Source organism: Elephas maximus, chromosome 12 (genome assembly GCF_024166365.1).
Source record: "Elephas maximus indicus isolate mEleMax1 chromosome 12, mEleMax1 primary haplotype, whole genome shotgun sequence".
In the NCBI taxonomy this organism is placed as follows: domain Eukaryota; kingdom Metazoa; phylum Chordata; class Mammalia; order Proboscidea; family Elephantidae; genus Elephas; species Elephas maximus.
This window is the reverse complement of record NC_064830.1, coordinates 90,816,491-90,885,266: the sequence shown is the minus strand read 5'-3', so window position 1 is coordinate 90,885,266 and position 68,776 is coordinate 90,816,491. Positions and strand designations below refer to the sequence as shown.

General features: G+C 47.8%; 4 protein-coding genes across 9 annotated transcripts; 1 reads left to right on the top strand and 3 right to left on the bottom strand.

Annotated features, from left to right (window-relative positions):
• Positions 1-19,218: 19,218 nt before the first annotated feature.
• Positions 19,219-20,126, bottom strand: AHSP (alpha hemoglobin stabilizing protein). The gene is made up of 3 exons (XM_049904543.1): positions 20,049-20,126; positions 19,801-19,879; positions 19,219-19,587 (listed from the first exon to the last, which is right to left on the bottom strand). The coding sequence occupies exons 2-3, from the start codon at positions 19,873-19,875 to the stop codon at positions 19,384-19,386; spliced, it is 279 nt and encodes a 92-aa protein (XP_049760500.1). The 5' UTR covers positions 19,876-19,879; positions 20,049-20,126; the 3' UTR covers positions 19,219-19,383.
• A 14,761-nt stretch (positions 20,127-34,887) lies between these two features.
• Positions 34,888-50,568, top strand: RUSF1 (RUS family member 1). Of its 3 annotated transcripts, XM_049904479.1 has the most exons (13): positions 34,889-35,679; positions 35,898-36,012; positions 39,959-40,004; positions 41,280-41,312; positions 41,402-41,507; positions 43,757-43,858; positions 46,190-46,260; positions 46,340-46,524; positions 46,605-46,662; positions 47,074-47,144; positions 48,245-48,388; positions 48,498-48,575; positions 49,065-50,568. In XM_049904479.1, the coding sequence occupies exons 1-13, from the start codon at positions 35,380-35,382 to the stop codon at positions 49,160-49,162; spliced, it is 1,407 nt and encodes a 468-aa protein (XP_049760436.1). In that variant the 5' UTR covers positions 34,889-35,379; the 3' UTR covers positions 49,163-50,568. The 3 variants fall into 3 exon arrangements, with proteins under 3 accessions (XP_049760437.1, XP_049760436.1, XP_049760438.1); XM_049904480.1 differs by lacking the exon at positions 41,280-41,312 and having other exon boundaries at positions 34,888-35,679; XM_049904481.1 differs by lacking the exons at positions 46,605-46,662; positions 47,074-47,144.
• SLC5A2 (solute carrier family 5 member 2) lies at positions 49,455-56,213 on the bottom strand. The gene is made up of 14 exons (XM_049904459.1): positions 55,985-56,213; positions 55,420-55,491; positions 55,236-55,340; positions 54,142-54,306; positions 53,545-53,650; positions 52,731-52,811; positions 52,344-52,573; positions 51,931-52,066; positions 51,574-51,681; positions 51,316-51,466; positions 51,041-51,209; positions 50,749-50,964; positions 49,758-49,890; positions 49,455-49,681 (listed from the first exon to the last, which is right to left on the bottom strand). The coding sequence occupies exons 1-14, from the start codon at positions 56,108-56,110 to the stop codon at positions 49,455-49,457; spliced, it is 2,025 nt and encodes a 674-aa protein (XP_049760416.1). The 5' UTR covers positions 56,111-56,213.
• A 363-nt stretch (positions 56,214-56,576) lies between these two features.
• TGFB1I1 (transforming growth factor beta 1 induced transcript 1) lies at positions 56,577-66,837 on the bottom strand. Of its 4 annotated transcripts, none has more exons than XM_049904486.1 (11): positions 66,769-66,837; positions 65,287-65,402; positions 65,119-65,171; positions 64,874-64,950; positions 64,626-64,713; positions 64,407-64,512; positions 64,092-64,286; positions 61,681-61,854; positions 61,269-61,350; positions 60,784-60,932; positions 56,577-60,538 (listed from the first exon to the last, which is right to left on the bottom strand). In XM_049904486.1, exons 1-11 carry the CDS (start codon positions 66,779-66,781, stop codon positions 60,272-60,274), a joined length of 1,320 nt encoding a protein of 439 aa, XP_049760443.1. In that variant the 5' UTR covers positions 66,782-66,837; the 3' UTR covers positions 56,577-60,271. The 4 variants fall into 4 exon arrangements, with proteins under 4 accessions (XP_049760443.1, XP_049760442.1, XP_049760441.1 ...); XM_049904485.1 differs by lacking the exon at positions 66,769-66,837 and adding an exon at positions 66,471-66,707 and having other exon boundaries at positions 56,578-60,538; positions 64,874-65,016; XM_049904484.1 differs by lacking the exon at positions 66,769-66,837 and adding an exon at positions 65,665-66,434 and having other exon boundaries at positions 56,578-60,538; positions 64,874-65,016.
• Positions 66,838-68,776: the final 1,939 nt, after the last annotated feature.

Genomic DNA, 68,776 nt, shown 5'->3' with positions numbered 1-68,776 from the left:
GATCCAGCATCTCTTCTTGTCTGATCTGACCTTTGATTCTTGGGACTTGAGCTAGCAGCTTACCTGTCCCTCTTGGGATTTGCTGATCTTCACGGCCTGCAAGCAAGAGTCCTGCTCCCCAACCTGCCTATCTTGGGTTTGCCAGCCCCTGCAGCTAAGTGGCTCAGGAGAAACCTTATGGTCTCCCCTGCCCTCCTCCACTGTCACAACCTGTAAGTGGGATCCGTGCTCTCCAACCTGCTCATCTTAGGTTCACTAGCTTCTGTGGTTCCATGAATTGAGAAAGGACTCTATCCTGATCCAAGGACTTGGGACGTTCCAACCCCTACAATTGCATAAGCTGTTTCCTTAATATAAATCTCTCTCTATATATTTATACACATTACTGGTTTTGCTTCTCTAGAGAACCCAGCCTAAGACACCATTTTTTTTTTCTTTCAAGTTATTGTTTATATCCTTCTACGGTGTATAATTTGAAATGAGTTTCTTGTAAGCAAAATATAACTGGGTCATGCCAAGCCCTGTCTTTTGATTGGTGTATTTAGACCATTTACATTTAAAGTAATTATATTAATACTTAAATGTATCCTTTTATTACTTGTTTTCCATTCATTCCTTCTGGTTGTCTTTCCTTTGTTTCCTTTTTCTTGTCTTCCTGCTGATTATTTGACATTTTTATGAGTCCATCTTGATTTATAAGTATAGTTTTTAAATCTATCTCTTTGTATACTTTTTGTAGTGGAACACACTAGTCTTTAAGGGTAGACCTGATAGTCACAAATTCTTTTTGTTTTCTTTCATACGAGGATTTTTAATTTTCCCTTTATTTCCAAAGGATATTTTCATCAGATGTAGAATTTGTGGTTGACAGTCTTTTCTTTCTGCATTTGAAAAATATTTTGCCACTTCCTCCTGACCTCCATGGTTTCAGATGAGAAATTCACTGCATTTGAATTGGCGTTCCCCTCTAGGTTGCTTCTCTCTGGCTGCTTTCAAAATTTACTTTAGTTTTTACAAGCTTAATTATAATACATCTTGGCAGAGATTTCTTTGGGTGTATCCTATTTGGGATTTTTCTTGTTTGATCAACTTCTTGGATTTGTAGGGGTGTGTCTCTCTCCTTATTTAGTTAATTTTCAGCCATTATTTCTTCAAATACTCTTTCAGCCCCGCTCTCTTTCTCCTCTCCTTCTGGGATATGATACAAGTGTTGAATCTTTTGTTAATGTCCCACAGGTCCCTGAGGCTCTGTTCATTGTTTTTAGTCTATTTTCTCTCTATTGTTCAAAGTTGGTCAACTCTGTTGGTCTATCATCAAGGTCACTGATTCTATTCTCTGTTATCTCTGTGGAGTATATCCAACAAAGTTTTACTTCTGTTATAGTATTTTTCAGTTCTACAATTTTCATTTGATTCTTTTTATAATTTCTATTTCTTTGTGGAAATTTTCTATCTTTTCCCTTTGTTTGAAGAACATTTGTAATTGATTTTTAAGGCAGTTTTATGATGGCTGTTTTAAAATCCTTGTCACATAAGTCCAACATTTGATTCATTTGGGTCTTAGCACCAGTTGCTTGTCTTTTCTCGTTAAAGTTATGATTTTCTTTTTTTGGCTTTAACAAAGAGGAATTTATTTTCTCACAGTCTAGTAGGTTACAAGTCCAAATTGCAGGGCATCAGCTCCAGGGGAAGGTTTTCTCTCTCTGTCGGCTCTGGAAGAAGGTCCTTATCCTCAATCTTCCTCTGGTCGAGGAGCTTCTCAGGCACAGGGACCCTGGGTCCAAAGGACATGCACTGCTCCTGGTGCTGCTTTCTTGGTGGTATGAGGTCCCCAACTCTCTGCTTGCTTTCCTTTCCTTTTATCTCTTGGGAGATAAAAGGTGTGAAGGCCACACTCCAGGGAAAATCCCTTTACATTGGATCAGGGATGTGGCCTGAACAAGGGTGTTACATCCCACCCTAATCCTCTTTAACCACAGGCAGAGATTATGATTTATAATACATAGGAAAATCACAAAATGGAGGACAACCACACATGGCCTAACCAAGTAGACACAAATTTTGGGAGGACACAATTCAATCCATTACACTCCACCCTTTGGCCCCCCAAAATTCACATCCTTGCAACATGCAAAACATATCCACCCCATCATGTCATAGCAAAAGTCTTAACTCCAAGTCCAAAATCCAAAAATTCCTCTTCATCTGTGAAATCCAGAATACGAGTTATCTGCTTCCAAAATACAATGGCGGAACAGGCACAAGCTAGACATTTTCATTATGAATAGGAGAAACTGGAGGGAAAGAAGACATAACAGGCACCAAGCAAGTCAGCAGAACACATTACATTAGCCCTCAAGGCTTTGAAAGTAATCCTCTATTCTCTGAGACCATTTACACAATGGCTCTGCCCTCCAGCCTCTAGGTATTGGCCACACTTTCTGGATTCTGAGCGGAGGTTCCTTGGCCCTGGGCTTCAGCTGTGCCTTCCAGGCCCACTGGGACAGCAACTCTGCTCCTTCAGCTTTAGGCGCACAATTCCGCTAGTCCATCTGAGTGACAACTCCACCTTTAGAAACACCAGAGGACGTGGCTCCACCCTTTGAAACCCCAGAGATCGTAGCCGTACCTTTTGAGACTGAGGCAGCGCAGCTTCTTGTATTCCTTGTCTCTTCACCTTCTGCTTCCGGGTCTCTTGGCTTCTCGGTTCCTCGGGCTTCACACCCGCATCTGCCCTGCTGGGGCAAGTGTTCTGCAGCTCTGTACCTCCACCGATAAGTGCCCAGAGGCACCCCACCCCGCCAGGAAGCCTCCTGCTCACAGGCACTCAGCTCCCTCACTCCGTGGGTCGGCTCTAGTGCTTCCTGGCACTGGTCTCCTGTTTCTGCTGCAGACTCACTGCTGCCGCAGTCCTCTGCTGCTGTTTTTCACCATCTGCACCTTCTCCGCTTCTCACTTCCTTCTGGGTCTTCTAACCATTCACGGTTGCAAAGCCATTTCCACATTTTGGGTATCTGTTAAAGCAGCACCCCACTCTCTCGGTACTGAATTCTTAGTTATCTAGTGCTGCCATGACAGAAATACCACAAGTGGATGGCTTTAACAAACAGAAATTTATTTTCTCACAGTCTAGCAGGTTACAAGTCCAAATTTAGGGTGTGGGCTCCAGGGGAAGGTTTTCTGTTAGCTCTGGAGGAAGGTCCTTGTCCTCAATCTTCCCCTGGTTCAGAAGCTTCTCAGGCACAGGGACCCCAGGTCCAAAGGATGCACTCTGCTCCTGGTGCTGCTTTCTTGGTGGCATGAGGTCCCCCAAGTTATGATTTTCTTGATTCTTTGTTTTTTTTTTTGTATCTTTTACATATTGCCTTGTTATGTTAGGAGATGCTGGGTTCTATTTAAATCTTTTATTTAGGAAGCAGTTACCCTATTTAGGTTTAGCACACATGTTTTGACCTACTTGTTTGAGCTGTGGTTCCTTATTTGCAGAGACTTTGCAGTGTTAATTTGGTCTGTTTGATTTAACTGGTGCTGCTGGGGCGCCCACTAGTTCCTGCTGGTGTGACTGAAGGAGTGCTTCCCTGGACCAAGCCTCTGAGTGTCTCTTCGTTGGAGAGGGTGTGGCAGCATCTCCCTACCAGTGTTCCCCTACCTCCCAACAAGTGGCCCTAGTGTCTCTAGGTGTCTCAGGCCTACAGAGACAAAAAGACTCCTGGGACTGAACCAGTTACTGGCTCATTGATATCTCTCAACTGTAAAGGGGAGATTCCGCCAAGAAAGGAAGGATACGTTATATTTTTAATTTATAGTAAATTAACTTTCATTTCTAATAGTTCATTGCCAATATATTAAAATATAATTGATTTTTCTATATTGACATTGTATCTTGTGACATGGCCAAAATAATTTATTAGTTCTAGTAGTTTTTTGTGAATACCTGTGGTAGGCTAAATAATAGCCAGCAAAGTCATCTTGTATGGCATAAGAGATGCAATTAAGTTAAGCGCCTTGAAATGGGAAAATTATCCTGGATTATCCAGGTGAGCCCTAAGTATAATCACAAGTGTCCTTCTAAGTTTGTGGTAATTTGTTATAGCAGTCATAGGAAACTAATACAATGTCTTAATATTTTATGCAAATACAATCATGTCCTGTATGAAAAAAGACAGTTTTACTTTTTTTTCATAGATTCAGACTCAGATAAGTGTAAGGGTGAGTGGTAGGGTGCAGATCAGGGTGGAGTAGTGTGAATGTGATGGTGAGGATCAGAGAAAAGGTGAGATTCAAGGTCACATCAGCCTAAAGGTATAGTTCAGGGTCAGGGTCAAGGTCAAGGGCAAAGTCAGGTAAGGATCACATTGAATGTCAGGGTCTTGGGGGGGATCAGGGTCAGGATCAGTGTGAGGATGAGGGTCAGTGTCAGATTAAGCATCAGGTTCAGGGTCAGCCTCAGGGTGAGGGTCAGATCAGAGATAAGATAAGGGTCAGATAACAGTGAAGGTAGGGTGCTAACCAAGGTGAGACTGAGATCAGGCTCAGGGTAGGTGTAAAAGTTAAATTCAAGGTCACAGTGAGGGTAAAGTTTAGGGTCTAGTAAGGTACAGGGTAAAGTTCAGGATCAGGATCAGTGTGAAAATAGTGTCCAAGACATGGTCAGCTTCAGGATAAGGATCATGATCAAGTTCAAGTCAGAGTTATAACCAGGACCAGAATTATGATGGGGTGAGAATCAGGTTTAGGTAGAGGGTGAAGTAAGGGTGAAATTCACAGTCAGAGTCAGAACCAGGGTTAGGGTCAGCATGAATGTCAGGATTTTGGTGAGGGCCATGGTCAGAGTCAAGGTCAGGATCAGGGACATGGGGAGAGTCAGGGTCAAAGTCAGGCCGAGTATTAAGTGTGAGGGTCAAGTCAGATTTAGGACTATGGTGAGCGGCAGGGTCAGCATGGTGAATTGGGTTCAGTGTCAGGGTTAGGGAAATACTCAGGTTCATGGTCAGGATCAGTTTGAGAGTCAGTCTCTGGTTTAGTGTCAGGTTGAAGAGCAGTGTCAGTTAAGGTTCAGGGTCAAGGCCAGGGACAGGGTCAGGGAGAGCATAGTGTCAAGGTCAGGCTAACAGTCATGTTCAGGTCAGGTTAAGGGTGAGAGTTAGGGTAAGGGTAAGGTTCATGATGAAAGTCAGGTTCAGGTTCAATGTAAGAGTCAGCATCAATGTCAGGATCTTGATGATGGATGGTCACAGTCAGGGTTGGGCTCAGAATGAGGCTAAGGGTAAAGGCCACAGTGAGGGTCAGGGTCACTGCCATTTCAGAATCATTTTGAGGATGAGAATGAGGGTCAGTGTCAGAGCCAGGATAAGGATCATTGTCAGGGGAAATGTGAAGGAAAGGTTCAGGATAGTAAAGATAGAGGTCATGGTCAGTGTCACTATCAGGGTGAGGATGATGGTGAGAGTGTGTGTCAGAGCCTGGGTCGTGGTGAGGTTCATGGTCTTTGTAAGGGTGAAGTGAAGTCATTGTCTTAGTCTGGGTTCTCTAGAAGAGCAAAACCAATGAAGCATATATAAATATATAGAAAGAGAAAATTACTTCAAGGGAATGGCTCATGGCAGTTGTGAGGAAGTGGCTTATGCAATTGTGGGGTCTGCCAAGTCCCAAATCTGCAGGACAGGCAACAGGCTTACAACGTCTGCTAGCTCACATGGTTGCAGGGGCTGACAAACCTGAAATCTGCAGGTCAGGTGGCAGGCTGGAGGCCTCTGCTGGTTACAGGGTTTCAGGGGTGGGTGAATTCAAAATCTGCAGATCAGGCAGTGGGCCAGAGACTTCTGCAGACTTACATCCCAAGAACTGGACATCAGGCCACAAGAAGAGTACAGGGTGGAGAAAAAAGCAAGCTTTGCCAGAACATCCATTTATAGACTGAAGGCAGGACACACCTCCAAGGAAATTTCCCTTTCAACTGATTGGTCGTTCACATAAGATCACAAAATGGAAGATGACTACATAGTATCTGCCAAGCGACCAAGAATCATAGCCTAGCCAAGCTGACACATAACATTAACCATCACAGTCATGATGAGTATGAAAGCCAAGATCAGGGTCAGTGTTAGTGTCACAGTCTGGGTAAGAGTCAGGGTTAGGATGATGGTAAAATTCATGGTCAGCTTCAGGATCAGGGTGAAGGTGAGAATCAGGGTCAAGGTAGTAATGGTCAGTGTCAGAGTATTGTGAAGGTGAGGGTCATGGCCAATGAAGGTCAGTGTCAGTTTGGGGGACAGTTTCAAGGTAAGGATAAGGGTCAGAATCCAAATCAGCATCAGGGTAAGCTTCAGGGTTAGAGTCAGAGTGATTGGGGACAAGTTGAAGGTCAAGATCAGGGTCATGGTAAGATTGAGGGTAGTGTGAGGGTCAGAGTGAGTGTCAAGTAAAGGTCAGGGTAAGAAGTAGGGTCAGCTTCAGGGTGAGAATGACAGTTATGGTCAGAATCATGTTGAGTGCTGTTGTCAGGATCAGTGTGAGTATCATGGTCAGGGTTGTGGTATGTGTGAGGGACAGGTTAAAGGTTAGAGTGAGGGTGAGCATCAAAGTCAGTGTCATGGCGAGCACCAAGGTCAGAGTTATAGACAGTGTCAGGGTCAGGTAGAAGGTCAGAGTCAGCTTGAAAGTCAGAGTCATGCTTAGGGACAAGATGAGGATAAGTGTCAGAGTCAAGGTGAGGGTGAGGATAAGGGCCTCAGCAGTGTAAGGATAAGGTTCAGGTCACTGTCAGATTCAGGATGAAGGATCAGGGTCAGGGTGTGGGTGAGGGTGAAGCTAAGGCTGGTGGTCAAAGTCAGAGACACAGAGTGAGGGTCAACATGAATTGCAGTGTTTTGATGAGGGGGAGGTTCACAATCAGGGTCAAAGTCATGTTCATGGACACAGGGAGAGTCCGAGTCTGGCAGGGTGTCAGGTTCAATTGGAGCATCAGAATGAGGTTAGGTTTAGGTTGAGGTAAAAAAAAAAAAAAAAAGGTCAGGGCAAAATTGAGGGTCAGGGTGACAAGTATGACAAGTGTGAGGCTGAGGGTGAGGGTGACATTCTGTGCCAGGTTCAGGAGCATGGTGAACATGATGAAAGTCAGGGAGTGTAATTATTAGGGTAAGGATCAAGGACACGTTCAATGTCAGGGTCATGATCAGGATCAGACTGAGTGCAAGTTAAGGATCAAAGTAAGGGTGAGATGAGAGTTTCAGTGTCAGGATAAAGGGCAGGATCAGGTAAGTTTCATGGTTTAGATCAGGGTCAGGTTCAGGACAAGGGTATTATTAGGGTCAGGTAGAGTGTGTGGGTCAGGTTAAAGGCTAGTTTCAGAATCATGGTGAGAGTCAACATGAATGTAGTGTCTTGGTGAGGGTTGCAATCAAAGTCAGAGTCATGCTCATGGATATGGTGGAGGGTCAAGGCCAAAGTTAGACTGAGTTTTGGGTTTTAACTTGAAGATCAGAATCAGGTTTAGGTTTAGGGTGAGTGTCTGGATGTGGGCCAGGTTCAGGGTAAGTCTGAGGATGAGGTTATGGGTCACAGGTCCATGGTCAAGTTCAATAACATGGCCAGGTTAGGGTCAGTGTCAGCATCAGGATGAAAGTCAGAGTCATGGTGAGAGTGAATACTTAGGTCAGAATGAGGGTCTAGTTCAGTTTCAGGGTAAGTTTTAGAGTCAAAGTCATGCTCAGTGTTGTGAGGGTCAAGGTAAGGGTGCGGGCCAGGGTAAGGATGAGGTTTAGGGTAATTGTAAAGTGGGGATAATTATGAGAGATTCAGGATCAGGGTCAGGTGAGGATCACATTGTGGTTGAGATTCAGGGTTGGTTTGAGGGTCCATTTGAGGTCAGTGCCAGGGTCAGCTTCAGGGTCACCCAGATGAGGGTGAGGGTGAGGCTGAAGGTAAGGGTGACATTGAAGGTCACTGTCAAGTACAGGTTCAGGGTCATTTAAGGTCAGTCAAGATGAAGGTCAGTGTAAGAATTAGAAGAATGTTTAAGTGAAGATACGGATTAGTGTTAGGATATGGTCAGACTCAAGATGAGAGTTATGGTGAGAGTCAGAGACAGGGTAGAGGTCAGTATCAGAGTGACAGTGAGGATCAGAGTCAAGGTGAGAGTGAGTATACATTTCAGGGTTCAGAGACAGGGTGATGACCAGCTCCAGGGTCAGGTTGAGGATCAAGGTCAGGGTCATAGTAAGAGTGAATGTGAGGGTTAGAGTTAGAGTGAGCATCAAGTAAGGGCCAGGAGGAGAATGAAGGTTCAATATCTTAGCATCATGGTGAAGGTCAGATCAAGGGGGATGTGAACATGAGGTTTAGGTTAGTGCTTAGTTATATAGTTCTGCTATAACAGAAATACCACAAGCGATGGCTTTAACAAAGAGAAAATTATTCTCACAGTTCTGGAGGCTAGCAGTCCAAATTCAGGGTTCCAGCTCCAGGGGAAGGCTTTCTCTCTCTGTCAGCTCTGGGGGAAGGTCCTTGTCATCAATCTCCCCCTGGTCTAGGAGCTTCTCCACGCAGGAATTCCGAGTCCAAAAGACGCACTCTGCCCCGGCACTGCTTTCTTCGTGCTATGCAGTCCCCCATCTCTCTGCTCTCTTCTCTCTTTTATCTCTCAAAAGAGATTGACTTAACATACAACTTAATCTTGTAGATTGAGTCTTGCCTCATTAACATAACTGCAGTTAATCCCACCTCATTAACATCGTAGAGGTAGAATTTACAACACATCAGAAAATTACATCAGATGACAAAATGGTAGACTCACACAGTATCGAGAATCATGGCCTAGCCAAGTTGACACATATTTTGGGGGGACACAATTCAATCCATGACAGTCATGGAGAGAATCAATATTCAGGGCATGGTCAGGGCAAGTGTCAGGGTCATGGTGAGGATCAGGGTCTTGGTGTGGTTAGGATCAGGGTCAGGATAAAGGTCATAGTCAAGGTTAGAGTGAGTGTGAGTGTCAGGGTCAGAGTAATCATTAAGTAAAGGTCAGGATGAGGGTAAGATTCAGTGTAGAGTGAGAGTTAGGGTGAGGGTCATAGTCAGAACCAGGTTGATTGTCAGCATCATGATAAAGGTCAGGGTCAGTGTGATGGTCACAGACATGTCATAAACATGATGGTCAGGAACAGTGTGTGGGACCAGTTCAGGGTCATGTTGACGGTGAAAATCAGAGTCAGTGTTTGTGTGAGCATTAGGGTCAGAGTCATGGTCATGTCAGCATAAGAGTGAGAGTTAAAGGTCAGGATCAGAGTCTAAGACAGGCTAGGGTCAGGGTCAGCTTGAAGGCCAGAGTTAGGGCAGGGGTTAGAGTGAAGGTCAGGAACAGGGTGAGGCTAAACTAAGGGTCAGAGTCAGGATCATGGTGAGGTTGAGTATGAGGCTCAGGGTCAAAATAAGTGTCAGGTAAAGATCAGGATGACATTATGGTTCAGTGTCAGTTACAGCATTAGAGTCAGTGTCACAGTGAGGGTGAGGGTCAAGATGAATGTGAAACAGGTTCAGGGTCAGGGTCATGGTTCATGGGATGGTCAAGGTGATATGATCACAGTTGTATTCTCAGGGTTAGGGTTAGGAGAGTCATCAATTTTCCATTATGGAGAGAGCAAGGGTCATGGTGAAGATTGGCATACGAATAGGTTGTAGGTCAAGGTGATGTCACAGTCAGTCAGAGTTACACTGAATGTCAGCCTTAGGGTAATGATCAGGATCAGTGTGAGGGACAATATCTGGGTCAGGTTATGTGACAATCATAGTCAGTGTCAGAGTTAGGGTGAACTTCAGAGTAAAAGCTATGGTCCAGAGTTAGGATCTGTGCCATGTTTGGGGTTAGGGTGAGGGTCAAAGTCAGTCCTAAGGTGTGCTTCAGCATAAAAGTAATAGGCTTAGGGTCAGGATCAAAGTCAATGTCAGAATAAGTGTCAGGGTCAGGGTCAGTTTCAGAGTGATGGTCATATCAGGGACTTTGTAAGGCAGAGCATAGGGTGGGTGTGGAAAAAGGTCAGTGTAAGTATGAGAGTGAGGGTCAAGCTCAGTGTAAGTGTAAAAAGGTTAGGTTCAGGGTCAAGGTCAGGGTGAGGGGCAATAAAGATTCAGCGTCAGTATGAAGATAATGTACGGGTGTAAGGTGATAATCAGGCTCAGGGTAGGGTCAGGGTAAGGTTGGGAGTCAATTTCAGGTAAGGCTCGGGGTAAAGGGAGGTCAGTGTTGGGGTGACATCAGAGTCAGTTTGGGGAGATAATCATGGAGAGGGTGAAGATTAATGTCAGGGACAGAGAGGATCAGGTTCAAATGAGGTTCTGATGTAATGAGCAAGTTGAGAGTCAACATCTGGGTAAAGGTAGCATCAGGGTGATGGTCAGTGTGAGTATCAGGGTCTAGGTGAGGGTCATTGTTAGGGATGATTGAATTGCGTCCCCCCAAAATATGTGTTGTAATTCCTAACTCTGCGCCTTTGGTTATAATCCCATTTCGGAATGAGTTAATGAGGGTAGGTTCATGAGATTGACTCAAAATACACCCTACACTAAAGGATAAAAAAGCAATTCCCTTCCTCCATTGTCCTATCACACATTCATCATTTTGTTTTAAAGCCTCACCAGAAGAAGATTTAATGTCCACATTTCTAACAACATTCTGTCGCTGAAGCCATATGTATTCTCTAAGACGATAGAGACTTCTCTATAGCTCTCCTCACTTTCTTCTGAGCCCTCGCCAGATTTGCCTTTGACGTCCATAATAAAGGATTAGTGCAGGGTGTATCTTGAGTCAATCCCTTTTGAGATATAAAAGAGATTAAATAAGCAAGCTAAAGAGAAGAGATGGGGCAAAAGAGATGCCAAGCTACATGAAGATCGCCCAGGAGCAGAAGCATAGAGTTACAAGGACCTTACTCCAGAGCTGACAGAGAAAGCCTTCCCCTAGAGCCAGCACTCTGAATTCAGACTTCTAGCCTACTCAACCGTGAGAAAATAAATTTCTGTTTGTTGAAGACACCCATCTGTGGTATTTCTGTAATAGCAGCCCTAGATAACTATGACAGAATATGGTACCAAGAGTGGGGTGCTGCTCTAACAGATATCTACAATGTGGAAGTGGTTTTGAAATTGGGTAATGGGTGGAGGCTGGAAGAGTTTTAAGGTGCCTAATAGTAAAAGCCTAGATTGCCTTGAAGAGACTGTTGGTAGAATTATGGACGTCAAAGGCAAGTCTGGTGAGGGCTCAGAAGGAAGTGAGGAGAGTTATAAAGAAGTCTCTGTGGTCTTAGAGAATACATGTGGCACCAGCAACAGAACGTTGCTAGAAATGTGGACGTTAAATCTTCTTCTGGTGAGGCTTTAAAAGAAAATGATGAACGTGTGATTGGACAACGGAGGAAGGGCGATGCTTTTTATGTAGTGGCAAAGAACTTGTCTGAATTTTGTTCAAATGTTTGGTGAAAGGTAGAGCTTATAAGTGATGAGCTTGGATATCTGGCAGAGGAGATTTCTAGGCAAGATCTTAAAGGTGTTACATGGTTTCCCTTCTTGTAAAATGTGAGAGAAAAGAGATGGTCTTAATGAACTGTGCAAACTGGACTAAACCAAAAGCTAAGAAGTTTCCTGAATACAACCAAATGCTTTGAAGGCCAGAATAGCAGGGAGAGGGGTCTGGGGACCATGGTTTCAGGGGACATCTAGGTCAATTGGCATAACAAATTGTATTAAGAAAACATTCTGCATCCCATTTTGGTGAGTGGTGTCTGGAGTCTTAAACGCTAGCAAGTGGCCATATAAGATGCATCAATTGGTCTCAACTACCTGCAGCAAAGGAGAATGAAGAACACCAAAGACACAAGGTAAGTTAGAGCCCAAGAGACAGAAAGGGCCACATAAACCAGAGACTCCACCAGGCTGTGACCAGAAAAACTAAATGGTGCCTGGCTACCATCAATGACTGCCCTGACAGGGAACACAACAGAGAATCCCTGAAGGGGCAGGAGAGCAGTGGGATGCGGATCTCAAATTCTTCTAAAGAGATCAGACTTAATGGTCTGACTGAGACTGGAGGGACCCCAGAAATCATGGCACCTGGACCTTTGTTACCCCAAGACTGGAACCATTCCCGAAGCCAACTCTTCAGACAGGGACTGGACTGGACTATAAAACAGAAATAGATATTGGTGAGGAGTGAGCCTCTTAACTCAAGTAGACACATGAGACTATGTGGGCAGCTTCTGCCTGGAGGTGAGATGAGAAGGCAGAGGGAGACAGGAACTGGTGAATGGACACGGAGAATACAGGGTGGAGAGGAGGAGTGTGCTGTCACGTTAAGGGGAGAGCAGCTAGGGTTACATAGCAAGGTATGTATAAGTTTTTGTGTGAGAGACCGACTTGAATTGTAAACTTTCACTTAAAACACAGTAAATTAAAAAAAATTAACTGTGCAAAATGAAAGCACAACTTAAAGGTTTGGAAAATTCTGTTGTAAAAACCAAGGACACGTGTCCTAGAATGTTCACCAAGGATGTGCCTGCACAATTTTTGTCAGAGATTAAGCCTGTGACTAATGTATCTAACCAACTACCATAGCAAAAAATCCATCAGCTCAGACTGAAGGTGACAGAGAAAGAACGAAAGGAAAGAACATTGTCTGCATCTTGGAATTCTACAGGCAGGAAACAGGCCAAAGGAGCTACATATGTTGTCCTCTAAGAAAAGAAAAGAACTGTCTATGGAGCAGCTTGGAGATCATCAGAACTGTTGCAAGGAGCGCAGGAAGCAGGGCCTTCTCAGTTTCAAAGTGTGGGACCACAGTCTCCTGGATCTCAAAGGGCCACAGCTTCCTAGGTTTCAAAGAGTCAGATCTTTGCCACCTGGGTTCCGGAGTGTGGGGCTGCCATTAAGGTGTGCCAGGGGGATGGGGCCTCTGCCTAAAGCTGAGAGGGCAGGGCTGCCATGCTCAAGGGACAGAAGGGGTGGGGTCGCCGCTCAGATGGACTAGGAGAACTGGGCCACCTAAAGCTGTGGGAGCAGAGTTGCCATTCTAGAGGGCCTGGAAGGTGGAGCTGAAGCCCAAGGCTGAGGGGTCTCCGCCCAAAACCCAGAGGGCGTGGCCAACACTCAGAGTCTAGAGGGTGGGGCCATTGTCCAGATGGCCCCAAAGAACAGACGATTATTTTCAAGACTTGAGAGCTAAAGTAAAATTTTCTGCTGGATTTTAGAATTACTGGGTGCCCTTTATCCCTTCTTTTCCTCCAATTTCTCCTGTTTGTAATGGAAATGTCCATCTTGTGTCTATTCCACCATTGTACTTTGGGAACAGATAACTTGTAGTCTAGATTTCACACGTTCACAGATGAAAAGGAATTTTGCCCCAGGATGGGATACACCTAAAGTCTCTCCTATATTTTATTTAGATGCTTCAGGAGATGAGATTTTGGACTTGGAGCTGATTTAAGACTTTTGTGTTGCTGTGATGGGGTGAATGTATTTTGCATATGGCAAGGACATGAATTTGGGGGAGCCAAATGGTGGAATGTTATGGGTTGAATTGTGCCCCCCAAAAATATGTGTTGTGAATCCTAAGCTATATGCCTGTGGTTATAATCCCATTTGGGAATGGGTTGTCTTTGTTATGTTAATGAGCAGGATTAGTATAGGGTGTATTTTGAGTCAACCTCTTCTGAGATATAAAAGATTAAACATGCAAGCTAGAGAAGCCAGGATCAGGGAAGATAGATGCCAAGACACATGGAGATCTCCAAGGAGCCAGGAAACAGAAGCTGAAGAGACAAGGACATTCCTCTAGAGTCAACAGGGAGAGAAAGCCTTCCCCTAGAGCCAGCACCATGAATTTGAACTTCTAGACTCCTAAACTGTGAGAAAATAAATTTCTGTTTGTTAAAGCCATCCACTTGTAGTATTTCTGTTATAGCAGCACTAAATAACTAAGACAGAATGTTAGTGAGGGTCTTGGTTATAGTCACTAGGAGGATAAAAGTTAAGGTCGTGGTCAGAATTGGGGACATAATAAGGATCAGAGTCAATGTCATAGATAGTTTAGGGTCACAGTGAGGTCAATTTTAGGGTCAGGGTAAGATTCAGGTTGAAGGTCAGGGTCAGGAAAGGTTCAGGGTCTAGTTCAGGATCAGGGTCAATGTGAGGATGAGAATAAAAGATAGTATCACAATGAATATCAGAATCAGAGTAATAGTGTTAGGGTAAGGGTGAAGTTCAGGGTCATGTCCTATGTAGTGGTGTGGGTCTAGGGTCTTATTTAGACTGAGGGTCACGGTCAACTATGGTTCAGAGTTAGGTTTAAGGTCAAGGTGGGTGAGTCAGGATGAGGATCAGATCAGGATCAGGGTAAAAGTGAGGGTCAGGTGGGGTTCAGATTCAGGATGAAGGAGAGAAAGGGTCAGATTAAAGATCCAGTTCACGGTCAGGTTCAGGTAGAGCATGAAATAAGGTTTAGATCAAGGTCAGGGTCTGAGTCAGTTGAGGGCCAGGGTGAATATAAGGATATGTGTAAGGATCAAGGTCAAGTTAGGGACACAGTAAGGCTCATAGTAGTGTCATGGTTTAGTTCAGCGTCAAGATCAGGTTCATGGTAATATTTAGGATAAGGATTAAGTGGAAATTAATGTTCAGGGCCAATGTCAGGGTAAATGTCAGTATTAGGTAAGGTTCAGAGTCAAGGTCAGGCTAGGGCGAGTGTCAGCATAAATGTCTCAGTAAAGATAACAGTCACTGTCATGATGTTACAGTCAAAGTCAGCATCATGGTGAAGGTCAAAGTGAGGGTTATGGTAAGGGTCAGTATCATTTTGAGGGTTGGGGTGAATGTCAGTGTAAGGTTAGGGTCAGAGTCCATATGAGGATCACAGGTTCAGCATAGGGGTCAAAGTGTGAGAGTTAGGTCAGGGTGCAGTTGTGGGTGAGGATCAGAGTCAGATTCTGGAGAAGGATCAGGTTCACAGTCAAGGTCAGGGTCAGAATCAGGGTGAGGCCCTGTGTGAAGGTCAGTGTCTGTGTGGGGGTCAAGGAAAGGAGTAGGGTGTAGGTAAAGCTCAGAGTGAGGTTCAGGGTCAGTGTCATGATGAGGATCCAGGTCATTGTCTGGATGAAGGTTAGGATCAGATTCTGGATCATGGTCAGTGTCAGAGTCAAGGACAGTTTGTCAGGGTCAGGTTCTCTGTCAGGGTGAAGATCAGGGTGAGTAGCAGGGTGAATATCAGTCTCAAGATCAAGGCCAAAGTCAATGTGAAGGTTACCGTCAGTGTCAGGGTCAGTAGGAAACTCAGGATAAGGGTCAGGTGAGCATCAAGTTCAGGGTCTGGGTAACAGTGATGGTCTGGATCAGGTTCTGGGTGAATGTCAGGTTCTGAGACAAGTTCAGGGTCAGAGAGAGTTAGGGTGAAGGTCAATATCTGAGGGTCAAATTGAGGAGAAGGTCAAGTTGAGGATAAAGGTCAGATTAAGGGTCAAAATCAGTGTCAGCGTCAATATGAATATCAGAGTCAGGACCAAGGTCAGATTGGGGGTAATGTTAGGGTCAGGTTTAGGGTCTAAGTCAGGTAAGCTTCAAGATCAAGATCAGTATCAGGGTCAGGATAAGGGTGGTGTCAAGATCAGGATCAGCTTCATGATCAAGGTCAGAGTTGGAATGATCATAGTCAATGTTAGGGTGGCATCAAGGTCAGAGTCAGTTGAGAGTCAGGATCATGGAGAGGGTGGATATAGGGTCAGGAAGAGGGGGAATCCAACTCAAGGTCAGGGTCAAGCTGATAGTAAGATTAGAGTCAGAGTGAGCATAGTATCAGGATGATAGTGAGGGTCAGGTTCAGGGTAAGTGTCAGGTTCGGTATGAGGTTCAAGATGAGGATCAGCATGAATGTCAGGGTCTTGATGAGGGTCACAGTCAGGGTAAGTGTAAAGGTCAGTGTGAGGGTGAAGGTTGTAGTCAGGGTTAGAGACATTGAGAAGTTCAATATCTTTATTAAAGTCAGGGTCAGAATAAAGGTCACATTCAAAGTAAAGGTCAGGTTAAAGTTCAGTTTGATGACAGTGTCAGGGTGAAAGTTACGATCAGGTAAGTTTTAGGGTCTATTTCATGATCAGGGTCAGTGTGAGGGTAGTGTCAGGGTCCGCTTCAGGATCAGAGTCAAGGTCAGGTGTTTGTCAGGGTCAGGATGTTAGTCAGGTACTAGGTGATGGTTGGGATCAGGATAAGGGTCAGGGTAAGGGTCAGAGTCAAGTTTATGGTCAAGGAGGTAAAGGAGAGAGTCAAAATAAGGGTAAAACTGTCAGGGTCAAGGTCAGGTGAATGTCAGGTTCAAGGTGAGGGTCAGGGTCAAAGTGAGGATGAAAGTCAGATACAGTTCAGAGTGAAGGTGAGGGTCAGGGTGAAGGTCAGGTTCGGGGTCAAGGTGAGGTTCAAATTCAAGGTCAGGTTCAACGTCAGATTAAGAGTATGAGGGTCTGGGGAATTGTCAAGTTTATAATCAAGATCACAGTGAGGGTCAGATTGAAGATCAGGGTGAGAATTTAGGGTTAGGTGCAGGTCGGTGTGAGGGTCAAGGCAAATGTCAGCATCAGAGTGTGGGTCAGCTTCGGCATGGGATTCCAGTCTCTATTATGATGATGATTAAGGTTGGTGTCAGGGTCAAGTTGAGGGTCTGGTTCAGGTTCAGCAAAAGTTTCAGAGTCAAGATCAGAGTCCTGAGGGTCAGATTCAGGGTAAGTGTCAGGGTAAGAATTAGGTAGAGGTTCAGGGTTGGGATCAGAGTCCAGGTGAAAATTAGAATCAGGTAAGTTTAAAGATCAAGTTCAAGATCAGGATAAGTATGAGGGTAGTGTCAGGATCAAGGTGATGATCAGGATCAGGGTAATGTCATGGCCAGGGTTAGGCTCAGGGACAGATTCAGGTAAGTCCCAGAGTGAGTGGTCAGTGTCAGTGTCAGGGTGATGTGAGGGTCAGAGTCAATTTAGTGTGATGGTCATAAAGATGAGGTTCAGGGACAGGGAGAGGGGTCAGGTGCAGAGTGCAATTCAAAGTCAAGGAAATGGCCAGGGTCAGGGTCCAGGTGAAGAACAGGGTGAGGGTGTCCAGGTCAGCTTCTAGGTCTGGGTCAATGTCAGAGTGCCTGACAAATCAGGGAGAGGGTTATGTTGAGCATGACCGTCAGGTTTAAGGTCAAGATGAGCATAAGTGTCAGTCAGGGTCAGGTTTTTGAAACTTCTCAATTTTATAATTTTATGGAATGGTTGAAATAGAGTTTAGATGTTGAACTTCCCATCCACTGTAGGTATCTTTTCTACAGTATACCTAATAATTAGTCCCCAGGTGGTGCACACAGTTAATGCACTCACTGCTACCAGAAAGGTGGAAGGTTCAATTCCACCCAGAAGCACCTCAGGAGAAAGACGTGGCAATCTACTTCTGAAGAATCAGCCAGTGAAAACCCTATGGCGCACAGTTCTACCCTGACACACATGGAGTCGCCATCAACACCACGGCAACTGGTACTTGTACCTGATAATTAACACTTGAGGAGTGCTTATCTCACCAGCTCCCAAGGCTGAATAGTTCTAAATTTATGGAAAGTTCATTAATTAAGCCAAAGTAGCTTCCTACCGTTCTTTTCAGTTCCAAACCATACAGCAATAGAGTAAACCAATTTTTTCATGTGATCCCTTGGTCACGCTCCTCCACTCATGCATACTAATCCAGGACGTTTTGCAAAAACGAGGCTTGTAACTGTTGTCCCACCTGAACGGGCCCTGGGTCTCCATTACCCGGCTGAGATTTCCTTAGGGGTGCAGTGAGGAAAGCCACTGTAGAGGACAGCCACTAACCACACCTCATAGGGGTTAGATGCCTAGTTCTCTGGGAGGCTGCTACTCTCTTGCTGGGCCTGGGGTCGCCTCTCACCCCAAAGGTGGAAAGATACCTGTACCTATTCCCACTGGGCCCTTGACCAGACTGCGGAGGCCCTAAAACCAAAAATCGGAGGCGGAGGCGCACACAGAAGTGAGCGGAAGACTCGCAAGAGATGGGAAAGAAGAGAATCTCCCCTCAGACTCAAATTTCGCGCGCTTAATAAAGAACTTAGAAAAAAAACAGCGAAAGCGCCCCGCTGCCTCCCAGGCGCGCGCCTGCGCGGCATTTGATTGGCCAAATCCTGGAGCTTCCCACCTCACAATCGAGCCACGAGCACCCTCCCTCTGCTCCACGCGCCCCCTGCTTTGTGTTGGGTACCGCGCATCCAGGGGGTCCCTCCTCATTCTCCCATCACCTTCATTTCGTTTTTTAAAAAAAGCATGTGAGCCTGGCCGTGCCCTGATTCCTCCCTTGTTGTTGGGTGCTGTTGAGTCGGTTCGACTCATAGCAACCCAATGTACAACAGAATTCAGGGCTTGGAGGTCGGGAAGAAAGGGGGTCCAGTCCGGTGAGTGACAGAAGGTTGGGGGCAGTGGGGAAGATGGTTTTGTCCCTCTGCTTCCCAATCCTGGAATCTGGGCAAGGAATAGTGGAGCCAGAGGTAAGGGGTTTCCCTGCTGAAAAATGAGGGCCTGGATGGATAGTTCCCAAAAATCTCTTCCAGCTCTAAACTACTGCAATACTCTGGGGTACCTGGGAGGTATTCTGCAGTAGTTTTTAGAGTCAGAAGATTCTAGAAGTTTGCTCAAGCTGGAGCTAAGGACAAAAAACCCATTGCCGTGGAGTCGATTCCAACTCATAGTGACCTTAAAGGACAGAGTAGAACTGCCTATAGGGTTTTCAAGGAGCACCTAGTGGATTCGAACTGACAGCCTTTTGGTTAGCAGCTGCAGCTGTTAACCACTACTTCACCAGGACAGGGACTGGAAAATCGAGGAAGGTGAACTCATGATTCCACCCGCAAGACTGGGAAACGTCCAGCTTTCTGCTGGACAAGCACATCACAGGACCACAATGCCTGTAAACCTCCAAAACACCACCCTCCTTTTCTTAACCAACGCTTCCAGCCATTGCCTCGCCTCCCCCAACTCCCCCCAGCACTTTCTCTGTAGACCCGGTCTACCAGACTGTTTAAGTACTAGCCCGTGGTTACTTAAGGCTGCTGACCTTTGCTCTAAGGAATTAAGTCTCCAAGATCAGATCTAGGATGCAGGGCTAAAAATAAAGGCCCAGCTGCCTCCACAAGTCAGGGACAGACACTCAAAGAAGAACACATTTGTCTTTATTGAGGTGTGATGGTAGAGTAGCACCATGAAGGAGCACAGCCTGAGGACATGGAGAACATAAAGCCAGGATTTGGGGGTTTCTTAGAGGTGAAGGCCTAGATCGCTGGGCTAGGAGGAAAACAGTGGGCCATTTGGATGCTCACAGGGTCTTCAGGAAGTCTCTATATTTGGTCAGGAAAGGGTTGGCCAGAGTGTTCAGCCCTTGTTGAAGTTCCTGCAGAGCCCTATCCTGCTCTTGCTGCTCCCCAGTCATCTTCTGCCTGTAATAGTTGATGTAGAAGCTCATCCAGTCATTCACCACAATTACCATGGCTTCTTCAGGGATAGGATTATCACGCATGTCCTGGGGGTGGGAGGGAGGAATGTGGTCAACAATGTGATCGAGGAATATAGGATAGGAAATAGTCCCCAGAAAGTCACATCCTCTTTCCTCCGCTTTGTATTCCCTGTCTTGAGTTGTTTCCATCAATTCCACCATTACTCTTCCAACTCCATATTATTATCCCTCACCTCCTACTTTCCAGGCCCGTCCTTTGAAATGGAGTGCCAAACTTACCTGCTGATTCAGCAGAATACTAAATTCCTTCATTCCTGTGGAAATGAGATCCTTATTGGCCTGAAGAAGGGCCATCTACCTGGTAAGAGAAAGAGGTAGAATTTAAGTAACATTTTCCCTTGTCCTTGGATATCCACCGCCCCCCTCCAACACCACCAATCCTTGGTGACCTTCAGGGCCACCTCCCCTCTAACACTTTTCAAAGCCTGCTCTGTTCTGAGATGCTATTTCTCCCAGGTAGGGCTCACCATCTGGTGAACGGTGCTGTGTGTTTCACCCTCACTCTTCAGGGTATGTATGTCTCTCTGTGCCAACCTAGATGTAGGCAAGGAATCAAGTGTCAGCGTAGGAGGGAAACACCCTAAGTCTAGGTCCTGAGAGAGAATGATAGGTCACCCTGGGGAGGGGAAGCAGGGAGAGGCTTCCCTGAAGTTGGAAAGATAATGAGGCCAAGAAAAAGAGATAAGTGAGCAGACCCAGAAAATACAAGAACCAAGGCAGGCCCGCATCCCAGTACCCAAACTTTTAACACTAAAGAAACTAACATTTATTGAGGCCCTGTTACATGTCAGGCCCTTTGAAATCACAACACTGTGATGGCAATTATTCTTTCATTTCATGGATGGTTTGTTAATAGCTGTTTACATTTATTCAGCAGATCCTTTATGCTAGGCACTATTTCAAACACGTATTGAGGTATTTATCTTTATAAAAACCCTATTAGGTATTTGTTATGGATTGAACTGTGTCCCCCCAAAATATGTGTTGTGAATCCTCACCCTAACCTGTGGTTATAATCCCATTTAGGAATGGGTTGTCTTCGTTCTGTTGAGGAGGCAGTCTTAGTGTAGAGTATGTCTGGAATTAATTTCTTTTGAGATATAAAAGAGCGGATTAAGCAGAAATGAGAGAAGATAGATTCCACACCACATGAAGATCACCAAGGAACCAGGAAACAAAAGCTGAGAAGAAACAAGGACCTCCCCCCAGAGCCCGTAGAGAAAGAAAGCCTTCCCCTAGAACTGGCATCCTGAATTTGCACTTCTAGCCTCCTAAACTATACAAAATTAAAAGTGTTAAAGCCACCTACTTGTGGTATTTCCGTTATCTGCAGCACTAGATAACAGACTGTACTGTTATTAGCCACTTTTTGCAGATGACCCTGCCCAGCTGCACTCCACAAGAATGGAGATGTATTTCTTGTTCTCTACATATCACCAAGTACTCACTAAAGCAGAAATACTCTTTTTCTTCTTTTTAAATGTTTGTCCTAATGGTTTTCATTTTAGTAGATTTTGTTTTTCAAATTTCAAAGTTACTACATGAAATAAGTGAAAAAATACAAAAGTGTACACTGAAAAAGTTGATTATTTTTGCTCCCCACTGAGGTAGTGATCATTAAAGTTTTGTGCGTTTCCGGTCATACCTTTCTCCACTCAAAAGCCAATATTCATAAGCACCTACACACTCATAGAGGTTTGTCGATTTGCTTTTTTTAAATGTATGGTGTTTTCTTAATGTGGGGGATCAGTGGTTCAGTGGTAGGATTTTTACTTTCCATGAGCGTTGCCTGGATCCCATTCCCAGCCAATGTACCTCATTCACAGCCACCGCCCATCTGAGAATGTTGCTATGATGCTGAACAGATTACAGCGGAGCTTCCAGACTAAGATGGACTAGGAAGAAAGGCCTGGCAATCTACTTCTGAAAATCAGCTAATGAAAACCCTATAGATCACAATAGTCCCATCTGCAATAGATCATAGGGATGTCTCAGGACCAGCTAGTGTTTTGTTACATTGTGCATGGGGTTGCTGTGAGTCAGGAGTCAACTCAACAGCAGCTAACAATAACAGCTTAGTTAACATATAGCAAAATTAACTTCTTTTTGGTATGTTGTGTGCTGTCAAGTCGATTCCAACTCATAGCAACTCTATGGACAGAGGAAAACTGCCCCACAGGGTTTCCAAGGCTGTAACCTTTACAGAAGCAGATTGCCACATCTTTCTCCCAAGGAACAGCTGATGGGTTTGAACCACTGACCTTTCAGTTAGCAGCTAAGTGCTTAACCACTGCGCCACCAGGGCTCCTTTCTTTTCAGTATACAGTTTATGAATTTTAACATAAAAAAATATAGATTAATTTAACTACCTCCATAATAAGGATACAGGACATTTTCATCACCTCAAACTCTAGACCCCTTTGTAGTCACACTCACCAACCAAACCCAGTGCCGTTGAGTCAATTCCGACTCATAGCGACCCTTTAGGACAGAGTAGAACTGCCCCATAGAGTTTCCAAGGAGCTCCTGGCAGATTTGAACTGCCGACCCTTTGGTTAGCAGCCGTAGCACTTAACCAGTAGGCCACCAGGGTTTCCATGTCACACCCACACCCACCCCTAAATCAGGGTTTCTAGCCAGTTTGGAACAGACACAAAGGAGAGCAGCATAGGAGTTGCATAGCAACCAAATCTGTTAGCCAGCGGATTTTGACCTGAGTAGAAACTAAGAGCCCAGGCCGCTAACCAAAAGGTTGGCAGTTCAAATCCACCAGCTGCTCCTTGGATACCCTATGTGGCAGTTCTACTCTGTCCTAGAGGGTTGCTGTGTGTCGGAATTGACTCTACGGCACACAACAACAACAACCAGAAACAAACAGCTGTGGTTTGCTCAAAGATGGCAATCAACACTGCTTTGAATGTGTATCACTCTCCAGAGTCCTGCCAACAATCCGGTCTACTGCATCAGGCTCCTGAAACTTTAGGGATCCATACAGAAGATTGGATTATTGGCAGGACTGTGGAGAGGAACAGATATTCAAAGTAGGCAGTCAGCTGCCATCTTTGAGTGGAGCACTGCCCTGTTTCCCATTCAGGTCAAAATCTGCCAGGCAACAGATTTGGTTGCTATGCAGTGCTTACACTGCCTTCATTTATGTAGGCAGTTACTGAACAATTCCTGAACCCTTCCCAACTGGCTCAAAGCCCTAACAACCACTGATCCATCAAAAAAGTCACTATAGTTTAGTATTTTTGAGAATGTCATATAAATGGAATCACACAGTATGCAACCTTTTGAGACTGACTTCTTTCGCTCAGCATGATGCCTTTGAGGTTCATCTAAGTTGTTATGAGTATCAGTAAGACAGCCATTTTCGTTGCTGAGTAGCATTCCATTGCATGGGTGTACCACAGTTTGTTTATTCATTCACCCATTGAAGGACATTGGATTGTTTGCAGTTTATGGCAACTATGAATAGAGCTGCTATAAACATTTATGTATAGGTTTTCGTGTGAACATGTTTTCATTTATCTAAGGCAGAAAATATTTGCTACCACTGGGAAAAATATTTACAATACAGTCTGACAAAGGAGATGTATACAGAATTTATAACAAACTCTTACCACTCAATGACACAAAAAATCCTATTTTTTAAAGAAGCCAAAACTCAAAGAGTCCATGAGAAAATTTCTAGAGCTAATAAAAGAATTTAGCAAAGTTGCAAGATACAAGATGCAGTGCAATGAATTACTTAATATGGCCTTTCTAGCCATAGTCTTTATAAGTCCTACCAAATGACTGGCTGGAACTATGCAAATGAGGTGCTTGTGGCCCACCAAGGGGATTGGATTGCTTGCTAATAATGAAAATAGGCTGCATGGCACCCTTGTAGGGGTGGGACCATGCAAATAAAGTGTATGGAACCCTAATGAGGGGATTGGACAGCTTTGCAAAAAAAAAAAAATTTTTTTTTTTTCTGGGTTTTACTAGGCTTAAGGGGAGACAGAGAGAGAGAGAGAGAGTGGAGCTGTAACATGGAAGACAGCAAGAGAGAGTGGCATGAGACAGCAGGAACCAGAGAACAGTGCAACACAGCCGCAGTGGGGCTAGGAGTTATAACAGAGCTAAGAGTTATAACACTTGCCCAAGAAGGCCCCCAGCATAGCTTGGTGGCAGCAAGGCCTCAGGAGAGCTGGCGACAGAGGACGAGAAGATGCTGTTCTGATCCAGGAACTGTGTCCTGAGTTGTTCCTGTTGCTTCCAAGTTTATCCTGATCCCAAGTTGTGCCCTGTTACTTCCCTAATAAACCACTTAACTATAAGTACAGTCTGTGAGTTCTGTGAGACATTGCAGTGAATTACTGAACCCAAAGACAGGAATGAGAGTACTGAGGAGCAGGGAGTAGTTGATGTTAGGGACAATGGAGTGGTGGAGCAGTCTGGAAAAGTTGGACATTTGGGACATCTTTAACCTCCGCCTCATAAGAACCAGCTTTGTGCTGATCCTTATAAAAGAAATTACTTACTTACAAGGTCAACAAACAAAAATCTGTTGAATTATATACACCAACAATGAGAGATCTAATAGGGAAATTAAGGAAACAATTCCATTTACAATACCATCTAAGAGAATAAAATGTTGTTGTTAGGTGCCGTCAAGTCGGTTCCGACTCATAGCAACCCTATGCACAACAGAACGAAACACTGCCCCGTTCTGCGCCATCCTTACAATCGTTACGCTTGAGCTCATTGTTGCAGCCACTGTGTCAATCCACCTCGTTGAGGGTCTTCCTCTTTTCTGCTGACCCTGTACTCTGCCAAGCATGAGGTCCTTCTCCAGGGACTGATCCCTCCTGACAACATGTCCAAAGCATGTAAGATGTAGTCTTGCCATCCTTGCCTCCAAGGAGCATTCGGGCCGCACTTCTTCAAAGACAGATTTGTTTGTTCTTTTGGCAGTCCATGGTATATTCAATATTCTTCACCAACGCCACAATTCAAAGGCGTCAACTCTTCTTCGGTTTTCCTTATTCATTGTCCAGCTTTCACATGGATATGATGTGATTGAAAATACCATGGCTTGGGTCAAGCGCACCTTAGTCGTCAGGGTGACATCTTTGCTCTTCAACACTTTGAAGAGGTCCTTTGCAGCAGATTTGCCTAATGCAATGGGTCTTTTGAATTCTTGACTGCTGCTTCCATGGCTGTTGATTGTGGATCCAAGTAAAATGAAATCCTTGACAACTTCAATCTTTTCTCCATTTATCATGATGTTGCTCATCGGTCCAGTTGTGAGGATTCTGTTTTCTTTATGTTGAGGTGCAATCCACACTGAAGGCTGTGGTCTTTGCACTTCATCAGTGAGTGCTTCAAGTCCTCCTCACATTCAGCAAGCAAGGTTGTGTCATCTGCATAACGCAGGTTGTTAATGAGCCTTCCTCCAATCCTGTTGCCCCATTCTTCTTCATATAGTCCAGCTCCTCGGATTATTTGTTCAGCATACAGATTAAGTAGGTATGGTGAAAGAATACAACCCTGACACACACCTTTTCTGACTTTGAACCAATCAGTACCCCCTTGTTCTGTCCGAACAACTGCCCATTGATCTATGTAAAGGTTCCTCATGAGCACAATTAAGTGTTCTGGAATTCCCATTCTTTGCACTGTTATCCATAGTTTGTTATGATCCACACAGTCGAATGCCTTTGCATAGTCAATAAAACACAGGTAAACATCCTTCTGGTGTTCTCTGCTTTCAGCCAGGACCCATCTGACATCAGCAGTGATATCACTGGTTCCATGTCCTCTTCTGAAACCGGCCTGAATTTCTGGCCGTTCCCTGTCGATATACTGCTCCAGCCATTTTTGAATTATCTTCAGCAGAATTTTGCTTGCGTGTGATATTAATGATATTGTTCTATAATTTGTACATTCGGTTGGATCACCTTTCTTGGGAATAGGCATAAATATAGATCTCTTCTAGTCAGTTGGCCAGGAAGCTGTCTTCCATATTTCTTGGCATAGACGAGTGAGCACCCCCAGCACTGCATCTGTTTGTTTGAAACATCTCAATTCCATCAATTCCTGGAGCCTTGTTTTTTGCCAATGCCTTCAGAGCAGCTTGGACTTCTTCCTTCAGTACCACCGGTTCCTGATTATATGCCACCTCTTGAAATGGTTGAATATCGACTAATTCTTTTTGGTATAATGACTCTGTGTGTTCCTTCCATCTTCTTTTGATGATTCCTGCGTCATTTAATATTTTCCCCATGGAATCCTTCACTATTGCAACTCGAGGCTTGAAATTTTCTTCAGTTTCTTTCAGCCTGAGAAACGCCGAGCGTGTTCTTCCCTTTTGGTTTTCCCTCTCCAGCTCTTTGCGCATGTCATTGTAATACTTCACTTTGTCTTCTCAAGAGGCCCTTTGAAATCTTTTGTTCAGTTCTTTTACTTCATCAAATTCTTCCTTTTGCTTTAGCTGCTCGACGCTCAAGAGCAAGTTTCAGAGTCTCCTCTGACATCCGTCTTGGTCTTTTCTTTCCTGTCTTTTCAGTGACCTCTTGCTTTCTTCATGGATCATGTCCTTGATGTCATCCCACAACTCGTCTGGTCTTCAGTCACTAGTGTTCAATGCGTCAAATCTATTCTTGAGATGGTCTCTAAATTCAGGTGGAATATACTCAAGGTCATATTTTGGCTCTTGTGGACTTGCTCTGATTTTCTTCAGTTTCAGCTTGAACTTGCATATGAGCAATTGATGGTCTGTTCCACAGTCGGCCCCTGGCCTTGTTCTGACTGGTGATATTGAGCTTTTCCATCGTCTCTTTCCATAGATGTAGTCAATTTGATTTCTGTGTGTTCCATCTGGCGAGGTCCATGTGTATAGTCACTGTTTATGTTGGTGAAAGAAGGTATTTGCAATGAAGAAGTCGTTGGTCTTGCAAAACTCTATCATTTGATCTCTGGCATTGTTTCTATCACCAAGGCCATATTTTCCAACTATTGGTCCTTCTTCTTTGTTTCCAACTTTTGCATTCCAATCGCCAGTAATTATCAATGCATCTTGATTGTATGTTTGATCAATTTCAGACTGCAGCAGCTGATAAAAGTCTTCTATTTGTTCATCTTTGGCCCTAGTGGTTGGTGCGTAAATTTGAATAATAGTCGTATTAACTGGTCTTCCTTGTAGGTGTATGGATATTATCCTATCACTGACAGTGTTGTACCTCAGGATAGACCTTGAAACATTCTTTTTGACGATGAATGCAACACCATTCCTCTTCAAGTTGTCATTCCCAGCATAGTAGACTATATGATTGTCCAATTCAAAATGGCCAATACCAGTCCATTTCAGCTCACTAATGCCTAGGATATCGATGTTTATGTGTTCCACTTCATTTTTGATGATTTCCAATTTTCCTGGATTCATACTTCATACATTCCAGGTTCTGATTATTAATGGATGTTTGCAGCTGTTTCTTCTCACTTTGAGTCGTGCCACATCTGCAAATGAAGGTCCCGAAAGCTTTACTCCATCCACGTCATTAAGGTTGACTCTACTTTGAGGAGGCAGCTCTTCCCCGGTCATCTTTTGAGTGCCTTCCAACATGGGGGGCTCATGTTCCAGCACTATATCAGACAATGTTCTGCTGCTATTCATAAGGTTCTCACTGGCTAATGCTTTTCAGAAGTAGACTGCTGGGTCCTTCTTCCTCATCTGTCTTAGTCTGGAAGCTCAGCTGAAACCCGTCCTCCATGGGTGACCCTGCTGGTATCTGAATACTGGTGGCATAGCTTCCAGCATCATAGCAACACACAAGCCCCCACAGTACAACAAACTGACAGACATGTGGGGGAAGAGAATAAAATATCTAGGCATAAATTTAACCACAGATGTGAAGGACTTATACAATGAAAATTATAAAACACTCCTTAAAGAGATTAAAGAAGACTTAAATAAATGGAAAGATGTCCCACGTTCATGGACTGGAAAAATTCGTATTGTTAAGATGTCAGTACTAGCCAAAGTGATCTATAGATTCAATGCAATCCCAATCAAAATTCCAACAGACTCCTTTACAGAAATGGAAAACCCAACCCTAAACTTAGTACAGAATGGCAAAAAGCCCCAAATAGCTACAGCAATGTTGAAAGAGAAGAACAAAGTAGGAGGCCTCACACTGCCTGATTTTAAAACATATTATACAGCTATAGTAATCAAAATAAGCTGATACTGGTATACCAATAGTCACATAGGCCAACGGAATAAATTTGAGAGTCCAGAAATAACCCCTCCCATCTATGGTCAACTGACTTTTGACCAGTGTTAAGTCCATTCTATGGGGAAAGAAGAGTTTCTTCAATAAATGGTGTTGCAAAAATTGAATTTCCACATGAAAAAAATGAAATAGTATCCATGCTTCACATTGTACACAAAAACAAATTCAGAATGGATTGGAGACCTAAATGTGCAAACTAAAACCATAAAATTCTTAAAAGAAAATGCAGGGCAATGTTGTTGGGCCTAGTTTTAACAATGGATTATCTAATACAATAGCAAAAGCACAAACGGCAAAAGACAAAATAAATAATGAGAACTCATATAAATTAAAAACTTGGTCATCAAAAGTCTCTACCAAAAAAGTGAAAAGACAAGCTACTGACTGGGAAGATATCTTCGGAAATCACACATCCAACAAGAATCTAATAACCAAGATATATATAAAACTTCAATAACCTAACAAAAAAAAGACAATGCAATCATAATATAGGCAAAGAACTTGAATAGACATTTCACCAAAGAGGACATTCAAATGGGTACCAAACACATGAAAAGATACTCAACATTATTAGCGATCAGAGAGATGCAAATCAAAACCACAATGAGATGCCATTTCACTCCCACTAAAATAGCTAAAATTAAAAAGAAGAAAATAAATGTTACAGGGAATATGGGGGAAATTGGAACCCTTATCCATTGCTGGTGGGAATGTAAAATCCTACAGCCCTTGTGGAAAATAGTGTGGTGCTTCCTCAAAAAACTAAAAATAACTACCATATTACACAGCAATTCCTCTTCTAGGTATATACCTGTCATGGATTGAATTGTGCCCCCATAAAATGTGTGTCAATTTGGCTAGTCCATGATTCCCAGTATTGAGTGATTGTCCACCATTTTGTTATCTGATGTGATTTTCCTATGTGTTGTAAATCCTACCTCTATAATGTTAAGGTAGGGGGATTACTGGCAGTTATGTTAATGAGGCAGGACTCAATCTGCAAGATTAGGTTGTGTGTTAAGTCAATCTTATTTGGGATATAAAAGAGAGAAGCAAGCAGAGAGACATGGGGACCTTGTACCACCAAAAAACAAGAGCCAGGAGAATAGCACGTCTTTTGGACCTGGAGTCCCTGCACGGAGAAGCTCCTTGACCAAGGGAAGATTGAAGACAAGGACCTTCCCCCAGAGCCGACACAGAAAGAAAGATTTCCCGTGGAACTGGCACCCTGAATTTGGACTTCTAGCCTCCTAGACTGTGAGAGAATAAATGTCTGTTTGTTAAAGCCATCCACTTGTGGTATTTATAGCAGCACTAGATAACTAATATTCAAAAGACTTGAAACCAGAGACTCAGATACTTGTACACCAATGTTCACTGTGGCACTATTCACAATAGCCAAAAGGTAGAAACAATCTAAATGCCCACTAAGAGATGAATGGATAAACAAAATGTGGTACATCTATACAATGGAATATTACTCAGCTGGTAGGAGAAATAAAGCCTTCATATTTATTTTTTTTATATGCTACAGTATAGATGGAGCTTGAAGACATTATGCTGAGTAAAATAAGTCAACCACAAAAGGACAAATGTATGACTTCACTTATATAAAAAGGCAAGAAAAGGTAAATGTATACAGATCAAAGGTTGCTAGTGGTTACCAGGGGCAGGAGGAAGAGGAAAAAGGGGGTTATCGCGTATGGAGTACTGAGTTTCCATTTATGGTGATGGAAAAATCACATTGATTAAGGGTAGGCTTGCACAGCTGATTATTTTAAGCACTGTTAATAAGTTGTACACCTGCAAAAAGTTGAATTGGCAAACATTGTGAGATAGATATATTTACAACAATGACAAAAAAAGAGAGACAGAGAGCAGCTGCCGAGGCTGCTTATGTACAACCAAACACCTCATGGAATTTGGTTCCTTGGTTTAAAGGTTTAGAGCCATGGTTTCATGGGCATCCCAGTTAATTGGCCTAATAACATGTGAAATGATTCTGTTGTACCTTCTAGTTCATTGAGTAGCGCTTGGGGTCTTAAAAGCTTGCCAGTGGCCATCCAAGGCACAACAACAATTTATCTCTATTTGCCTGGAGAAATAGAGGAAGCAGAGTCAAAAATAGGAGGAAATGAAATGTGTTGCTAACTGCCTCCATGAACAACTGCTTCCTTTGCCATGAGACCAGAAGAACTGGATGGTGCCCAGCTATCATTACTGAACATTTTGATCAAAGATTCTATAGAAGAATCATGACCAAAAGGGGGAAAAAGCAGAATTTCTAATTCTCGTGGACTCCAGACTTTCTGGAGCCACGGAGCTAGATGAATCCCCAAAACCATTGCCCTGAGATGATCTTTAAACCTTAAACAAAAAGTATCCCCTGAGGTCATCTTAAAACCAAACAATAGCTTAGCTTAACTAGTGAAGAATATCTGCCTTGACCATTGTGCTTTTTAAAGATCTACAGGGGATAAATTTGACAATAGCAAATTGATATTCTGGGCTTAGTGAGCTGAAATACACTGGTATTGGCCATTTCGGATTATACAATATAGTCTACTATGCTGGGAATGACAAAATGAATAGGAACGATGTTGGATTCATTTTCAAAAAGAACATTTCAAGATCTATCCTGAAGTACAACACTGTCACTGATAGGATAACATCCATATGCCTACAAGGAAGACCAGTTAATACAACCACTATTCAAATTTATGCACTGACCACTGATGCCAAAGATAAAAAAATTGAAGATTTTTACCAACTTCTGCAGTCTGAAATTGGTCAAATACGCAATCAAGATGGATGATAATTACTGGTGACTGGAATGCAAAAGTTAGAAACAAAGAAGAAGGATCAGTAGTTGGAAAATGTGGCCTTGGTGATAGAAATGATCCAGAGATTGCATGATAGAATTTTGCAAGACCAACAACTTATTCATCAGGAATACCTTTTTCCAACAAAAACAATGACTATACATGTGCAGTTCTACCCTGTCCTATAGGGTCGCTGTGAGTCGGAACCGACTCAACGGCACTGGGTGTGGGTATACATGTGCACCTTACTGGATGGAATACACAGAAATCAAATCAACTACATCTGTGGAAAGAGACGAAGAGAAGCTCAATATCATCAGTCAGAACAAGGCTAGGGGCCGACCGTGGAACAGATCATCTATTGCTTATATGCAAGGTCAAGTCAAAACTGAGGAAAATTAGAACAAGTCCCCAAGAGCCAAAGTTCAACCTCGAGTATCCCGCCTGAATTCAGAGACCATCTCAAGAATAGATTTGATGCATTGAATACTAATGACTAAAGACCAGAAGTGTTGTGGGATGATATCAAGGACATCATGTATGAAGAAAGCAAAGGGTCATTAAAAAGACAGGAAAGAAACAAAAGGCCAAAATGGGTGTCAGAAAAGACTCTGAAACTTACTCTTGAAAGCAGACTACCTAAAGCGAACTGAAGAAATGATGAAGTAAAAAGAGTTGAAAAGAGGATTTCAAAGGTTGGCTCAAGAAGACAAAGTAAAGTATTATAATGAAATGTGCGAAGATCTGGAGTTAGGTAAACCAAAAGGGAAGGACACGTATGGCATTTCTCAAGCTGAAAGAACTGAACTAAAAATTCAAGCCTTGAGTTAAAATATTGAAGGATTCTATGGGCAAAAAACTGAATGACCCAGGAAGCATCAAAAGAAGATGGAAGAAATAAACACAGTCACTGTACCAAAAACAATTGGTCAACATTTAACCATTTCAGGAGGTAGCATACCAGCAAAAACCAATGGTACTAAAGGAAGAAGTCCAAGCTTCACTGAAGGGAATGGCAAAAAAAACAAGGCTCCAGGAATTGAGAGAATACCACTTTAGATGCTTCAGCAAATGGATGCAACACTGGAGTTGCTCACTCATCTATGCCAAGAAATTTGGAAGACAGTAACCTGGTCAACCGACTGGAAGACATCCATATTCGTACCCATTCCAAAGAAAGGTGATCCAATGGAAGATGGCAATTATCTAACAATATCATCAATATCACATGCAAGTAAAGTTTTGCAGAAAATAGTTCAAAAATGGTTGCAGCAGTGTATCAACAGAGAACAGCCAGAAATTCAAGCTGGATTCAGAAGAGGACATGGAACAAGGGACATTGTTGCTGATGTCAGAGATTACCAGAAAGATGTTTACCTGTGTTTTATGGACTATGCAAAAAGGCTTTTTGACTGTGTGGATCATAACAAATTGTGGATAACATTGTGAAGAATGGGAATTCCAGAACACTTATTTGTGCTCATGCAGAACCTGTACATAGATCAAGAGGCAGTTGTTCAGACAGAACAAGGGGATACCATATAGTTTAAAATCAGAAAAGGTGTGCGTCAGGGTTTTCTCCTTTCACCATACCTATTCAATCTGTATGCTGAGCAAATAATCTGAGAAGCTGGACTATATGAAGAATGCTGCATTAGGATTGGAGGAAGACTCACTAACAACCTATCATAGGCAGATGACACAATTTTGCTTGCTGAAAGTGAAGAAGACCTGAAGCACTTACTAATGAAGATCTAAGACTACAGCCAGCAGTATGGATTACACCTCAACATAGAGAAGACAGAAATCCTCACAACTAGACCAATAAGCAACATCATGATAAACAGAGAAAAGATAAAGTTGTCGAGGATTTCATTTTACTTAGATCCACAATCGATGACCATAGAAGCAGCAGTCAAGAAATCAAACACCGTATTGCATTGGGCAAATCTGTTGCAAAAGACCTTTTTAAAGTGTTAAAAAGAAAGATGTCACCTTGAGGACTAAGGTGCGCCTGACCCAAGCCATGGTATTTTCAGTTGCTTCATATGCATGGGAAAGCTGGACAATGAATAAGGAAGACCTTTTAAGAAGAACTGGTGCATTCGAATTATGGTGTTGGTAAAGAATATTAAATGTAGAAAAAAAAATTTTTTTTTTTTTTCGTGGACTGCCAGAAGAACAATCAAATCTGTCCTGGAAGAAATACAGCCAGAATGCTCCTTGGAAGCAAGGATGGCGAAATTTTGTCTCAGTACATTGGACATGTTATCAGGAGGAACCAGTCCCTGGGGAAGGACATCATGCTAGGTAGAGGGTCAGAGAAAAAAAAGAACCTCAACAACATGGATTGACACAGTGGCTGTAACAATGGGGTCAAACAGCAACAATTGTGAGCACGATGCAACTATGAGCATGATGCAGGACAGGGTAACATTTCATTCTGCCATACATAGGGTTGCTGAGTCAGAACCCAACTTACGGCACCGAAGAACAACAATCCCAGTGTCATTACTAACGGTGCCTTCTTTAGTGCTACTCAGAAGTCCTGGTTTGGACAATAAATGGTAACACTAGTCATGAAGGTCATTTGACCTGCCTTACTTAGAGCAAAGGACCTCAAATTTGGACACTTGACATCTCTAAATAATAATGATGAACACCTAAATAGCACCTGTTGTTGTGTGCTGTTGAGTCGATTCCAAATCATAATGACCCTACAGGAGTAATACTCCACCATAGGGTTTCCCAGGCTGAAAACTTTACAGGATCAGATCACCAGGTCTTTTCTCCTGTGGAGCAGCTGGTGGCTTTGAACAACTGACCTTTTGGTTAGCAGCTGAGCACTTAACCATTGCACCATCAGGGTTCCTTAAATAGCACCTACTATGTTCCAAACATAGTTTAAGAGCTTCATACGTATGACTCATTTGTCATCGCAACCCTATGTGGTAACACTAGTCATGAAGGTCTAGTACTAGTATTACTCCCATTTTACAGATAAAGAAACTAAGCAAGTAACTTGACCAAGATCTCACAGCTACTAAGAGACAGAATCTGGATTCAAACTCAGGACCTCTGAAGTAAAATAGGTTGGCCTCAGAGTTCTCATAACCACTAAGCTGTTACCACAAAGCCACACAGAAGTTTCAAAGAGAAAAGTTAAAAACAGACATCTTTGATTTTAAGGTTTTTTCATACCCACAAAACCAAATTTTTAGCTGCCAGACCAGAGGCCACCTAGTGATATATCAATTGATCTCAGTAACAGGTGGAAGGCAGGGTTCAATCAGTCATGTTAAGATTAGCCAATGGTTGGTCTTCTATTCTTCTCCCTCCTCTTTATAAGCATCATTGTAACTAGCCTTCTTCCAGCCATTTGCTTTTTTGAAATCAGAACGGTCTCTCTATATGCATATAGACTAACTGCTCAGAATAAACCATATGTTTCAACTTCTTTTATTTTGATTATTTTTTAACAGAGGCTAACACTTAAAATATAACACAATGTTTGGAACACTTTAATTTTTCACTCTATCAGGAAACTTAAAAAAAAAAAAAAAGTGTCCCAGGTTATCCTGACCTCAGAGACTCTAAGTAAGTCTCTGATAATGTGAGACGGGGTGGAAGGACAGCCCAGGCTGAGGTCCATGAAGCAGGAGATAGTTTGAGACAATCAGAAGTTTCCAGTAGGGAACGGATCAGTTAAGGCCAAACTGTTGGGGTGGGGGTGGGGGGTGAGGGGAGTGGGTAGCGCTAAGAAGGTCAGGCTATGGAACCAGGTTATTTTATTTTCTGAATGAAAGAGTATTCTTTTGGCAAATTTCTAATTTGGATGCAGTATACTGCACTGCATGGGAAAGAGAAAGGGAGGGAGGGAAAAAGAAAAAGAGGTATGTTCAGAGGTAGGGAGGGCAGCACTGTCTTTGGACTCTCCCTAACTTCATGGACATTCCCCACACACTCTCGGGCATTTCCCTACCTGTTTTTACTTGTTTTCTGACACTATTATTGCAACCCCTCTGTTTTCCCATCCCTCAGATGTCCTCAACGCCCTTTCAGAAATAATAATCTTCCAGTCTCAGGGAAGGCAGAAAGGCAAAGAATTTCTAGTAGAGGCCAGAGACACCCTGAAGAAAAAGAAAAAACACTGGGCAGCTCCACATGGCCTCGGGGATCTTCTGGGGGATAATTCATTCATAAATATCTTTGAGCACCTACTTTGTGTTGGGTAGTGGGGGAAAATAAGGAGTAAAAATAGATGTAGCCCCTGGCCTCGCGACAAACAAGGCACCTGTGGCCTAGAGAGGAACACTGAGTCGCCCAAAGTCACACAGCTAAAGATTTTGTGGCTGAACTGAGTCTTGAACACAATTTTTCCCTAGGGACGCGCTCTTTCCTTCTCCCCTAAAGCTGACGGTCCCAGGTCACAGGAATTCTGGTTCTTCCCGGACTTGGCGGGCCCAGCTACAAAGTGCTACAACGAACAGGGGCTGGGACCCGCCCAAGGCTGTCTGAAGCGGGAAACCTGGAGGTTGGAAGCGGATAGTCTGGTTCCAAGACAGGACAAAGGGGGACACAGAGCCCGCACGCCGTTTCGCGAAGGAAGATTGCCCCTCTGCAGCCGCCGTCGCCGATCAGGAAGCGCCGCTTGGCCACGTCGTTCATCTGGCTGGACGCGGGCGAAGAGAGCCGGGATGGCCGAGGGCAGGGGGCTTGCCGTCACCCTGTGCTCGGAGCGGTTTGGCTCCGGGACGGCCCGGGGGTGCCGCGCCGCCGCTGACGGGGGCCTGCAGTGGGAGGCCGGGGCGTGGCGCTGGTGGGGGCTCTCCGGGGCCTTCTCGGTGAAACCCGCAGGACGAGATGGGGGCAGAGGGGGAACTCCTGGGGCCGCCTCTTCACCTCTCTCCGGTCTCCTGGCTGTGTTCCTGCCGCAGGGCTTCCCTGACAGCGTCAGCCCCGACTATCTGCCGTACCAGTTGTGGGACTCCGTGCAGGTCAGCCCAGGCGTCTGAAGCTGGAGGCGGCATATGGCCGGGGGTGTGGGGTGGGGTCAGAGTCCCGGGTCACCTACCCTTCATTTACAGCGGGAAGACAGGCCCAGAGAGCGGGAATAACATGGCCCAGGTCACACACCACGAAGAAGAGCCGATAATAGAACTTAGACCTTCATGCTCTTGCTCCGACTTCTCACCCCACTTCTTCTTTTCTCCAGGCCTTTGCTTCCAGCCTCTCGGGCGCCCTGGCCACCCAGGCAGTCTTGCTGGGCATAGGGGTGGGGGATGCAAAAGCCTCTGTTTCAGCTGCCACGGCCACCTGGCTTGTGAAAGGTGAGATGGGCCCCTGGAGCCTCACCTATCGCTGCTCTCCGCCCAGCTTTTCCTGTGGCTCCCCTTTTTGGACTTGCAGGAGCCAAGTTTCCCCAGTGCCTAGAATAGCGCCTTGCATCGAAACCTCATCACCCACAGCTGGGATACCCTCATGCCGCACACACCACCCCAGCAGCCACATCCTGTTCACCATACAGACTGCTTTAATCCGAACCCGACGCTGTCGAGTTGGTTCCGACTCATAGCGACCCTATAGGACAGAGTAGAACTGCCCCATGGGGTTTCCAGCAAACACCTTGTGGATTTGAACTGCCCACCTTTTTGTTAGCAGCTGTAGCTCTTAACTACTGTGCCATCCCAGATCCCTAAGTTAATCATGCTCTCCCCTTCACCACTAGTCATTAGAGTGTAGTTACTGAATAAAACTACCAGCTGCCTGGAATATGGAAAACTCCTTAGTTCCAGAGAAAATAATGGTAGTAGGTGGTCCTGAATGAAAGAGAGGACGTTCCAGAAAAGATGAAAGGCATTCTAGAGCCTCTACATGTTAGATGATGCTATAAATAATTGTAACCATCTGTTGAGTGTTTACAGCTTATTTTGAAACCACTAAGAGAAAAAAAACATAACAGTTTGGTACCATGCCATGTACAGAGCAAAACAGAGAAAAGGGAAATGGCCAGCTGCCATGTGTTCTGCGTCAGGAAGGCCCATGGCTTTCCCCACCGTCCTTTCTCTTTCATTACTGTTCGCAGTGGATATTTAAATCAGACCCAAGGCGAAGATCATTCTGCTTCTAGCATCATCCTGGCCGCATCCCTGGTGAACACCCCTAGATCTTTTGAAGACTCAGAAGGCTCCTGCTTAACACTTTTGCCATTAAGGCATGAGCAAACTGGCCAAAGGTGACTCTGGAAAGATGTCCATTCTCTAATAGTGCAAGTGGCTTGTTGACCTGTCTCTTTAGTAAGAATAATAGTTCACACAAACAGTGCTTATGTGCCAGGCTTTATATTTATTTATTGACTCAGTCTTCACAGCAACTCTGAGATAACCGGTAACCAGTTGTCTTTGAATCAGTTCTGAGTATGTGCTTCATAGGGTTTCAGTGGCTGATTTTTCTGAAGTAGATTGCCAGGCCTTTTTTCCAAGGCATCTCTGGCCAGACTCAAACCCAGTAACCTTCCATTTAGCAGCTGAGCGCTTAACTGTTTGCACAAACTGAAGACGCCAACTCTGAGATAGGTACTGCCATTCCCATTTTACAGATGAAGAAAAGTAACTTGCCCAGGGTCACACAGCCAGTAAATGGTAGGGCGTGGATTTGAACCTAGGTGGTCTAGCTCCAGGGTCAATTTGCATACTACTACACTGTGCTAAATTTGGGTCTTTTTAGTTCCTCTCCTGTTGGCTGAGTTTTTGGAATATAGTTGGAGTGTGTGGGTCAGTGGTTGGTGTTTTCATGCCATGTCTGAGCATCCCAGTCCTATCACCCACATGTTGCCTATATATTTCTTCAGCTCAAACAGGTTAAGAAAAAATAAGACAATTTTAAGGTTTGAAAGAATATCCATTTACTTTAGAGCCTGTTAACCAAACCAAACCCAGTGCCGTCGAGTTGATTCTGACTCATAGCGACCCTACAGGACAGAGTAGAACTACCCCATAGAGTTTCCAAGGAGCACCTGGCAGATTTGAACTGCTGACTTTTTGATTAGCAGCCGTAGCACTTAACCACTATGCCACCAGGGTTTCCTTAGAGCCTGTTACTGATATTAAAAGAAGCCCTCTTAATTAGAAAGGATTTTACAAACTTGTTTCTAATTTGTTGTTCTAATATGAGAATATTAAATAGGATAATGAACAATTTGTGTAGAATAAAACCTGAAGGGAAGAGGGTAAACGTAAGCAATCTTTGTAAAGCCACCATGGTGGGTATTACTTCCAGAGCCCAGCAGGGGGCACAAATGGGAGGAGCAGAGCTGGTGGGACAGGAACTGTGTTGTACACATACCACTTCTGAATGAGGCAGCTGCTGCTCAGCCCCAGCCAACTGTGGTGAGGAAAGATGGGCCCAGTGTTGCCATAGCTTCAGATTCTTCCAGAAAAGCTAGACATGCAACCAAGAAGAGCCGGTGAGAGAACTTAGACCTCCATGCTCCTGCTGCTATGCCTCATCTCACTTTTCCAGGCCTTTGCTTATCCCTGGCCACCCAGGCAGTCTTGCTGGACATAGCAGTGGGGAACACCATCTCTAGCTTTAGTTGCTTCATCTGTGAAAGAGGATGGTCCCTCTCAAGCCCATAGGATTGTTGTAAAAATGAAAGGTACAGGTATTTTAGGTGTCCACCAGAGTGTGCAGGGTGGCGTAAGGATGTCTGGTCAGATCTCTAGTTAGAAGACCTCAGTGGCCAAGAACAGAAGCTGTGACGAGGAGTGAGTGTATCTTTTTCCAGTGGAGAATGGGGAGGGCTGGCGTGTGTCACCATCTTTATATATTGTGGGAAGCTCGCAACCCTCCTTTCCACAGCCTAGCTGTCTTCTCCTTGCATCCCCAGCTGAAGGGTCCAAGCCCTCAAGCTCAAACAAGTTGGAGCCCCCTGCCCACAGTGTGAGTCCATCCCAGTTGTCTGGTTCTAAAGTATTCCTTGTGCTCTGCCTGCTAGGCTTGATGGTTGGTACTCCCAGCATAACGAATGGTCTAAAGTAGGGCCTGGCAAACTTCTTCTGTAAAGGGCAGGGTGATAAACATTCCAGGGCATACAGTCTCTTTTGCAGCAACTCAGTTCTGCTGTCGTGTCACAAAAACAGCCAGGCACGGCTATGTTACAATAAAACTATTTACAAAATCAGAGAGTAGAGCTGTTCCTGGTCTAAATCAGTATATATCATACTGATTGCAGTCAGCTCTTTACGTTAGATTTTGAGGCTAGCACCATGACTGGTTCACTGCAGCAAGCCCCTGCTTCACATAGTACCTGGCACAAAGTAGATAACCAGTTTGCATTTGTGTGGAAGGGAAGATCCAGTGGATTCCAGAGACTTCTCTGACCTTCTCCAGCCTGAGGTGTCCTTTCTCTGTGCCTTTAACCGGCCAGCATGCTCAGTCACCAGCCTGTAGTTAAAGTCCCTTTTTTAATTTATTTACACTCTTAGTGACCACCTGTGAACCCACTGCCCAGCCTAAGAGTTAGATATTAACAATAACCTCTAAACTTTTCACTTAGGATTCCCTGCTTTTTTTTTTAATAGTTTTACCACATAGATATGTATATTTAGACACTGTATAGTTTAGTTTTAGTTGTTTTAGAGCTTTATGGGAAGTTTGTCATGATATATGTAGCTTAGCCTCAAAATCTAATGTAAAGAGCTGACTGCAATCAGTATAATATACACTGATTTAGACCAGGAACGGCTCCACTTTCTGATTTTGTAAATAGTTTTATTGTAACATAGCCATGCCTGGCTGTTTTTGTGACATGACAGCAGAACTGAGTTGCTTCATGATTTTTCTGCAAGATTTTTGGAATATAGGATTTATGTATGTTGATGTAGGTAGTTGTTATTCACTGCTCGATATGCCATTGAGTGAATATACCAGAATTTATTTATGCATTTTCCCATTGACGGGCATTGGCATCATTCCCAGTTTTTTGTTTGTTTTTGCTGGTATGAGCAATGCTGTGGAGAATGTTCTTGTTTATGACTTTCAGTGTGCATGGTACATGTTTTTCTCGGGTACGTTCCAAGGAACTGCTGGGTCTGGACTCTTGCTGATGACCCAGAGTCTAGGTATGTCTGTCCATAACTTGACACACAAGACTCAGCTCCCAAGGTCAGTGACCCAGTGTGACTCAGGCGATTCAGTCCCAGGGTCTGCCAGGCCTCACTGCCCTCAAGGCTCTTCCTTGTTCCTTCCCAATCAGCGCCCTCTTTTCTCCCCCAGATTCGACTGGCATGCTGGGCCGCATCATCTTTGCTTGGTGGAAGGGGTGAGTTTGTCTTCCCAGTCAGCAGACTTCTGGCTGCTCCCCCCAAACAAGGGTCATGTCTATTTTTGTAAATAGTTTTATCACATTATATATAAAATATATAATGGAAGGGGTTAAGAATCCTGTGCTGCCAACTTCCTCCCCCAGGCAGTACCGGGCAGTGTCAGGAGTGATTTAGCAGTGGCAGTGGTAATAATAGTATCTGCCATAGTCTGGGCTGGGCCATAGATTGTGGTTGTGAGGATTCAGTGCATCACGTGGTACATAATAAGCGCTCATTAAACTAGCTGCAGGTAACAGTGAGCTCTAACTCTGCCCCAGAAACTTTCTGTACATCGTCTCTAGCTCTTCTAAGAACTTCTTAAGATAGGGTTGAATGTGTCCATTTTAGAGATGTGAAACAGACCTAGGAGAAAGAAGTTACTTGCCCAAAGTCACATAGTATATAACTAGTAAGATGGGATTTGAGCCCAAAGCCTGTACTTTTTCCATGGTAGCCAGCTGGTTTAGTGAGCAGAGCCCTGGACCAGGCCACAGGTTTTACTCCTGGGTTCTAGTCCTGCTTCTTCTCCCCACTGTGCATCCCGTACCCCACTAGGAATGCTCCCTTTCCCTCCAGGAGATTTCAAATTAAGCGTCAGGGCTGATACTGCAAATCCCGAGCTAAACTGAGGGCTACAACATCTGCCACTGGGATCTTGGAGGAGTGGTCCCCAGGTGTTTGTACACAGGCCAGGCAGCCACTCTGCCTGATGCAACAGAGGCAGCCATCTGCAGTGCTGTGTAGTAGAAAAATCTGAGGCCGGGTTTTCAGCCTGGGTCTCTCTTGGCCTTTCCCGCCACTCTCCAGATGATCCAAGAGAAGTCCTGTCTCCTCTTGAGCTAATTATCTATACCATGAGGGGTTACACTAATTTGGTTACACCAAAATATATGGACTTCTTTTTGGGTATTTTCAGTGAAGCAGGAGGAGGAGGAGGGCAGATGGCAGAGGAACCCAGGTCTAGCCTCTCAGAGGGCCAGAGGGTAGGGAGCAGCTACAAGGCAGTTTTTCCCTTGGTAAGTCACCGCTTAGTAAGGAAGGAACACTAGGTGGTCCTCCCAGCTAATGGTGGCATTTCAGGCTGCAGTGACAGGCTGTGGGACAGATAATCTGGCTGGGGGTATGGGTTTTCCAGAGCCCCTCAGACCTTACCACAGCTTGGGACTCCCCGTACTGCCCACGGAATGTTTTCTCCTTAAGTCAAAATCACAATATTCTTATCCTCCCAACAGGAGCAAACTGGACTGTAATGCCAAGCAGTGGAGGTAAGGAGGGGCTGAGGCGGAGGGGAAGGGAGCCCTCTTTTATGAAGGTCTCTTCCCCCTGACCTCTAACCTCTGATCCCTTCCCCCAGGCTTTTTGCTGACATCCTCAATGATGTAGCCATGTTCCTTGAGATTATGGCTCCTGTACTCCCAATCTGCTTCACCATAACTGTCTGCACCAGCAACCTGGCCAAGGTACCCACCGCTGGGGCACCCCCATCCCTAAGGTACCTGCCTTTGGTGATACTGTCTGTGCTTGGGCTCACCTGGGGCCCCCAGGTGAGCCTAGCCTGGGCCCTGCTCTCAAGGCACCTCTTAGAAGGGTGAGAGAGTTTTGACATTTTTATTGGGACCTAGCATCAGCCGTGTTTTCTGATTGTCCTCTTGCCAGGCAGGCTGTAGTGCCTCTGACAGTCCGTCTAAGGTAGTGTCTGGAGCCACAGGACTGGTGGAGGAGCTTGGAAGTGAGAGGCACTTCCATTGGAGTGGTCCAATGTCAGTATCTTGACAAGAACCTTCATTCTTTCAAAAAATATATATATTGAGTGTCTAGCATGTTTAGCACAGTACACAGGCAATTGTACAAATATTTCTAGAATTATAAGTACAGGTATTCCAGAGGAGAAATTTAGGGACCTGAGGGAGGGTCGGTGGGGAATCCAACCTGGTCAGGAGATGCAGGAAGGCCTTCCCTGGGACAGTAATGTTTCATTTGGGTCATGAAGTGTGAGTTCAAGGTGCTGTGAATGTGTTCTGGGCAGAAGGAATAGCGCGGGTCAAGTCCAGAGGCAAGAAGGAACACAGTGGGTATGAGGAACAGACAGCAACGGTGAAGATGGAGGGACAAGCAGCATAAGCGTGAGCTTTTCCTCTCTGCAGGCTGCTCACCTGGCCTCATCCAGATGAGAAATTGAGGCCGGGTGAAGTTCATTAAAGAGCTCACCTGTCTCCACCACAGGGTTAAGTGCCCGGCACAGAGTAAAGACTCAAGCAGACATGTAAGACCCATTTCAAAGACCTGTTTATCTGTTGAAAATCACTTTAAAGCAGTGTTTCTCCACAGGGCACTGCTGGCATCTGGGGTGCAACAGTTCTTTGTGATGAAGAGCATTTAGCCCCCCTGGCCCAGCCACTAAATGCCATGGGCACACGTGCACTCCTCAAGGACAGGATCACCCTAGAGAGAATCACTGCTGTAGTGGACCAAGGATTGTGACCTCTGACATTTGCTCCAGATTCTGCTACTAAACTTCACCCTTGGGGCTTCGGTCTCATTGTCTGTCTAATAAGGGAATAGAACAGGACCATGAACTCTGGCCCTCCAGACCTCTTTTAGGGTTCCCTGTCTCAGTGACCAACACCTTCACCCCCAGCTATACCAACAAGAAGCCTGGTCATCCATGCCTCCTCCTCTTCCCCATCACCTATTGGCCTCAGCTAAACCTTCCCTTAATTGTTACTTTTCCCCCTAAATCTCTATAATCCATTTACCTACTCCATACCCCTATCACCACCATCTTGTTGCTGAAAAAATCAGTTTGCCTCCTAGCTAGTCTCCTTCCATTCTCACCCTTCTTCAGGCTTTCTCAGAGCAGCCAGATAATCCTGTAAAAATGGAGATCATATCAGGTCACTTTCCTGGCCAGAACCCACCACGATTCCCCATTACTCTTAGAACAAAGACCTTAATAAGGCTTGCAAGTCCCTGATGGTCACTTCAGTCTCCTTTTGTACCACATTCCTCTTGCCTTTGAACAACTTGTTTATCATTTATTAATTCATAAGCTTCATGAGGGCGGGGGCCATCTATGACTTGTATCACAGCGTCTAGATCTGTGCTATCTAGAAGAGACTTGATAAATACAGGATAAGTGAAGCTGACCAATGACCCTTATCGGTGAGCTTTACATCTTGGGATCTCAGAGGGCGAAATCCTGGTGCCCTGGGAGGTAAGGGCCACCGATGTGAGTTTTGTACCTGAATGGCTTAATAGGACTAGGCTGGGGCAGGAAGAGAGAAGAGGAGTTAACAGGCAGGCAGAACGTTGTGAACAAAAGCATAAAGCTGGAAACCAGACTCCTGGGAGCTCAGCACGGGGGAGGGTAGAGTTGAAGTAACAGTTGGAGGATGGGGAATTTCTGGGCCAATAAGGGTCTTTGGGCCTCCATCTTGGGAAACGAAATTGGGTTTCCAGGGGCCAGGTCCACAGGATGGTGGTAGGCAGGACTTTTGTTTTCTCCTGAAATAAGACCGGGGAGGTGGGCCTAGGGGAAGTTCGGGATAAGAACTAGATTGAGGAGAGCATTCAGGGTTCTGCTGTGGGGTAGCCAGAGGCCTGGTTTTCTCAAGCTGATTTGAGCCATTTACTTGGTGCAGCCACAGAAGGCTTCCGTTGCCACATCATGTGATCTCTCTGACCTTCATCCTTTCCTCCCCCCATCCAGTGCATTGTGAGCGTGGCTGGCGGGGCTACTCGGGCTGCACTGACCATGCACCAGGCCCGGAGAAACAACATGGCTGATGTGTCAGCCAAGGATAGCAGCCAGGTGAGCAGCAGAGACTGGGGGGACTGACATGGGGGAGAGGGGTCTAGGCCAGGCCACAGTTTGGGAGTATGGAGGGAAGCACCTGAGTACCCTTGGGCACGGGGGTGGGAAGCATGGAGAAAGAAATGTGGGTGCTCCCTGCTCTGACTTGCAGGACACATGTCAGGTGTGAGGGCATGGGCTCTGGGTGCAGCGAGTCCAATTTGAGCATCTCTGCCCCTGCCTGTGTGGCCATGAGTGAGCCCCTGCCCTCCCTAGGCCATAGCCCCACCCTGGAAGGTGGATGTTCTGGGTAAGTGAGGCTCCACGTGTGAAAGTAGTTAAGAAGTTCAAAAGCACTTGGCATGTGGGGTGCCCAGGGTCGTTGGCCGAAGTTCTTCACTCAGCAGTTTAACAGGCCTTTCTGGCCCAGCCCCTCCACCTGCCCAAGGGAGCCTGTAGTAAGGGTGGAAATATCCCTAATACTAAATCCCACATGTATCGATCTCCCCAAACTTCTGTGCCAAGTGCTTGTGGGCATGATACCGTTTAACTCTTGCACCAGTGCTATGAGGTAGATCCTGTAATTCTTACAGGTGAGGAAAGTGAGGCCCAGGGAGGTCCCAGACGTGCATGCTGCTTTTCTTTCACACTGAAACAATTTATAAACCTCTGTTCTGCCTACTCCTACTTTCTGGCCTTCCCTTGCATTCTTTTTGCTCAGTTTATAAACAGAATTTCATTAAAAAAAAACTAACACCCATTAATAATATTAACACATGCTAGTATTTATTAGTGGGGGCATTGGTGGTTTTTCCCACCTTCCATGCAGGAGACGTGGGCTCTGATCCTGGCGGATGTACCTCACTTGCAGCCGCCACCCATCTGTCAGTGGACGCTTGGATGTTGCTATGATGCTGAATAGGTTTCAGCAGAGCTTCCAAATTAAGATGGACCAGGAAGAAATGCCTGGTGATCTCCTTCTGAAAATTAGCCAATGAAAACCCTGTAGATCACAATGGTCCGATCCGCAGTAGATCATGGGATTGTCTCAGGATGGGGCAGAGTTTTGTTCTGCATGGAGTTGCTGTAAGTCAGGAAGTGACTTGACTGCAGCTAACAACAACATTTATTAAGCATTAACCATGTACCAAGTATTTCATTTGCGTGAACTCATTAGATCTTTAAAACGGTCTTGTGCAGTAAGTACTTGTCACCATTTTACAGATGAGGAAACAAGGCATAGAGAAGTCCAATCTCCCTGGGTGACCTTGGGCAAGTCCCTTCTCTCTGGACATGAATGGACTAGTTCTCCCTCACTGTCTGTTCCGGCTTTAAATCCATGAGTTGTTAGAGCGGGAGAAATACGTACCATCCAGGCCCTGCTCTTCAGGATCTCCCACTTGATCCCTGCTCTCTCACAGCCCCCCCTCCCTCCCCCTCAGCTTCTCCCCGGCTGTGTTTTCCAAGGCCCCCAGGGTTCCTCCATCTGCAGAAGCAGTGATGCATCACGGGCCAACCTGGGACATGTGCTCAGTCCCATAGCAGGCCCTTGCTTTCTGCTGATGTTGCTTTTGTTGCCACTTGGTTTGTCTGCTGGAAATGACTGTTCCCACCTGGGAGAGAGGATGTCCCTCTGCTCCTGAGCTCCCAAAGCTTCTGATCCCCTGTGTACTGTCACACCCACAGCCATCATTCCCACAGCCTACCCCCTTGCCAGGAGGGCTGGGTCAGACGAGCTCTGAAGCCTCAGGACCCCTCTGTGCCAAGATCAACTCTCCTTGGGACACCAGTAGTCAGGGGCACCAATCCAGACTCCTCTCTCATGGATTAGCAGATGGCCTGGGGTCTTTTCCCATAGGGGGACCACAGTTAGGCCGTCTCAGGCCACCAAATGGGTTCTAATAATATTGAGTTTCAAGAGAAAAGGTTTAAATCTTGTTGTTTTTCATCCTGTGTGGTTCCTCGATCCTTTTGCAATTTTGTCTGCCCCTTCCCCAGCTGCTGCATACAAAGGGATTTAGGGGATATTGGCCTTTTTTAACCCACTACATAAAAGTAGTTCCCCACTTTGTAGATGTTTACTTGCCTGAGTGTGGGGCTACTCAGATGACTCTTGCAAAATAAAAAGACTTATTCCAAGGGTATTGTGTCTACCTGGGCAGAAAAGCAGCTGGCATCTTTTAAATGACAGCTTACTCATCAAAAATGTTAAAAATTTACTAGGTACCTCATCAGAGTTGGGATCCCTGGGAGGTTCTGGAGCAGGGAAGAATGTGAAAGACACTTAAGGACATTCAGTCTGATCTGGAAGAGATGTCTTCAGCTCCTGACTCCTCTGCCATTTTTCAGGAGACACTGGTGAACCTGGCAGGGCTCCTGGTCAGCCTCTTGATGCTTCCCCTGGTGTCAGATTGTCCTAGGTGAGGTGGGATCAAGGGTGGGGAGGAAACACCCAGCTGGGCCTCTGACCCTGTTGACCACTTTGCTCTCTCACCCCAGCGTCAGCCTCGGATGTTTCTTTTTCCTCACTGCCCTCCACATCTATGCCAACTACCGGGCAGTCCGAGCCCTTGTCATGGAGACCTTGAATGAAGGCCGGCTCTGGCTGATCCTAAAGCACTTCCTTCAGAAAGGAGAGGTGCTCAGCCCCACTTCAGCCAATCAGATGGAGCCACTGTGGACAGGTGACCCAACCCAATGTTCTCAAGTCTGTGTCTCCCAGCCTCCCCCTGAGCCTGGGCATCCTAACTCCAGCTTCCCACAGGTTTCTGGCCATCTTTGTCTCTGTCTCTTGGGGTCCCCCTGCACTGCTTGATTTCCACGTAAGTGGCCCAGTGTCCCTCACCTCCACACTCATCACCACTGCCACCCCCACTCCCTACACACATGCTCTTTATTGTGGTTACACACTGCCCTCCCATCACCAGGCCCCACTTCTGTGTTCTAAGTTCTTTATTTCCACTGAACAGACTTGGGGAGCAGCAGTGATGCTTCAGGGTAATAGACAGTGCTAATACAGAGTAGATAAAAAAGTGATATGTGTGTTTGGTGAAAGGATAGGTGGTTGGGTGGTTGATGTTGAGAATGGATGACTGGATGCAGAAAGAAAGGAAGGATGGATGTGGGATCGTTGGTAATGGGTGAAGGATGGTTAGGTGGCTCTTCAGTTGATTGGATGGTTGGTTCTGCCTCTGCTTTCCCCCTCCCCCACTGCATTCCATTCTCTCTTCCAGTGTCTCTGAGCTGCAGCAGCTGATTGGGGGGCACCAAGAACCCTACCTCCTTCACTGGGACCAGTCACGAAGTGAGTGTGTCTTCTCCCAGCCTTAGACCCACCCTCCTGGGATTAGCTTCTCATTTCTCCAGCTCTAGGGCCCCAAGCCCTGGACAAGCTGGCTGCAGTTTGGAGGCTGCCTGGTATCTTAGGGGAAGCTCTAGACTAAGACTTTGATACGTGCAAATTATGGCTTCTTTACTAACTGCATACCCCAATGAAATTCATTTTACCCCTCTGTAAAATGGAGCTAACAATACCTACCTTATTAGCTTCCAGTGTTTTTATGAGGATCAAGTAAAAGTACTTTGTATGTTACAACACACTCAAATAACATAATGATCTTTGGTTATCTCTGGGAACCACTTTTCTCTCCCATCCTGGATCACCTCTTGGGGAGACAAGCCCCATGAGCTTACTGTCTGCCCTGGGAAGTAAATACAATATTCTCTCTTGAGATTGTTATATGAGGATATGCCCACATATAAAGCCAAACCCACACAGAGCTAGAAGAGAAGGCCTGCCTATTAAAAGGAAACACAGGTAGTAAATGGTCGGTCATGTATTTAAAGTTGCTTGTTCTCACTAACCATTAAAGAAATGCAAAATAAACCCACCTCGTTGTTGTTGTTGTTAGATGCTGTTGAGTCGGTTCCGACTCATACTGACCCTGTGTACAACAACGCAACACTGCCTGGTCCTGCGCCATCCTTAACAGTCATTGTTATGCTTGAGCCCATTGTTGCAGCCGCTGTGTCAATCCATCTCGTTGAGGGTCTTCCTCTTTTCCGCTGACCCTGTACTTTACCAAGCATAATGTCCTCTCCAGGGACTGATCCCTCCCAACAATACGTGCAAAGTATGTAAGACACAGTCTCACCGTCCTTGCTTCTAAGTAGCATTCCACCTCAGTGAGCTGCTATAAGGCTGTATTTGGAAACTGAGCATTTCAGTTTGGCCAGAGCATTGGGGATCAACAGGAGATAAAGTTAGAAAGGAAAGGGTAAGGAGATGGCCTTCCATGCCAGGCTAAGGCCTGTAGGGGCAGATGGGTGAGCAAAATGGTAGGGTTGAGGATGTTTGCGGAAATAGCCCTTCCCTACCATCAGTCTCTCCCTGGGTCTCTCCAGACCAGGTACAGGTAGTTCTGAGCCAGACAGCAGGCCCTGAGACAGTCCTAAGAGCTGCCACGCACGGGCTGGTGCTTGGAGCCCTGCGGGGAGATGGGCCTCTCCCAGGAGAGCTGGAGGAGCTGAGGAACCAGATGTGGGCAGGTATCCTTTCAGTCTGAGCCACTGATGACTGGGGGGTCTGGGGGAGGAGGACCTTCTTTCCTGCTTGGGGATCAGAGAGCTTCTGATTCTGCTAACCACCTCCCCCCAGGTCCTGAGAAAGACAGCTGGGCCATTGTCAAGGAGACACACCAAGTACTGGACAAGCTGTTCCCAAAGTTCTTGAAAGGTAACATTCCTCAACCCTCTCCCCAGGGGCCCTGGCTACGCATACCTCACTTTCCACCTGGGAGATAAAAGACCTTGGTTCTCTCTGTGACCTTAGCTCTGGGCTCAGTTTCCCTGCCTCTAGGGTAGGGAGCTTAGAGTGGTCTCTCAGGCTGCATCATTGTTGACAGTCTGTGTAATCATGGTTGGCGTTGAGAGGGGAGAACAGACTCGCACTTACTGATGATAATCTTTTATTTAGCACCTACTCCATGCCCTTTTCCATGTGGTATCTCAGTGAATTCTGTTGAAACCAGATGAGGTTTTAGCCTCATTTTATGAGCTCAGAGTGGGTAAAGAACTTGCGGGAAGAAACCCCATAGAGGAACGTGGAGCCCAGGTAGTTCACAGAACCTGTACCTGGCCTATGCCTCTCCTAATCCCCCTCCCCAGAGTCAGCCCAGAGTCTCCTCTCCAGCAGTCCCAGTAGGACCCCATGATCTCTTCCCAGGACTACAGGACGCTGGCTGGAAGACTGAGAAGCACCAGCTAGAGGTGGATGAGTGGAGAGCCACATGGCCCCTGTCTCCAGAAAAGAAGATGTTGTGAGCAGTCCAGAATGAGGCCCAGGAGCCAAGAGCAAGGATACTGGCCACAGCAGAATGTGTGAAAGGCTACTTTATTTTTGCTTAGGCGAACTGCTGCGGCAGGTTGGCCAGGGTCCCGTGGGAAGTGACTGTCAGTTGGATGGACTGGGCCCCAGGCAGCGACAAGATTGAGAGAGGGGGAACTAGGGCCGTCCCTGCTCCTGCCCCACCCTCTTCTTATAGGGCCCCCACCCGACTCCTTGTAAAGCTGAGCCCTGGCCTGGTTGTGGCTCATGGTATCCAACATAGTTGCCTCAGGCATAAAAGCCCCAGAGGAAAATGGCCACAGCCATCATGAGCAGGGCATTGAGGTTGACCACACGGGCCCAACTTGGGTCCTCACTGATGTCCTCCAGCCGCCTGGCTGCTGCAGCAGTCTCTTCCTGAGTAGGGGGTGGGGAACTGCCTGCCCCACCCCTGCTCATTCCACAGAACCAAAACAGGCACTGGCGGAATAGACCTGTTGCCAGGGGCTGGGGCTCTGGGAGAAATTAAGGCCCTGCAGTTAGTGGGAGGGAACGTGGCTCCCTAGCCCCGCCTCCTCGGCAGTGCCTTACCCTCCATCTCCACTGCGTGCTCTGGGCGCCCATTCTGTAGAGGGAGTGAGGTTGGGCCTTGCAGCCCCTCATCCACATCCAGGTCCTCTCGATCCTCCTTGCTGTGCCGGAGACTGAAGACCAGGCGGTGGAGCTGGGGAGGGGTAGGAGCAGGGACCAGGTGGGAGTTCTGTTTCCCCGCCGTAGGCCCTAGTCTCTTGTCCACACTGGCCAAACAACCCCCTCAGTGTCCGCCCTAGCCTCCCTCTGTGCAGCTTGCACACCTAGCCTAGGCTCAGCTCATTTTAACAACCTTCCAAGGCTTCCCTTAGTCTTCAGGCTAAACTGAAGCACCTCAGCGGGGTATTTAAAAATGCTGGACCTGTTCTCCCCTCGTTTCATCACCCCAAGAGCCCTGTCTACACCCAGAATTGTAGTAGCATTTGAGACTAGTGTATAGTCTTACACGATTTTCCTTCCTGTGGTATTTGCTCACAGTTTCTTCCTACTGCCTCTCCTCCCTTCTCCAACTGTGGAACCCCGCCCATCCTTCCAGGCCGAGCTCTTTTGTCCGCCCCTGCCCCATCACCCCTTCCCTTAGGTACCTGCCCAGTAGCAGCACAAGGCCAAACCCTCATGTGGGCTTTTAAGATGGCATTCTAGCCCTCTCAGCCACCAATCAGATCCTGTGTTTTGAGTCCCAAAGGCCATGCCAAGAATTGGCTTTGAGGCATTTTAATCCCCAAAGAAGATTGTAACCTTCCCCACAATCTTCTTCAGCCCACCTCTCCCAAAACCACTTTAAATAAATGTCATTTAAAGTAACACATTGTGGTGGCTCTGCATATGAAACTTCAGGCAGGACTCCCAGCCAACCATCAGTACAGAAATTCTCCAGGTCTGCCGCCACTGGGCCTTCCTGCAGGCAAGCGGGCCCAGGGAGGAGAGGGAGCTGCACAGACCTGAGCCTTGCAAGTCTGGGACAGGAGGCGGCCCAGAGGCCAGCACTTACATGTTTACGCGGGATGGGTGCAGTGCACAGGGAGACTATGAGGGTGAGGAGGCCGGAGCAGACGAAGAGCACGATGGCAAAGTAGAGGTAGTGCACGCCACAGAGGAGCGCTGGACACTTGGAAGGTCTCACACAGCTGCCCGAGCCAAAGGAAAACTCAGGAATAAGACGTGCCAGGCCCATCAGCAGGCCCCCAATCAGTCCCCAGAAGGCACCCTGCAGGGAAGAAAGAGTCAGCCTCCTCACAATGCCCAAGCTCTGCCCCAAGCTGACGACATACACGAAGGCTCACCTTTTCATTGACGCGGGGCACAAAGAGCGCCAGCATGAAGACGGCGGACACTGGCGGAGCCAGGTAGCTGGAGACTGCCTGGATATAATCGAAGAGCTGCCCGCCCTGTGCCGCCTGCACCACGGGTAGCCAGGCCACTGACACAGCCACGATGAACACCACCCAGAGCCTGCGGTACAGTAGCCATCAGGAGACTTCACTCATGACTCCCACCTTCCCACATCCTCTGTCCTGGGATGCCTGTGGGGCAGAAGAGGAGGGAACCCAGGCCACACCGTCCTACTAGCAGCAGTTCGCGGTCGCTGGCGCGGGGCCGCAGGCGTGTGTAGATGTCCATGGTGAAAAGTGTGCTGCTGCTGTTGAAGATTGAGGCCAGCGAGGACATGAGTGCTGCCAGCATGACCGCCAGCATGAGTCCACGCATACCTGAAGGCGAAGGGGAGCGGTGAGGCCCGGGACACCCTGGTGGTGTGGGCTTCGCAAGGGGTGTCCCTTCCCGATGGCAGTCTTTGCAGCGTACCCGTGCCCCTTACCATTGGGCATGAGCTTCACGACAAGCCGCGGGTAGGCGATGTTGGAGCAGCCTACCTCGGTGCCACACACGCGCTTACACACCTCGGGCACCACACATGCCACCTCATCTGTGGGAAAGAGGCCACAGCGTGGCTAGGGTGAGACCAAGTTGGGGATTAGGATCCCTGAAGTGGGAGCTGGGAAGCCTATGAGAAGGCAGATGGGACCCTTGGTGGAAGGCAGGGCCAGGAGACCAGACGAATTCCTGTATCTTAGGGCAGTTACGGAAATGGGAGACAGGCACCTGGCTCGTTGCACAAGAAAGAGGCTGGGTGGAGTACAGAAATCTTGGGTCAGGACGGGGATGCAGACCTTACCCGGGTAAAGAATGCGGCTGATCATGCCTGGCATGACCATGAGGAACATGGGCATTAGTTTCAGGTAGCCGCACAGGATACAGCCCGCCTTGATGTGGGTCAGATTTTTCCCAGCCAGGCAGCGCTGCACTATGACCTGCAAGGAGGGGCGTTCAACCACCTGTGTGCAGTCCCTGAGATTTCCCCTCCTCACACTTTGCCTCAACTTGCCCTGAGGATTCGGGCTGCACCTCTGGCTCAGGTGAGCCCCCAGTTCATTTCCACCCTCAGACCCTGGCCCTTGGATCTGGTTTAACTCCACCGTTAGTGTGCTTCCCAGGGCCTGGGGTCCGCCGGCTCAGACCACACCTTGGAACTAGCCAGGCACCCGTCTCAGCTCCACTCAGGGGTTCTGGCTGTGCCTGATCCCGCACCTGGTCACTGCACCAGTACCAGCCCGAGACAATGGTAAGCCCCAGAAGCAGTGCAGGCCATGGCAGGTCCCCCGTCACAGGGTCCCGAAGCAAGTGGTAGGAGTCAGGCCGGGGTCGGTAGCAGGAGCTGGAGATGTTGCCCAAGGCAGGGTCCTCGGAGACTGTCAGCGACGGCACTGCCCCCAAGTATTTGTCGAAGAGCCCTGAATACCCGCCCACTTCGTGGAAGGCTGTGTGTGAGCAAGGTCGTCAGGGGAGCCGGAGCCCAGGCCAAGGCCCTCCCTGGGACTCAGGTGCAGGAGACATGCGATATCCCTTCTCCAGCGTTGAGAGCTCTGCCAGCCTCGACCTCCATCTCCTCCCCCCACCACTGGCTGAGCCCCATACCGTAGCCCATGAGGATGAAGGCCCCCCCGAGGATGACGAAGGTCTGCACTGTATCCGTGTACATCAGCGCTGCCAGCCCTCCTGCAACAGGCCTGCGTCAGTGGGGACAGCCCAGCTCGCGATCTCACAGACAGGCCGCCCCTAGCACATACGGTGTCTTGGTGTGAATTTGAAAAACATGCCCCTTCCTGGAGAACGAATATCAAAATGGTGGTCCATTCTCTGGGTTAATGCACCCGGGCACCAAGAGGCTGATGAGCAGAGTGTGGGCTGAGTTTTAGGTTCCAGCGATGCCCCCTTGGCCAGGAACCCATGTGCAGGACCCCCACTGCAGGTCGCTCTCTGGGCCCCACTTTTCTCATGTATGTAACAGGAGAGAGTGACACTCTGAGGTCCAAATTCTCAGTTCCACCCCATTCCCAGGCCAGACCCCTCAAACCCACCGCTGGCACCAGGCCCTGTCCACTCTTGTCCAGAGTCTGGCCTCAGGCTCCACCCTGGAACCCTCAGACCGCACTGGGTTTGGCAGGAGATCCTAGGGACTGGCTAAGTCCACTCCCCTCCCAGACGTTCAAAGCCTGCTGAATCTTCCTTCCCCCTCAGGGCTCCGAGCTACCAATCCAAATCCAAGTGTGGAGAGAGGGGGGTTTGCTTTCCAAAGGTTTAGGTCCCTTTCCTATGTGGTCCGCATCACGCCTTAGAACCTCTCCTCCCCGCTTTCCTCTGGCGACTCCCCTAAAACCTGCCCACAGCTCCACGACTCCAAGCAAGTCTCCCAACCCTGTTCCCTTCCCTAAGCCCCTTCTGCGGCTACCTGTCACCGTGTAGACCATGGTAATACCCAGAAGTGCGATGACTGAGGCGTAGATATTCCAGCCCAGAGCCTGCTGGATGAACACCGCTCCGGAGAACATGTCCACCTTGGGGGAAGGAGCCAGGGCTCAGGTCAGGATTCAGGGGCCAGGGCAGGGATCCACTTTCTGCCAAGGCCACGTCCGTACGGGTCGACGCTCTGGAAGGCTCCCTCATTTTTCAACTTCTTGGCCTTCCCAGGGCCCCACCCCTGTTGCTCTGGCCCCAGAGACCCGTTCCTTCCAGGCCCCGCCGCCATCACGGTTCTTTTGCCCCGCCCGCTCCAGGTCTCCCTGTTCTGTGCTCTTGGGTAGACTCCGACTCATAGAGATCCTGTTGGATAGAGTAGAACTGTCCTATAGTTTCCGAGCCTGAAATCTTTACGAGAGCAGATTGCCTTTTCTCCGTCAGAGCGACTAGTGGGATCGAACCGTCGACCTTTCAGTAGCCCCAAGCACTTAACCACTGCACCAACAGGGCTCTGTCAGGACTCTCTAGAGACCTCCTTTCAGTGGCCCCTCCCTTCCAGGGTCCCGCCCCGCGCCCCGCGCAGGCTCACCGAGATCTTGGTGAATATGTACAGAAAAAGCGAGAGCACTGACAGGTAGAGGCGGATGCGGTGGCCGCCGAAGCGCTTGCGCAGGTACTGAGGCATCGTAATGACGCCCGCGGTCAGGTACACGGGCGCGAAGAGCCAGCCCAGCAGCAGCACCACGAACAGCGCCTGCGGGCACAGCGCGGCAGCTGAGGAAGGCTCCGTTCCTGAGATCCCGGCAAGAAAGTGCCCCAGCGCTCCCCACCTGAAGGGTCTGAGAGACCTTCTCTTCGTGAACGTGCTACACTCCAGGGAAAGTGGCCCTGGAAAGGGTCGCGCCTAGGGCCCGGAGGGCACAACTGCAGACGATGGTCCTGAGTCCTGGACATTAAGAGGCAGGATCTTGACCCCTTCCTGGGCCCTTAATCAGAGCTTTGCCTCCATGGCCCGTGGCCAGTCCCTCCCAGGACCTTTTCTACCCCACTTCTCCTGGCCCTGCCCGCCCCCCGCCCCATCTCTAGCACATGAAACTAAGAACAGACTCCTCAGCCTGACCCCAGTCTCTGTCAGGCAGTGTTACCTCCCTTCTCCTTTCCACCCGCCCAAGACTTCTGTCCTTCAAGGCTCAGCTCAGAGGCCTCCTCCTCCAGGAAGCCCTGAGCTCAAAGCCCCTATCTCCCCAAGCCTCCAAGGGGCATCTCAGACCCAGAGCTTTGCCTCCTCTTCCAAGCGAGGGGCTTTAATTTGGCCCAGGGATCTTCATCTTCACAGGTTACAGCTTCAGAGAACATGAGAACTAATGAGATCTGCCCTATATTTGAGGCCACTCACCCTGCTTCAGAGAGGAGAAAATCAAGGTCCACAGAGGGTAGTGGCTGGTCCAGGGTCACACAGCAAGTCAGGGGCAAAACCTACCCTTCCCCTGAAAGTAGTCATCTCCTGCATCTCCCACCTCTGAGCTGGACATTGTGACACTCGCTCCCAACCCGACCCCAGCCCACAGTTGGAAAGCCCCACCTCCAGACTCATTTACATTCCCCTGCCTTGAGCTTTCCCAGGTATGGCCCTCCCAGGAGTTCCCACTGGGGACAGGGTTATTGGTGAAAAGAGGGTCTCACATTCCACTCGAATCCAGCCACAGCCAAGCCACTTGCTGCACCAGTCCCTGCCAGGCCCACAAAGTGGCCGCTGCCAATGTTGCTGGCAAAGAGAGAGGCCCCGACCTGGGGGGGCCAGAGGTGGAGTGAGCCAGGCTGCCTCCCTAGGCCTCCCCTCCTCCCTCCACAGCCCACCTCTGCTTACCGGCCACCACAGCATGCTTCGTCCCGCCAGGAAGTAGCCACCGACTGTGCCTCTGTTGGTCCTACACATGGACTGGGGGACAGGAGTGAGGGACACCTGGGTTCAGGGCACATCTTGGGACCTCATTAGCCTCCTCAACACATTCCTTAGCCTTGTTTCCGGGTGAAGATTAAGCAGTGCTTGGCTCCCCTGATCTCCCCCTCTACCCTGCTTCCTCCCAGGCACCCTCAGCTTGGCTGGATTTGGCCTGACTTCCTGGGGTCCTTGAATATGGGCTGCTGGTCAGTAGTAAATGTGGTCAGGGGAATAAGACCACATCTTGAATGCTCACCCTGATGGAAATCCACTAACTCCTTCAATTAACTCAATCCAAAGGTGGGAAAACAAGGACTGAATGTTGGCTGGGACTCCCTGAGGCTCTCAAACGGCTTGCTTGCCTTCCAGCCCTGGGTTAATCCCTCAAAAATCCAGGCATCCTACCTCTCTCCCTACCATGGGGTCTTCCTGAGACCTTCCCCCCAGACCTCAGAGGCCTAGCCTCCAGCAGCACCCCTTAACCTCTCACCCACAAGCCGACACCAATGACCAGCAGGAAATACGCGGCAATGACCAGAATGTCCAAAGTGTTGTCGATCAGGACACTCTGGTCCTCCAGTGCTGGTGCCAGGCTTGCCTCTTTGTGTGGCTCCATTCCGTCAAGTATATGCCTCTCAAGGGACCAGCTCCTGGATTCCCCCAGGGGAGGGATTAATGGTTACCTCAAAGGCAGTGAGCCGGCAAGTCCCCCAGGCCTCGCCCTCTCCCTGCCTTAGCTTCATTTAGCTGAATCAGGTCACATCAAGGCCAAAGCTGATCCTGGGGAGCTGGACCTTTTCAAGTTCAGGAGCACTCCTTCCTAGGCCTTAGTCCCCATCTGCTCCCCGGTGCCCCCAGGCTCAAAATCACCTCTTTCACCCACCCTCAGCGTCTACCTAGGGAGCCTGACTGAGCCAGGCCCCTCGTTCTAATTCAAAGGGATCATTTTCAAATCCAAATCTAACAGTATCATTTCCCTGCTCAGAAACCCTCCATAGCTTCCTACCACCCTCAGGAGGAAGTTCATGTTCTCAGCCTGATATTCAAGGCCTACCATAACCTGACTTCTTACTCTTCTCCTTTCTCCTCCATACCAAGCCTATAGTGAAGCCATGATTCCTTTCTGATTTCCCTGCCCAGCCCGTATATTTGCATCCCTCCAAATCTGTGTCTTCTGCTTAGAGGGCCCTCTCCCACATAGCCAACTCCTGCTCAACCCTCAGTATCCAGCCTGTGTCACCTCTTTGGGGAAAGTTGCTCTGAATTTTCTGATACAGTTCTGAGTACACTGTGTGGTCCTGTGTAGGTCCAGGTCTGTCTCCCCAACAGACTGTGGGAACGCCTCAAGAGCAGGGACTGGTCTGATCCATTTCTGCAGCCCCTTTGCTCAGCACAGGGCCAGGTGTAGAGAGGGAGGAGGCTGGTGAATATCTGACCCTCTGCCTTTCTATGAAAACCCTGGTGGTGTAGTGGTTAAGTGCTATGGCTGCTAACCAAAAGGTCAGCAGTTCAAATCCACTGGGTGCTCCTTGGAAACTATGGGGCAGTTCTACTCTGTCTCATAGGGTTGCTCTGAGTCCGAATCGACTCAATGGCAGCAGGTTTGGTTTTTGGTTTTTGCCTCTCTATACTGATTATCTTTGAGTGTGGGCGGACTGTCAAGGGGGACTCGTGTCTGATTATGGAAGCTAGGGTCGTCCCTGAGATAGGGAACACAGAAACATATTTTAAGGGAATATGGTGAGTTCTTCTTAGGGACTATTTTAGTTTGAGTTCCTTCAGAAGCAGACCCTGAGACAAGAACTTGGGTGCAGGGACTTTATTTGGGAGATGATCCCAGGAAGGACTGTGAAGGAGTGGGGAAGTGAGACAAAGAATGCAGAAAAGCCAATAAAGTGTGGTTTGGTTAGCAGGTTATCCCTGAGGGCAATTGGGACTCAGTCCCAATGGGGACCCTCTGGGAGAATGAAGAACACAACTTGGAACTGACCCTCAAGGGGCCAGGAAGCTGGGTTATTTATTTACCAATTCCCGTCTCACTGGCTGAAGGTTGCAGAAACCTCCCCCACACACTTCAGGCCTCTCCAATACATAAAGCACATTTCCTCCCCCAGAGAATGCCCTCAGGTAACAAGTTTGGGGAGCAGTTGGGGAGTCTGGGCACTGTCTGCATATGACTTCCTAGGTGAGTCAAGCGAATATGGACAAGCCATCCACAGTGTGTGCGTCAGTGAGTGATGAGTTTGAAGTGCCTAAGAGAAACTCATGGGCAAAGGTTGGAGGACACATTTGGTTCATAGGCACTTAAAATCTATATGCCCTCCCCATGACCTAAAAGGCGCTTCATGATGTGACGCCTGCTTCCCCTTTGACTTCATCTTCTATACTGTCTTCTTTCCTTGCTTACAATATGCCAAATATTTCCCTGCCTCCTAGTCTTTGCACTTGCTGTTCCCTCTGCCTGGAATGCTCTCGCCAGGTTCTTTGCCTGGCCGGCTCCTTCTCAACCTTCAACTCTCAGCTTAAACATCACGTTTTCACAGAGGCCTTCCCTGACTACCAGGTTCAAGTGAGCCCTTCCCCACCTTGTCTTAGTGCTCTGTTTTTTCCTTCTCACCCTCCCTCCTTTTCTTTCTTTCCCATTTCTTCTTTCATTTAACAAACATTTTCTGAGCACTTAGCGTGCTATTCCAGACACTGGAGACAATGGTCAGGAAGCTTGCATCCCAGTGCCAAAATCAGACATAAATAAGCAAGAAACGCCTATTTACAATAGTGATAAGTGCTCTGAAGGGACTAGAGAGGTACTTTGGGGTGAAAATAAGGGAGAAGAGCAACTTTACCTAGATGGTCAGGGAAGACCCCATTCCTTCATCACACTTGTCACCTGTGTATCTGTTTCCCCAATCAGACTATCAGCTCCATGAGGGCAAGGAGCACATCCACTTGGTTCCCCATTTTTTCCCCTAGCACCTGGCATGGAGCCTGGCACAGTAAGTGCTCAGTAAACACTTAGTGAATGAATGAATCAAGACTGGAGATGGCCATTTGGGGCATCCTCAAGACAGGGAGGTAGTTACAAGCCAGAGGATGGAAGACATCCCCCAGGATGGAAGAAGAGCAGGAGGCCAGGGAAGACCCAGGGAAAGGAACCTCAGAGAGGAAAAGGTCCAAGGGGTCTGCCTGAGGCCAGGGCACCTCACCTTTGACCCCTGCCCACACATGCTTTCCTTGACTAGCAGATCCCCCTGATGAGCTGGAAGGGCCTCTGTGGGTCCATCGTTTTCAGCACCAAAGGTCCCTGTAATCTGGACCCAGGAATCCAGGCCCTCTCCTCAGGGAGCTGCAGGGCCCAAGGTGAAGGTTTGGGAGTTCAGGAAAGCCCCTGCGGTTTGAGGACTCAGATGGATCCTGAACTCTACACCTGAAACCTCTGGTTCCACCCTTCTCTGCTGGGACTTAGCTCAGGCATCAACTCTTCCAGGGAGCTTTCCTTGACTCCCCATCTGGGTCAGGAGCCTCCTTCGGGCTACTACAGTGCCCAGTGCTTCCCTCATTTCCTGCCCTGACCACATCAGGTGTCACCCTCTGCTTAGGTATCTGTGTCCCTCCAGGCAGGATTGCTCTGACCTGACTCTCTCTGTGGACCCAGCACGGTGGAGCACAGGGCCGAGCCAGGGGAGGCCTCAGGAAGTAACTGATAAACCAACAGGGAAAGTAAATAATGACTCTGGACATGCCAACTTCCTGCCTTCTTCCGTATTCTGGGTAATTCCTACACATTTGGCTGGTGCTCAACAGTCTGGAGGATGTCATAATGATGTGGGTGTTTGAAGGGTGGGGAAGAGAAGGCAGTAAGCTGGGGCCACATCTACATGAAGCCTACAGGCTATTGGAGATGGTATGGGTCACTACTATCGTCTTAGTGCCCAGGTCCAAAGAGTGAGTAAATGGGCACTTCTGGATGGAGCCCCATCTCCCAGGGTCCTTTAAAGAAAAAAATAGTTCCGGCCATTAAGGAAGGGGAGAGAGAAAAAAGAGATTAACTGCTTGTTTTAAGAATATAGGAAGCCGAGGAGCAAGGGTGGTAGGGAAGGTGGTAGTAAAGGTTCGGCGGGACCCTAGCCTGAGCCGTCCTGCCTTCTCCACTATCTGTACAATCCCGCTTGGGTCGCGGCCTTCTCCAGCCTCGAGCTCGCTCAAGTGATACTCGAAAGCCGCGAGTGGCTGCCTGCGAGGCTGTCGCTGCAGGTTCCGCTCCCGCCACAGACGGTGGCCTAGACAGCCCGCGGGGGACTGAGCCAGCCCACGGGGTGGGGCGTCCAGACCAAGGGCTCTCCATAGCAGAGTCGGAGACACAGCACCAGGGAGGTGTGGAAGGTGTTTATGTAGGTAGAAAAAGGTGCACAAAACGGTGAAGGAGCAGGGACGTCCCCTCCTGGCCTCTGATTCGTCGGAATTGCAAACTCCCCCACCCTCGGTCGGGGGCTCCCACAAGGGCAGGAAGAGAGTGAAGGGCTCGCGCGGAATCTATCTTCAGTGTACAACTCACTTTTAGGGTGTTTGGCCTTAGGCTTGGCGGAGCCTTTTCTGAACTTGACAGAACCCAGAGTACCTGAGGGGCCGGGTCTCTCCAGTGGGTGGGGTCTTACAGAGCGGGGGTTTGGGGGCAGCCCCAAGCTCAGAGAGCAGGGCCTCGCGGTGAGGAGGACGTGGCCCCCGCGAACGCCGGCGCCTATGGGGGCGTGGTCCCCGGAACCCAGAGTCCGGTGGGCGGTCAGCCGAAGAGCTTGAGGAAGCAGGGCTGGCAGTAGGGCTTGCCGGCGCGCTCCTGGAAGGAGCCCTTGGTGAGCGGGCGCAGGCAGAAGGTGCAGGTGAAGTGGTCCGGGTGGAAGCGGCGGCCCAGGGCCGACACGCAGCGACCCGTGACTGGGAGGCCACACGTGGCGCACAGCGACCCGCGCCGCGCGTGGAAATGGTTCTCACACAGCGGGCGACCCTCGTGCTCGAAAAAGCTGCCTCCTGAGAAGGGCGCGAAGCATTCCTGGGGGAGGGCGGTCGCGAAAGGGAAAGTCAGCGACCAAAGCTCAATGCAGAGAACTAGCCTTGAGTGACCCACGGTGACCCCGTAGCCCCTCCGCAGACAGGAAGCCCTGCCTGGGAAAGGACACCTAGTGACCCCGTAGCCCCTCCGCAGACAGGAAGCCCTGCCTGGGAAAGGACACCTAGGCTCATAGTCCCGCCTCCCATTGACCCATCCCTCCAAGGCCCCCCTCCCGCGCAGCGCACCCTGCAGACGAAGCAGTCTGGGTGCCAGAGCGCGCTGAGCGCCGAGATGTAGTTATCCAGAATGGGGCCTTGGCAGCCCTGGCAGCGCGGGGCGAACAGCTGCAGGAAGTCCCGGCGACAGTAGGGGCGGCCCTCGCGCTCGTGGAAACCTAGGGGCGGGAACAGAGTGGGCTGGAAGAAAAGGGGGCGCAGCCGGACTGGAGACCTCCAGATCTGAGACTGTGGGGCCAGAGGGACCCGGCAGTGAGCAGTAGGCAGGAGCAGAGTCTGGCGCGGGTACAACGGGTGGGGAGGGAATGGGTGGGGCCTGGGAGCCCAAGGGCGGAAGGGGGTGGGGTTAGAAGAGACTCGGAGAAAATTCCCCAGCAAGGACTCGGGAGGTCCGAGCCCGCGGAACAAGAGGGGGACCGGGTCAGGCCGACTAGAGGGACGGTGCAGGACATCTAGCGAACCCGCAGCTTTTAAGGCGGGAGTCAAACTCTCACCCTCATCCCCGAAAGGCTCCCTGCAACTGACGCAGCAGAAATGCTCCGGGTGCCAGTGCGTGCCCAAGGCGGTAACCATTTTCTGCAGAGAATGAAAGAGGACACGCGGTGTGGTCCTCCTTCCCTTCTTCCCTCCCTCTCCAACTGGGACTAGGTGAGCGGGCTGAGGTAGACGCTAAGGTGCTCAAGAACTAACAGGGATCTTGCGAGTCAAGGAGAGGTGAAGTCGTCCGAGGGGGCCGGTAGACTGGTCTAGGGATACAGGGGGGAGGGTGCGAGGGGGAGCAGGATTGTGAGTGGCGCAGATCACAGAAGCGAGGGCCTGATGGGCTGGCGGGCCCAATCAGGATGAGGCCCACCCCGCAGGTGCCTTGAGATAGAGGTGGGGCCTGTGAGGCCAGGTGGGGCTCACGTGTTGGATGGGTTGGTTGCAGAGGCCACATCTTGGCGAGAAGCGCTCAAAGTAGCACTCGGGGCAAAAGGGGGCTCCGTCCTTCTCAAAGAAGCTGCTGCCTCCTAGGGGCGTGGAACAGCCACCGCAAACGAAGTGCTCCGGGTGCCAGGCGCGGCCCAGAGCTGTCACCACCTGCGGGTTGGGGTGAGGCCGGGGTCAGAGTGGCCCTAGGGCTGCCACATGCCCACTGAGCTAAGGTTTACATGGTGCTTTCCCAATCTTATCTCTGACAGGTCAGGATGAAGAATCTTATGCCCATGGTGGGAAAAGACTGAAGCTTATGCAAATTATAAGTGATGGAGATTCAGCCAGGTCTTCAAGCTTTCCTACAGAGCTGACTCATCCCTTAGGCACAGCAGGCGGTGTTACGGCACGCAATAGTTTTAGGGGCCTATGTAAATGTTTTAATTTCTTTTAAAATCAGAAGAAAAAATGAACTAGAGAAAATATTTTAAAATATTTAATATTAATATATTCATCTTTATGCTAATGCAGTAATAAAATACTTTGTAATAAAATATATGTATTTATGGAGAAAGGGACCCATGAAGGCAAAAGTGCCTAAGGCCCACGAAAGTCATAATGTTGCCCTGCTTTGCTAACATTAGGAATTCTGGAATGGGCACTGATATAGTCAACTTTTGGCTACAACGGCTGTTGTCAATCACATCTGTTCAGTTAAGCCCAGGACCAGTTTTCCCAGACCAGGCTCTGGTGGAGGAGGGGCAGTCTTTGTGGATGTGCCTAGTGGAGCCAACAAAGCTTTTGTGAAGATTAAATGGGATGGGTTTTATTTTTTTAGAGGGGCTAGCACAGTGCCTGGTACAGAGTAGGACCACAATAAATAGTCACTGGGTTGAAATTCTCACCCTGTCACATACTTGCAAGTGACTCAAAGCCTCAGTTTCCTTATCCATAAAATATGAATAACAACAGTGGTGTCAAGAGGGTTGGTGTCACCCAGTGCCATAGCCCATGGTGTCACCTCCTCCCCCCCCCATGGACCTCCCCCCGTACCAGACCGTACGGAATCCTTATAATGTTTTTTGTACTAATTGTTACCTGTAAATTCTCACATATCACTGAATGTAATGGTAATAGTAGTGACATAAACAACTAGCAAAATTAAATTACATCTTTAAATTACAATATCACACGCATGGCCTAAATGTATTTATATTTACATAGTTTCATGTGGTTAAAGTGAAAATTTGGTACAAAAACGATAGAATTCGAAGCGAAAACATTTAAGAAGTACATCAAATTTATGTTCATTTTATATTAAATTTTACCATTACATGAGGTACATTAATGGGTTAGGTAATCAGGGGCAGATTACTCAGTAAGCAAGTTAAGCACAGTGCTTACTTAGCTTACCAGATCTTCTGTAGTGAACAATTTCACATTTTTTTTCACCACATCAAAGATGCTGCTTCTACGTATAGCTGGCATCTGTCTCTCTCCCAACCCCACAGCACCTTCCTACAGAATCAAAGCCTGTATTCAAATTTAAAATCCCTGACTGGGGCAGTTGACCCAGTAAGCAAGGTAAGCACTGGCTTACTCGTGCTTACTTAATAATCTGTAGTGAACAATTTCACGTGGGTTCCACCCCATGTGAAATTGTTCACTACAGCTGATCTTGTAAGCAAGGTAAGCACCATGCTTACCTTGCTTATTGGATAATCTGCTTTTGATTAGGTTTGGAAAGCTAGACTGAGAGACAGTGAAACAGAGTGAGCCCTGCAATCTGACCGAGCAGTTTCTGCTCTCAGGTCATATGCTTTCTCCTCCTCTATGTTCCTTGCTACCCAGGTTGGTATTGACTTTTTTTTTTTTTAAAGTCTGGTTACTTTTCTCCTTGGGAGGACTTTTAAAATTTTTAAATCAAACTCTCCTCTCTTGGAGGGTTTCTACCAGCTGGAAGGTCCAGGGACCTGTGCTGCTAGAGAGGGGGAGAGGAGGAGAGGAGGGAGTTGTTCTCTAAGTTGAACTGCTCAGTCCAGGGCTCCAGAGGCCCGAGCTGCTTGGGATGTAATTGGGAGTTTTCTTCCCTCTTGGGCTGTGTTCCTGTTTTCCAAGCTCCAGTGGGGGTGTGTGCAGGAGCACGCATGTATGCGTGTCCTCTGGTGCTGCCAGGTACATGGGGCTGGGCTGGGCCCAGAGGAGGCTTGTACGCTCCATGGATGGCTCAAGGAGGGACTAGTGTCATCTGGTGAAGTCTGCACCCCCTGGACCCCCTAGTGATGACACTAAATAACAGTAGTACTCACTTCAGAGTTATTCATTAAAAGGGAACAGCACAAAGTCCAGCTCTCAGTAAAGATGGGTCTGTAAATACCTGCCCACATTCGTGGGGCTCCACTTACTTGCCCGGCAATGGGTTTATTGCAGGAGCCGCAGAGGCCCTTGGCCTGGGTGGGAACACCACGGCGGCTGAGGTCTGACTGCAGCAGCCCCAGCATGGTATCTAGGCTGCCTTTGCTAGTTGACCCTGGTGGTGATGGGGAGCCCTCATTCACTGCACTTGACACTGGAGGCTGTGTTGGCCCAGAGGCTGGAAGCTGCATGAGGGAGGACATGAGAGTTGAATCAGCAAGGAGGCAGATATGGAAGGGCCTAGAATAGGTTGGAGAGCCCCAAATTGACATTGACTTGCCCCCCCCCCCACCCGCCCGACTCACATGGTTCTGGACACGGAAATCAGAGAGTGATGCCATCAGTCTATCCAGCTCCAGGGTGGCTGAGGTGGCTGAAGGCTTTGTGGGGACAGGGGAGGGACTGGGAGAGCTGTGAAGACACAGCTTAAGTCAGGTCACAGCCTCCAGATGCTCCCTGCAGTAACCCAGGTATCCAGGGCCCCGTCACCTCTCTCTCAGCCTTAACAACTATGCCAAACTCACATGTTGGGCCTTTTCTTCTCCTCAGATTGGTCCTCCTTCTGCTCCCCTGTGGCCGCCTTGCTAGATGGGAACTGAGACATTATTTCATCTGGAGAGAGGAGAGAAAGGGCACCTGGACATGGGGCCATGCTCAACCACCCTCCCAGGTAGTGCTTTAGTAGCTACTCTGGGATGTCTATGACCCTTAGTCTCTGTCCTTCCTTGTCCACCCCCCAGCCCATCGAGGCCTGTCTCATTAACCCTGTTACCTGTGATGTTGAACTGGGTGGCATTAAGTTCCTGGAGCAATCGGTCTAGCTCACAGAGCCCAGTGCCCAAGACACCACTGGAAGAGGAGAATGGAGGGGCCGCAGAGGCCGCAGGCTTCGGGGACCGAGGCTTGCATACCGTACTGGGAAATAGGGTGGGAGCCTGGGCTCAGGGGTGGGGAATCCAAGCCCCCTCAGCTGAGCCTGAAGTGGGTTCCCCACCCCCCAGCTCCCAGGCTCCTCACCTGTACAGATGGTCTTTGTCCCCAGATGCTCCTGAAGACTCCCCAGACCCTGTCTACAGAGAGAAGAGGTGCACCTGTGGGATGCCAGGCCTATAATTTGCCTCACTCAGGCCCAGATTTCCTTAGCCTTGGCCAGTGGCTGGCCCAGCCCCCAGCATTTGATCTCACCTGTGTCTGGTGGTCATAGGGCAGGGGAGGTGTGAGCGGCTCTGGGGGCCGCTCTTTTGCAGCCCCTGACCTTGGCATGTGTGAGGTAGTGGTCTCCAGGTCAGAAAGCAGAGCATCTGCAGGGGAAGAAGCCAGGATGAGAGGTTGAGGGGTCAAGATTAGGGCCATCTGGAGTTAGAGGCTGCGTTTAAAGTCACCAGGAATTAGAGGGCTGAGACAGGGCCTTAAGAGATCAGAGGATAAGCGTTCCTAATGGGTAGTACTTGAGAAAGACAGAAGTCAGTATTAAGAGCAGAGGTCAAGAATCAGAAAGAAACGCAGCGTCAAACCAACGCAGAGAAGTGCAAGGACAGCAATGAATACTTATGACCAGAACACCCTGACTGGCTCATCCTGGGAGTCAAGCACAAACTCAGCCGCCTAATTCTTTTATTCTCCCCATCTTCCCCATGCAGTCAAAACTGGCTTTCTCAAGCCAAGTTTGGCTCCACCCCAAACTGCTCAGTTGGCTGGATGCCTGGTACCCAGGTCTGTGATTGGATGCTCTCCTTGCCACGCCCATTAATTGCTCCCTCTACCAAATCAGTTCCCTCCTAGCCCTGGCCCACCTCCAGGCCCCACTGAGTCCTCATTGGCGAGTCTGCCAGACCTGCGTCCTGACTGGTTACTGCTCCACAATGCCATTGCCCATTACCCTTACAGAGGCGCGCCCTCTATTGGCGGGTATCGGAACCCCTTCCACAGAGGGCACAGCGTTCCAGCCCCAGCCCCATCAGACAAGGAGGACAAGATGCCCCGGCCCTCTTTCAGGCCCCAAGACCTCCTCCTCCTTACCCCAGAGCTGAGTTCTTTTAACCATTTCCCTTCCAGAGCCTAGAAGTCCACACCCTTGACTCTTCATCTCCGGTCACCATGGTGAAACTTCACCATGGTGAAACCCCGAACCTCTCTTTGGCATCTTGGCAGTCTTTATTATTCTCTTTCTCGGAATCGACTCGACGGCACTGGGTTTGGTTGCACTGGGTTCTTGCCTGAAGGACTTGACCCCTACCCATACTTAGGAGCCCTTAACTCTTCCCTTCCCCAAGTCCTATAGAACTCGATGTCATACTCTTCCATCCCTCCCTCCTCCACTTTCCCAGTCCCCAGACCCAGACCCTTGTGAACACTCCCATCCCAGAGACCTCAAGCGGAGGCGCCCACGGGGCGCTGCACCTCCCTGCCCATTCGCCTGCAGCCAAGGGTGGAGGAGCAGAGCGAGGAAAGGAGGGAGGGAGCGGCCGGCCGCGAAAGGCAGGAAAGGAGAGGCAGGAAGGGAGACGTGGAGTCGGGAAGGAGGCGCGAGCAGAGACCAGAGCAGGAGTGAGAAGACTAGAAGCCGTGATGGGGAGATACGGGGGATGCAAGGGGGCTCTGGGGTGGGGAAGCGGGTCCAGGCGGAGGGTGAGAAACTGGGGACGCGGGGACCCGGGCCCCACTCACCCAGGTCCTCCATGGCGGGGCGCGGGCCGGCGGCGCGGGGCGAGCAGGGCGGGGGCCGTGTCCGGTGGGGGCGGGGGCGGGGGGACGTCCGGGAGCTGGAGGCCCGGCTGTGACCATGTAAGGAAGTGGGGACCCGCTGGGATAGGGATGAAGGGGGGGGCATGAACGGGGGAACCCGGGGTGGGGGCGTGGAAGGAAGGGGCGGCCGCGGCCCACCCAGACCCAGCCTTGGCCTGCCAAGAGAGGCGGCCACACCCCAGCCTTGGCCTCAGCTGCGGGGAGCCCCAGGCGACCGGCCGGAGTCGGAGAAGTCAGAGAAGCGGCTCTTCCAGACAAGCCCCGAAGCCCCTGCCCTGTGAGACTCATAGACACAGAGATGCCTGAGCACACACCACCCCAAAGCCAGCACCTAGAAAGAGCCTCCTGCCACCCAGATCACTCCTGAGAGATCTGTCCCAGAGACAATTTTTAGGTGCAGGGCAGGAGTGATGTTCTAAGGAGCAGTCAGATCCCAGGTTCAGAGACCTTCCCTCAGAGACCCTGACAGACAACCATGTGTAAACACAGATCTCAAAAGGCACACATACTGGATACGAAGAAGTCTCTCAGAGACCCAGACAGACTGAGTAAACCCACCCACAGACTCTAAGCTGGGACCTTTCTTCCAAGACTTGGAAACAGGCATACAGACACAGGTAAACTGAAACCCAGACCCAAGTCCCAGGCAGTCTTCAAGGCAAAGCGCTTTCCCAACACTGAGGTGACCCAGACCCATTCCAGCTCTTTCCCAAGATACTGAACACAGTGAAGAAAGCCAGACACAGACGCCAGGCAAAAGAGGGCCTCCTGGACTCAAACCCTGAGAAACAAAGTGGAAATTTTTTTTAGGGATAGGTATTTTTTTTTTTTTTTTTTATGGATACACACGGTTGTGCTGTAGTCAGTCTGTCAGATAGTCCTGAGCGCTGGACTGTGGGTTGTTGAGAGTATACACAGCAGAACCTACACCAATTCAAGTTTCTATAATTCAGTTACATTGATTAAATTCTTCGAGTTGTGCAACCATTCTCACACTCCTGTGAGTTTTTCCTCCTCCATTAACATAAACTCACTGCTCCCTAAGTTTCCTAGCTAATCTTTTGAATTGCTGTTGTCAGTTTGATCCCATATAGATACATCTTAAAAGACAATGCTCAAGGCAGACATTCTTTAGTAGTTTTGTTGTTGGTGGGTGCTGTCGAGTTGGTACTGACTCAGAGAGACCCTATGCACAACAGAATGAAACTGCCCAGTCCTGCACCATCCTTATAATCGTTATGCTTGAGCCCATTGTTGCAGCTACTGTGTCAATCTGCCTCTTGAGGGTCTTCCTCTTTTCCGCTGACCTTGTACTCTAGTAGATAAGTTAAACTATTTTTGGTCTTAAGAAGACTTCAGGGGATATTTTTGGTTTAAGGTTTAAAGATTATCTCAGGGCAGTAGTTTCAGGGATACATCCAGCCTCCATGGCTCTAGAAAGTCTGGAGTCCATGAAAATTTGAAATTCTGTTCTACATCTTCCCCCTTTTGATCATGAGTCTTCCATAGGATCTTTAATCAAAACGTTTGGTGATGGTAGCTGGGCACCATCCAGTTCTTCTGGTCTCATGGCAAAGGAAGCAGTTGTTCATGGAGGGAATTAGTCACATGTTCTGTTTTCTCTTCCTGTTCCTCATTCTCTTTTTTCCTCTGATGCTCAAGGTGAATAGAGAGAATTACTGTGTCTTGGATGGCCACCAGCAAGCTTTAGGAGGTAGAATAGAAGCACTCAATATGTTATCAGGCCAATTAACTGGGATGTCCCATGAAACCATGACCCTAAACCTCCAAAACAAGGAACCGAATCCCATGAGGTGTGTTTGTACATAAGCAGCCTCAGCAACTTTTTTTTTGTCATTGTAAATATGTCTACCACACAAAATTTGCCAATTCAACTTTTTACAGGTGTACTTCTTAACAATTACATTCA

Coding starts and splice junctions, on each gene's coding strand:
- AHSP (XM_049904543.1), bottom strand. CDS start 19,875: ATGGCCCTTCTTCAGGCCAATAAGGATCTCATTTCCACAGGAATGAAG. Junction 19,588..19,800: donor GTATTCTGCTGAATCAGCAG/GTAAGTTTGGCA, acceptor TCCCACCCCCAG/GACATGCGTGATAATCCTAT.
- RUSF1 (XM_049904479.1), top strand. CDS start 35,380: ATGGCCGAGGGCAGGGGGCTTGCCGTCACCCTGTGCTCGGAGCGGTTT. Junction 46,663..47,073: donor CTGCACTGCTTGATTTCCAC/GTAAGTGGCCCA, acceptor TCTCTCTTCCAG/TGTCTCTGAGCTGCAGCAGC. Junction 48,576..49,064: donor GTTCCCAAAGTTCTTGAAAG/GTAACATTCCTC, acceptor ATCTCTTCCCAG/GACTACAGGACGCTGGCTGG.
- SLC5A2 (XM_049904459.1), bottom strand. CDS start 56,110: ATGGAGCCACACAAAGAGGCAAGCCTGGCACCAGCACTGGAGGACCAG. Junction 52,067..52,343: donor GGTACTGGTGCAGTGACCAG/GTGCGGGATCAG, acceptor CCCTCCTTGCAG/GTCATAGTGCAGCGCTGCCT. Junction 51,467..51,573: donor CGTGAAGCTCATGCCCAATG/GTAAGGGGCACG, acceptor CTTCGCCTTCAG/GTATGCGTGGACTCATGCTG.
- TGFB1I1 (XM_049904482.1), bottom strand. Junction 65,017..65,118: donor GACAAAGACCATCTGTACAG/GTGAGGAGCCTG, acceptor CCTATTTCCCAG/TACGGTATGCAAGCCTCGGT. Junction 60,539..60,783: donor CAGACTGCTTCGTCTGCAGG/GTGCGCTGCGCG, acceptor GCCCTCCCCCAG/GAATGCTTCGCGCCCTTCTC.